Source organism: Crocuta crocuta, unplaced genomic scaffold, assembly GCF_008692635.1.
Source record: "Crocuta crocuta isolate KB4526 unplaced genomic scaffold, BGI_CrCroc_1.0 scaffold102, whole genome shotgun sequence".
Classification (NCBI taxonomy): Eukaryota; Metazoa; Chordata; class Mammalia; order Carnivora; family Hyaenidae; genus Crocuta; species Crocuta crocuta.
This window is the reverse complement of record NW_027530019.1, coordinates 6922728-6994816: the sequence shown is the minus strand read 5'-3', so window position 1 is coordinate 6994816 and position 72089 is coordinate 6922728.

Sequence of the window (72089 nt, the reverse complement as noted above, 5' to 3'; positions counted from 1 at the left end):
GACCCTGACTGATTGGTAGCCACCCTTAGGCTGGGGCCACTGGCAATGGGCCAGGCCCTGTCTCAGTACCTACCCACAAGTTGCCTGATGAACCAGTTGAAAACTAATGAAAGCTTTCATTCCAAGCAGCAGGGAAGGTGCTCACCAACTCTTTTTTCCTTACTTAGGAAAGGGTAGGCAACTCAGCTGAAAGCTCCCTTCAGTTTGCATGCATGATAAATTGATCATATCCCTTCAGTAGACATCCTGCTCCCTTCCCCCTCCCCCCTGAAATTCTGCCCATTTTATTTTAATGAGCAGCCAGGATTGAGAAATACGAAGATGCAGAAAAAATACTGGCTTTGGAGTTTAGGTCCAAAATTCAAATCCTCCTACGGCCACTTACTGTCTGTATGATGTTTAATATGGAGCAGCAGTTAAAAGCCTGGCTGTTGGAGCCAGACTGCCTGGGTTTGGAGAAGTTACTTAGCCTCTCTGTATAATAGATTCCCATATTGCAGATAGGTATGATACTAGTGTTTACCTCATAGACTTATGAAGATAAGGTGTTATGTGTGTAAGATATCAAAGTATGTAAGAGAGAACTTAATGCCTGGCCCATTGTATATTCTATACAAATATTTTCCGCTATTATTATTGTTGTTATCCACCTAAGCTTCAGTTACTTCCTCTGTAAAATGAGTTTGTAATATTTACCTTTGAAGGTCACATGAGGCTTTGAGATAACACTTTTGAAATCCTTTACATGCCATAGGAGTTCAATAAATTGAAACTGTTATTTTTATTATAAGATTATTTTAAGTTCTGATCTCATTTATATGATATGTAGGTGGAGTAAGTCTGATGTTCTCCGACATACAGAGTGATGTGTCATTCCCAAAGAGGCCCACACAGGTAGTCTTACCATTTCCCCATTGTCTCTGTACAGGCTTGCAATCATGATCTCCCAGAGGGAAAGCTTGTTGGTCAGCTTGTGGGTATTTTGCTCCTGAAGTAGACTTACAGGTTTTTGGGGTTTGGTCTGAGGTTTGATAATAGCCACACCCCCTGAATTTGGGTAAGTTATTTCACCTTGCTGGCATTCACCTTATTCTTAGGTAAAATGGGGGCTGCTTAGGTAAGATGGAGCAGAGGAGGACTGAATACATGGTACAATAAAGCACTTTAGCTAATACATTTGGCTGCTCAGAATTTTTTGCTTCTCTTTTTTCTTCATCTATAAAGTCAAGGCTTCGAGCTAGTTTTTTGTTTTGTTTTGTTTTGTTTCTTTTTAGATCATGTCCAACTTCAGCATTCAGCCTCAGTAAGATATAATAGATTTGGTACATTATATGCTCTGGCATCAAATGGAACTTTTGCATATTGATTTCTCATGTCATCAGGGGAATTTTAGTCCAATAAAATAGTATTTTAATGGTGTTGAATATTAACACTTATGTTCTAACAGTTGAAACAGATTTCCCTGACTATGGAGAAAAGTGCAGATATTTGAAACATGTACATATTAGTTTCTATTTGCCAAAAATTCAAATTCATTGATTAGTCACAGCCAAACATTTTAGGATCATCCAAGGATTTAGGGAAATTAATCCAATTATATGGATATATTTCCTTTGTGAATCCTATTGATGACTATTTGGGGAAAATAGAATATGAAAACATAAATATGGTTCAGAGAGAAATCTTTTTAGCCAAAACATTATGAAGGGTTTTGCTCTAAGCCATTCAGAAATTCTAAAAGGTAGATTGGATATATCGTCCTTGCTTAGCCACTGAGGAAATTAAAACATCAAAAGAATGAGAGATTCATCTGTCTCCTAACAGGTGGGGACAGAGCCAGGATTGGAATGCAAATGGCACTGTTATCCAGACTTATATTAAACAATGTGCAGGGGTGCCTGTGTGGGTCAGTTTGTTGAGAGTCTGACTCTTGATTTCAGCTCAGGTCATTATTCCAGGGTCATTGGATCAAGTCCCACATCCGTGCTAAGCATGGAGTCTTCTTAAGATTCTGTCTCTCTCTCCCTCCAGCCCTCTCCCCTGCTTGTGCTCTCTCTAAAAATAAATAAATAAATAAATAAAATATAAAAATTAAAAATTAAAAAAATAAAACAATATGCAGCCCAAAAAGTATATTTAAAAGACATTCCTTGTGTTAAATGAATCTGTTGGAGTGTATTTTTCCTCTTGCTATTCAGGAATCCATTCCTATTTACTTCTTGTAGGCACTATAAGCCCCACAGAATGTTGAACATGCAGAGAGCCTTGTAAGTCAGTGTCTGTCTCCAGGATTTCACAAAGGAAATGATTGAAAGCAAGAGAAGGAGAGAGACAGCTGCCCACATGGCAGAGCTAGACTATGTGTTAAGTGGGCACTGGCTACAGAGTAAAAAATGTCTCTATATGTTTTTTTTTTCAACCTTGAAAGCGTTGTTTTGTTTGCTCAGAACTGCAATAGGATTCTTGTGCCCTATCTCTCTCCTTGCTGTTTTCAGTTCCAAATATATTCTACGGCCAAGAGCACTGAGAGGAACTACTGCAGACATGACCCNGTGGGGGATGGGGGTGGGAAGGGAGGGAGGAGAGAAGAAAATGCTGAAAATGCCGAAAAAAGAACTCTCTGAAATCAACCAGTGACCCAGCGTGCTGCTTACCAAATGTGTGGCTGGCTCATGGGGACCTTCCAGTTCTGCTTGAATCTACTTGGGTGGACAAAGAGGCTAATTGGTGTAGGGGAGGAAAAGTTTTCCTTGACCTTCTCAGCGGTCCTGGCTATGTCTGAAAATTAAACCGACAGACTAACAGAAGGAAAGCATATGAATTTTACTGAAGTTTTACATTGACATGGGAGCTTTCACAAGACAGTGAAGACCTGAAGAAGTGACCAGAGCATGAAGATTTTATTTTATTTTATTTTTAATGTTTTATTTACTTCTAGGAGAGAGAGAGAGAGAGAGAGAGAGAGACAGCGTGAGCACGGGAGGGGCAGAGAGAGAGGGAGTCACACACTGAAACAGGCTCCAGGCTCTAAGCTGTCAGCACAGAGCCCGACGCGGGGCTCGAACCCACGAACCGCGAGATCATGACCTAAGCGAAAGTCGGACGCTTAACCGACTAAGCCACCCAGGCGCCCCCAGAGCATGAAGATTTTATACCTTTCAGACCACAAAAGAATCGAATTGACAATATAAAGGGATTTGGGCTAGGAGTAGTAAGTGGGGAAGAAGTAACTTGGAGGGTAAGGGTTAGTTTAATAAGGTTGGTTTGTGCAGATTTCTCAGCGCCCATTCCCTCTCTCTAGTGATCAGGATGTCTCCTTTCCTCCTGGTATAGAGAGTTACCTTTCACAGGGGAGATTTATCTCCAGCCTTCCGGGAAGAAGGGCAAGGTGGGGAGGTCAGAGTGACCTTCCTGTGTCTCCCATTTTCTCAAACTCTTTCAGCTTAAGATATTTAGCATGCCAGTGTACAATCGTGGGGCATGTCTTGAACTTCATCACTGGATAGACAATTCTGAAACACATTAGCTTCTTTCCTTGCATTCCTGACGCTGGTTGCTCTGCGTTTCCTGGCAGGGCAAGATCCCCCAGGGAGAGCTGGGTGTAAAGAAAAGAACTGGAGTCAGGAGTCAGGGAGAGGGGTTTGTGAATTCCACTGTTGCTGTTTACTACCTGTGTGACTTTAGGCAAGTCACTTAATCACTCTGGAATTTAAACCTGCCTTAAAATTGGCATAACAATAGTACCTACTTCCCAGTGTTGCCACTATATTGTTGTGACACCACCCTGACTGGGCTAGCACTGACTGAGTACTTAACGTAATAATTATTTTAGACAACATGGACTTAGGTCTGTTGAGTTGTCAACCTATTCTTGCCTGATTTTCTGGCTTTGCTTTCTCTAGTGGCTTTATGAAGTTTTTAAGGTTCTCAAAGCTGAGCTGCTTAATCAGAATTTTTCTCCCATTTGTTCCTTCATGTTCTGCATAATGCTTTATAGACTTTGGTCAAGCTTAATCAAGTAAGGTTTCATGCTAATGACTTTGGTTGGTATGTGAAGAAGGAGCCACAGGGCATATGCATATATATGCAAACTTGGGGGTCAGGATTGAAGTTTTGTTAAATCTGCAAAAAACAGATATTGACTTAAATTACATACTAATGGTAATTTGCTCAGGGGCCTGAAGGAGAAAAAAACATTCAGAGAAAAAGTTGCTGGTATCATTATGGCCAACTATGTGCTGGATTAGAAATAAATTTTTTAAAAATAATATTGTTTCTGATTACGAAAGCAATCCCTGATCATTTTGGAAAATTTGGAAAATTTAGGCAAGTAGAAGTAACCATTGTTAATGTTATTTTAGTGCATTATCTCAGCAAACATTTTATGCATAGTGTATGGTTATATCTACCATATAAACTTTTTTTTAGAAGACTGAAGTTAAACTATTATTTACAGCTGTGCTTTATGAACCTTTTGAGCATAGCTAAAACAGAAATGGGGATCTCCAAGCTTGAGTGGACTTTGGGTTTTAGGAAGCCATCTAGGAAGAAATGTTATTTTATTTATTTTATTATTTTATTTTATTTTTTTATTTATTTTATTTTATTATTTTTATTATTTTTATTGAGTTTTAGTTGACTCACAATGTGAAACTCACATTAGTTTCAGGTGTACAACATAGTAAATTGACAAGTTGGTACATTTTGTTGTGCTCACCACAAGTGTAGCTGCCATCTGTCACCATACAATATTATGACAATACCACTGACTGTATTCCCTATGCTGTATATTGTATCCTCATGACCTACTCATTCTATAACTGGAAGCCTGTAGTTTCCACTCCCCTTAAGCCATTTCCTCCATCCCTCTTCCCTCCTTCCTCTGGTATCAATTCATCCTCTGTATTTATGTGCCTGCTTCTATTTTTTGTTATTTGTTTACTGGGTTTCTTTTTTCTTCTTCCAGATTTCATATACAAGTGAAATCATATGGTGTTTGTCTTTCTCTGTCTTATTTCATTTAGCATAATACCATCTAGGTCTATCCAGGTGTATATCTGTGTATACACAGACACAGACACACACTGGAATATTATTCAGCCACAAGAAAGAAAAGAAATCTTGCTATTTGCAACAACATGGATAGATCTAGAGTGTATAATGCTAAGTGAAATAAGTCAGTCAGAGAATGACGGATACCGTACGATTTCACTCATACATGGAATTTAAGAAACAAAACAATCAAGCAAAGGGAAAAAAAGATAAACCAAAAGACAGGCTCTGAACTATGGAGAATAAACTGATGGTTACCAGAAGAGAGGCAGGTGGGGGGATGGGTGAAATAGGAAAAGGGGATTAAGAGTACACTTATCTTGATGAACACTGAATACAATATAGTGTGGATCACTGTATTGTACACCTGAAACTAATATAATACTGTATGTTAACTATACTTGAATAAAAGTTTTAGAAAAGATCCCCTTACTTCTCATAGCCTCCACTCATGAACTGGTTACTTGTGTTTGTTTTGTGTCCTAACTTCTTACACCAGCACTATTTGTGTTAAAATTTTAAGAACTTGGAAGGCAGAACAGGGACAATTTAATTTTCTTTTTTATAGTATCATGCAGAAATAAAAAACAAATGGTTTGTAATGATCTTATGGAGACCCAGCTCTTCAGAAAGAATTGATATGAACTTGAATAGCTATGTGATAGGAAGAAATGGAAATTTTCATTAGGCAAATTCAAATCAGTATAGTTATGTTCAAAATAAAACAGATGATAATAATTAGAATTTGAAACATACCAGGAAATGAAATGAGTTAGTTTTAAAACAAAATGGGAAAGCTAGTAAAGAACCAGAAGTGCCATGGTTAGTGGGTTAGAGTTGAGACATCCTAGCAAATGTCAAACACAGCAAGGTTTTAGGTAGTAATGGCAGAAAGTGTGGGGCACCCGGGTGGCTCACTCTTTGCGTCTGACTTCGGCTCAGGTCAAGATCTCAGGGTTCTGGGTTCAAGCCCCGCATCGGGCTCTGTGCTGACAGCTCAGAGCCTGGAGCTTGCTTCAGATTCTGTGCCTTCTTCTTCTCTCTTTCTGCCTCTCCCCTGCTTGTGCTCTCTCTCTCTCTCAAAAATAAATAAGTAAATATTGAAAATATAAAATGGCAGAAAGTGTTTTCATTGTTCTATGTACAATGACTTGATATGGGAAATGACGTTAAATGGCAGAGACCAGCCAAGGGGGAATCTCTGATATGTGGGTATTATGCCCTGGTAAGTGATTGTGACTATGAGTCTAGAAAGGATAACTGTGTGGAGTGTTCTTCATATATAGTATTTGTTGAGAGACAGAATTTCATTCATCCATTCACTCACTCATATGCCATCAAAAATATTTTTGAATGCCAGTCATGTTCTAGAATACATTTTACATGCTATGTATACATGGATAAACAATAGACAAACCTAATCAAAGTCCTTCCTTGTATGACGTGTACAATCTCAATGAGGAAGATGGAAAATAAGCAAATAAATATATAACATAATGTCAGGTATTGATAAGTGATGTGAAGAAAAATAAGGGAAAAGAAGGACTAAGGAGTGTGTGGCTGTGCTAGTTTAAATAGGATGTTTGAAGTAGAGGGGAGAGAAAATCCAACAGTAACCTTAGGAAAATGAACCTCAGGCTATTGACAGAACTTTGGGATGGGCTATGGGAGAAGATGACAAACTCACTGTTGAGAATAAAGAGGTCACAGCCTGGGAGAGTGTGAGTGAGAAGAAGGGGTTTTAGGCTCAGGGAGATCTGGTTTTGAATCTTTTTCTACTGACAGGAACTTTGTGACTTTAGTCAACTTACTTAAACTCTGTGAGCCTCAATTTTATCATCTATAAAGAAAATATCTTTTCTGCAGTGTTTTAAAAGAACACTTATGCATGAAAATACATGACTTAATTTCCGTTTAATATCCGTTACCCATTTACTGATTATAAGCATGGTAAAGCCCTTTCTAGATATGTCTCATTTAATCCTCATGACAACCCTGTGGTGAATACTACTATTACCCTCATCATACAGATGTGAAAACTTAGTTACAGACAAGTTAAGTAACTTGTCCCAAGTTTGCACAGTTATGTGATGGAGTCATGTGTCAAATCCTAGGAAGCCTGACTCCATGATCCAAACCCTTTCAGGGCTTTCCTTGCCTTTTTTATGGAATAAAGGTGCTAGAGTAGATATTCCCTCAGTACCACCCATTCTTGTGTTTAATGGTATATGAACACAGAGAAGTAAATCTTACCTGAGTACTAAGGCCCGGATAGCTGGGCAGGGCCAGAATGTGGTTGTTTGGGAATGTCAGCGTCTGGCCACTGCTCAGAATGATCTAGAACGCCTGGATATCTGAACTGAAAAGGGAGATGCTGTGCTGTTATTGTCCTATCTTATTACTCACAGTCTTTCTTTCATGAATGTGCCAATTTTGCACATGCTAAATATGGAATGTAGTTGGGCATAGACAAATTGGTGATCTTTGTGATTCTTATTCCGAGAATTTGATCTTCTTGGTTTCAGAGATGTTTGTGTTCTGAACATTAAATACCAAAAGGTGAAAGAGGATTTTAAGCACAAGAAATTGCAAACACAGAAAGTAAATACCCACCAAGAAAAAATATTTGTGTAAATAAGGCTATAGTAGAGGGGTAAGAGTTGGGGTTGTGAGGATATGGGGACATTACAAAGTAAGGCAGAAAATCAAGGACATGCCTCGTGGGAATGGAAAAGTCAAGAAATTCAAGTTTCTTTCAGGGGTCAGATGGTTTCTCATGACCCTTACCCTTTTCTTTCTACTACGTGTTCCTCTCTCAAGTACACATGACCTTTTAACAACCTTTCATAATACTTTAAGGAAACAAGGCTGCCCCCAGCAGGGAACAGATTCACTCTGGATTGTTCAAATAAAAATAGTGTAATGGGGAACCATTAACAGAGGTGTGGGCAGAGTTAAGTGAACAAACATGCAGTAGAGACACCTCTAGAAACTAGCAAACAGTGGGAAACCATTACTGTCTCTAAAGGTGAAGTGATGAAGCAAGAAAATAGTAGTGCCAGAGCCCAGTGGGAGCTGGATGCATTGAAGAAGACTAAGCCATTGGCACTGAGAGTCAGGAAGGACATAGGTACAGGTGAAAGTACAGGGCTGAAGTAGGCAGGGAGCAGGGAAGTAATCCACTCACGGCTCTTTCCTCTTTGTAGCCATACAAAGTCCTACCAGTGCCTCTCACTGACTGAATCCAACAGAGATTCAGCTAGAAGTAGAAATGTAGTTACATTTCTTTCTTATTACTGCTGCTGTAACAACTTACCACAAATTTGCTGGCTTAACCTTTCAAGTTTAGTATCTTACAGTTTTGTAGGTCACAAATTCAACATGGCTCTCACTGGGCTAAAATCAAGATGTCCCCAGACTGAGTTCCTTTCTTTCTTTTTTAAAAAAAAAATTTTTTTAACATTTATTTATTTTTGAGAGACAGAGTGTGAACAGGGGAGGTGCAGAGAGAGAGGAAGACAGAATCTGAAGCGGGCTCCAGGCTCTGAGCTGTCAGCACAGAGCCTGATGCAGGGCTCGAACTCATGAACTGCGAGATCATGACCTGAGCTGAAGTCGGATGCCTAACCGACTGAGCCACCCAGGTGCCCCCGGAGTCCCTTTTGACGACTCCAGAGAAGAATCAGTTTCCTTATCTTTTCTGTCTTCTAGATGCCATCTGCATTCCTTGGTGCATGGCACTTCCTCTATCCTCAAAACTAGTTATTCAACAGGGTTGTGTCCTCATGTCACATTTCTCTTCCTCTGCGTCTGTTAACACATTTCTTTTTCTGACCAAAGCTGGGAGAGGCTCTCTGCTTTAAAGATTGTGTGTGATTACATTAAGCCCACCAGAATAATATCCTCATCTCAGGATATTTACCCTTAATCACATCTGCAAAATCCCTCTTGCCATAAAGTAATGTAGTCACAGGTTCTGAGGATTAGGTTATGGACATCTTGCTGTGGGGAAGTGGTGGGCATTGTTTTGCCTACCACAGCAATGCACAGGGTTCTTCCTCACAAGGCACATAGCAGAGAGGTGGAAAATAGATCTGGGTGTGTGGAGAGGGATAAATGAAGAATAGCCAGCACAAAGGCAATTTGACATCTATTTCTCATCTATAAAGTATACAAATATACCTAATGTGGCTAATTTCAATGTTACCAGTTTATTGACTTATATTTATTCATTTGTGACTTGATCACCTATTATGTAACTAGACCTTTGCTGACGGTGCTAACTTCAAACAGAAACACTATACGAGGAATATAAGATACAGACTTTGATCTGAAAACTTTACCATCTAACTGGGTCAAGAAATGTATAGACCTGAAACTGTTAATGAGAGATCAAGGCAGGAAGTATTGGAGTAATGAAGTCAAAAGTGAGAAAGGAGAGTTTTGTGAAAATAATGGAAATTGTTTTATGAAGGTTTTAATTTCAGCTAAACCCTGAAGGCTGATTAAGGTTTTTAAAAGGGAGAAAGCATTCCAAGAATGTAGAAAAGGAAAGAAACAAATGCTGGAATATGTCATTTTGCATATGTTGTTCCTCCTGGGAAGCAAGAATAAAAGTAAAAATAAAAAAATAAAAATGCCATCCATTGAAAGTCAACCATGCCATAAAAATGTGTAATGTCCTATCCAAAATATAGTGAGATTTCTTATTTCACACGGGTTACTTAGGAGTTTTCTTTAGTACATAGTTTGACTGATGAAGGAAAGGTAGTAATCCTTACAAACATACTTCCATTTTTCTTTATGTGTCTATCTACCTATTTAACTATCTGATATTTACTCACTTCTTGGTCATATTTGACATTGCTTAATTTATTCTAGTTCCCAAACTTCTATGTGTACCACATGTAGCCAGATTAATAGTTGAGATTTGATTTTAAAATATGAGAAGAAATAGTCTGAATCTAAATATTCCATCCCCATTTCATCATTCGTGAGATTATCAGACCCTGTGGGGCCAATTCATTTTTAATAGACCAGAACATTTGCAGAGTGTAGCATGCTGGGAACTGTGTCAGGTTTTTGGGGTCAAGAGTAAAGGGATGAAGTTTTAATTCCCTATATTGACTGTGGGCATATAAACCTTTTAAACCTCAAAGTTTTCATCTGTAAAATACATGAAATGATATTCACAGAACTGGTATGAGAAATAGAGGAGTCAAAGCTATGACATTGTTCTACAAAATACAAATACAGATTCGAGTAAATACTTGTAAGTCAGCTATCTGCAACCTCATGGCTCAACATAGTCATGATCCCGAAGGACCCCAGACTGAACATCTATTTTAGCAAAAATAGGTGACAAAATATAAACCAGTGAAAATCAGAGACTGTTTGTTCTTATTTATTCCTAAATTAAAAAAGGATTTTGGCTTCCCATATTCTAAGTTTCAGCAACTTATAACCAAAAACAAAATTAAAAATTATAAAGAAGACAACAGCTATCATGCAACAAAGCATCACATCCTATCATCAAGCAAGGAGTGAGGAAAACGTTTAGCAAAAACAAACTCAAAAGTAATGAAAGACAGATTTTGTGGGTTTGGGAAAATCCAGCAGTCAGGGTCATTTCCTGCCATGCAAAGAACACGATTTACTCCAAAGTGCCAGAAGGCACCACTGTTTATATGGTTTGGCATAATGAATGTTTGCAATGATTACATTAAATTATCAAGGAAAGGTTAAATTATGTTTGCTATGATTTGCTCAAGACAGCAGGGATATACATAATGTATTCTAGAAAGATACTCATTCAAAATGGTTAAAATTTTAATGATATTGGGAGACTTAAAGAGTGATTTGGAAAACAGCTCTCAGTAGCTGAAGTTTTATTACACTATTCTACTGATTTGCAATATAGAGTGTCAGACATGACAGTCAGCATCTGTGTAGTTCCCTAAGATGTGTATATTTACAGGGTCGATTATGAAGTAATAGAAGTCTCTGTATTCCAGGTGTCCTGTCACCTTGCTTGAAGAAGTTTGGTTAGCCTTGTCTGTAAGACTTTGGATTCTGTGGCATAGCCAATGGACTGAGTTGGTTGGTGATGTGTGCTTAGTAACAATAACCAAATTCTGCAACTTCGGTAAACAGTGGGGTAGCTGTGTTCTAGGGTCTTATAGCTGATGTGCGTAGTAAAGAGAGTTCACCTGTGTTGTCTGCAGTTCAGTTGTATACTTACTAAATATTCATGAATGCCTGCAGTATGTGAGGCCTGTCGTTAGCACTGTGTTGGGCACTGGGGATGCAAAAGTGGATGAGGGGAGGGGCACCCGGGTGGCTTAGTAGATTGAGTGTCCGACTTTGGCTCAGGTTCTGATCTCCCGGTTCATGGGTTCAAGTCCCGTGTCAGCTTTGTGCGGACAGCTCAGAGCCTGGAGCCTGTCTTCGGATTCCATGTCTCCCTCTTTCTCTGACCCTCCTCTGCTCACACTTTCTATCTCTCTCAAAAATAAGTAAAACATTAAAAAATGAATAAAAATGTGGATGAGAGGATAACCTGAAAAAAAACAACTGGTTTTATTTTTCTCTGAGTTCATTATAAACTTCCTACCCTCACACACACACACACACACACACACACACACGCACACACTTCAAGAAGTGAGAAGGTGTCGTCCTGGGTTCTAGGCCATCTGTGTTTTAGGAAAGAGCCCAAAATCTTATAATCCAGGGCGCTAAAGATCTAGGCTCTGGCCCAGGAGTCAAGAGGTGGCTGAGTCTATGTCTCTAGAAGCAGAAGGGTCAGAGAAGGGGCGCAGGAAGAAATGGCATAGAAAAGCTGGTAATCTTGAGAAACCTGTTAAAGGCCATTGGCCACATGAGGTGCAAGGAATGTGTTGCTGTGAGAAAAGAAGCTCCTATCTTTAATAGGATCACTTGACTTTGGCTAATAAGCTTCTCAACAACTAGCTCCAAGAACTGAAAACAGAGACCGTGCCCCCTATATATGCCTGTACAGTCTGAATATCCATGTCAAACAGTTCTGGGCAGCCACGAGCAGGGCAGATGCCTAGTTAGGATGTGGAATAATATTTAATTTGAATTTTAAACATAAAATAAGGTCATATACATGCACCAAGGAGCTGTGAAGCAAATTGATATCCATTAGAAATGATAGGTCATAGAGGAGCTTGTAGTCCAGAAGGATAATTCCTAGAAAATAAAACTAATCACTCTGTCAGACTTTTTACTGTTAGGTTTCTAATGTTCACAGTAAACCTGCAAGGTGGGAATTGTCTGCTTTTGTAACTAAAGGAACATACAGGCTGATTTATATATTAATGAAAGTGTATCTAAGTCATGACACACAGTGGATGACCATGGAATGCCTAACTTCCTGCGATGTTGTCTATAAATAGAATTAAAAAAAAAAAACCACACACAAATGCTGAAAGAAAACACTTTTACATGCTGCTGTGGAGGAATGGTTCCATTCTGTTTATTTGTTTAAAAACTTTCTTCACATAATTTTTCAAATACTTTGGAATTTGTATAAAATGAGTGCAGTGACAGGCCCTTTAAATAGCAATCACTGTCACTAGCCTTCAGTTTGACTGAATGTTGTCTTTAAAGAATAAAAGGAGTAAACAGTTTCCAGTGTACTGGAAAGGTCTGCCATAGAAAGTGAGAGGCACTGCCCCAGAGTGAGATCTGAAGACCAGAAGGAATGAAGGTCACTGAGTGTGCTCTCTTCTGTCACATGCCAAGTGCTATTTGACATAGTTGTGGGAACTCTAGCGTGAACAGATGCATGTTTTTGCCTTAGAAATTTTCCAGGTACATTTTCAAAAAAATGGAGGGATGACTTGGAGAGAATCATTTCTCTGGTTTATAACATGGAAATGTGAAATAATTAATGCATTGAAAGGTTTGGGCACCTTGACTCACATTTACATGCAGTAGTCCCTTGAGCACAGGGTGTATGTTTCAGGGCCCTGAATGGATGCCTAAAACCATGATAGTACCAAGCCCTATGTATATTATGTTTTTTTATCCCTCTACATGCATACCTATGGTAAAGTTTACTTTATTAATTAGGCACAGTGTAAGAGATTAACAACAACAATATAAAAAATGGAACAATTGTAACAGTATACTACAGTAAAAAAGCATAAAAAAGGACTCTCTCTCTCTCTAAATATCTTAATGTATTCACCTTTTTGTGATGATGTGAGATGATAAAATGCCTATGTGATGAGATGAAGTGAGGTTAAAGACATGGGCATTAGGATGTAGCTCTCGAGGCTACAGTTTTTTTAATCCTCTGATGGTATGTCTCAAGGAGGATCATCTGCTTTTGGACCACTAACAAACCATGAATAGCAAAACCATGGATAAGGCGGGACTGTTGTATCGATTTACATCTTGAAACATCAAAGCAAAGCTACCTGAGACCTGTCTCCCAGAGACCACCTATGAGAGAGAGAAAGTACAAGGGGATAGATCAGAAAGTGCCAGATACTCCATATCCAAGATTAATGGCAATTAAAAATAGCCAGACACCTTTCTTTCTTTTTTCTTTTTTTAAAGATTTTATTTATTTTTTTAATGTTTATTTTTGAGAGAGACAGAGTGCAAGCCAGGGAGGGACAGAGAGAGAGAGGGAGACAGAATCTGAAGCAGGCTCCAGGCTCTGAGCTGTCAGCACAGAGCCCGACGCGGGGATCGAACCCACAAGCCGTGAGATCATGACCTGAGCCGAAGAAGGACACTTAACCGACTGAGCCACCCAGGCTCCCCAACACCTTTCTGTTTTTAAAGGTAGAATTCTTGTTAAATACATCTTAGCAGTCCACAATTCTAGTCTCCCTCTAAACTACAGGCATCCTTTCTACGTTTCTGACATTAAGTTCATCCTGCTTCTACCTGAAGTCATTCTGTACCTTGTGAGGCAGACTGATTATCAGGAAACCTGTTTTCATGGGTGTTCTACTCATAGCTCTTATTTCTAGAACATAATACATAATATCCACTTTCCCTTCTACATGACAGCCTTCAATAGTCCTCTTTGGTCTTTCCCCTCAAATTATTTTAGTTCAGATTTCTTCACACGTGTCATCCTGCTTGTTCTTTTCTGGATGTGCAGTCATTTCCAGTTTCCTTTCTAGATTGTGTATAAGAGACTAAAATATAATCTATGTTAGTAGAGTAGACTTATTGCTTATTTTGCACTTTATTTTTATTTCAAAATTAATGACTTTACGATATTTTAAACAATACATTATAAAAGCTTGAGCAATGCAAATAAATACAAAGAAAAAAGCCATAATTTGACCAAATTTCTTCTACGCAGAAATAGCTAGTTTTTACCTTTGGTGATCTCTCTCCATGCATATATATACTTGATTTTACTTATAAATTATATATTAAATATTTCTACTTCTTTTTCCTCTATTTGTTTTTATTCTAACCACTTTGAAAAGCATGTAGTTATACCTCACTTGGTTTAATCTTGCATTTTCTGGATGGCTGAGAATAATGAACCTTTTTTCATGTGTTTGTTTCCCATTTGTACATCTCCTTCAATGTATATCCCCCTTTAGAAATATCTGTTAATATACTTTATCCATGTAGGCCTTGAACACACGGACTGTGAGATCATGACTTGAGCTGAAATCAAGAATTAGATACTTAACTGACTGAGCCACCCAGGAACTCCTTTCCTATGGTTATTTCTAAAAGTTTTATCATTTTGCGTTATACATGTAAGTGTGATCCATTTTGAGTTAATTTTTCTATAAAGTATGAGATTTAGATTAGTTCATTTTTATTGCCTCTGGGTATCTACTTGCTTCACCAACCATTTGTTGGTATGGAATTGCTCCACAGAATTGTTTTATCACATTTTCCAAAAATCAATAAAGCATTTTTGTGTAGTCTATTTCTGAGTTTTATATGCTGTTCCATTGATCTATGTCTCTGTTCCTCAACTAATTCCACATAGCCTGATTAATGTTGCTCTATAATAAGCCTTAATATCAGGTAGAATACTTCTCTCAATTTATTTTTCTTTATTAAGATTGTTTTAGCTATTTTAGGTATATGTCTTACCACACAAATTTTAAAATAACTGTCGCTTTAAAAAAAATCTTGCTCAGTTTTTGATAGGAATTGCATTAAATCTGTAGATCAATTTGGGGAGAATGGATATCCTTGGTATGCTGTGTCTTCTATTTCATGAATATAGTATGTCTTTCCGTTTATTTAGGCTACCTTTGATTTCTTTCATCACCATTTTACAATTTTCACTATGCAGATCCTGTAACAGTTTTGTTAATTCTATAGTTAAGTATCACGTTTTTTGGAGATACTGTAATTTTTAAAATTCTGTTCCTGCATGGACAGTGTTAGTATAAAGAGATGTAATTGATAATTGTGTATTGAATTTGTATCTTGTGACATTGCTGGAAGTATGTCATAAATCCTGATTGTTTTATAGAGTCATTTATGTTTTCTTTGTATACAGTCAGATCATCTGCAAATCAGCACAGCTTTATTTGTTTCCAGTCTTTATGGGTTTTGTTGATTGATTCATTCATTGATTGATTTTGCCTTCTTATGCTGGTTAGGACTTCTAGTGTATGTTGAATAGTAATGGCAAGAACAGAAATTCTTGCTTTGTTTCTAATTTTAGGGGAAGTATTTTGTTTTTCCTCATTAAGTATGTTAGCTATAGGGTTTTTTTAGATACTTTTTTTTTTATCAAGTAAAGGTAATTACCTCTATTGCCAAATTTTATCACAAATGGTTGTTACATTTTTATAATTGTTCTTTTCACTGTTAATTGATGTGATTATTTGATTTTTGTTCCTTAGCCTATTGATAGAGTGGATTATAATAATAGATTTTCTATGAACTAGTCTTGCATATCTGGAATAAATTCCACTTGATAATGGCATAGGATTCTTTCTAAACATTATTGGATTTGTTTTGCCTTATATTGTTGAGGATTTTGTGTCTAGGTTCTTGAGAGATATCGGACTGTAGTTTTCTTCCTGTGTACTGTCTTTGTTTAGTTTTAACATCAGGGTAATATTAGCCTCATAAAATGAGTTGGAAAGTATTTCCTCTTCTATTTTATCAGAGAGATTGTGTAGAATTAGATTTAATTGTCCATTAAATTTTTTCTAAAAGTGTTCGTTGAAACTATGTGAGTATGGAGATTTCTTTTTCTGGAAATTTTAATTATGAGTTCTAATTTTTAATTTTTTAAAAAAAAATAATGTTTATTTTTGAGAGAAACAGACTGCAAGCAGAGGAAGGGCAGAGAGAGAAGGAGACACAGAATCCTAATCAGGCTCCTGGCTCTGAGCTGTGGGCACAGAGCCCAACATGGGGCTTGAACTCACAAACAGCGAGATCATGACCTGAGTTGAAGTTGGAAGTTTAACTGACTGAGCCACCCAGGCACCCCTCATTGAGTTCTAATTTTTAAATGGTTATAGTAGTTTTTGGATTATATGTTTCATATTTGTTGAGTTTTGGTAGCTTATGATTTTTGAGAAAATTGTCCATTTCCTCTAAGTTGTCTAATTGGGTGGCCTAAAACAATAGAAATTCATTCTCTCACAGTTGTGGTAGCCAGAAGTCTGAAATCAAGTTGTTGATAGTGCCATGCTCCCTCTAGAGTCTCTAGGGAAGAGTCCCTTCCATGCCTCTTTCTTAGATTCTGGTGGCTATAGAAATCCTGGCATTCCTTGTTGCCCCCACAGTCACATTGCCTTCTCCTCTCTGCTCTCCTCTGTTTGTGTCTGTGCCAAGTCTCTATCTGCCTCTTCTAAGGGCATCATGTAATGGCTACCTTGGATAATGCAGCATAAGCTCCTCTCTAGATCCTTAGTGTAACCACAACTTTTACCATGTAAATTATATCATTCACAAGTTTTAGAGATTGACATGGATATCAATTGTAATGGTGGGGGAGTGATTTTTTTGACCTACCACAACAGTTTTCAATTTTGTTGATGTTTCAGAGAATCAGCTTTTGGTTTCATTGATTTTCTGTATTGATTTTCTAATGTCTACTTGATTAATTTCTGGTCAAATCTTTTTCCTTTTTTATGTTTGCATTAGATTCAGTTTTCTGTTTCCCCCCCAATTTCTGGAAGTGGAAGGTTATGTTATTAATTTGAGATATTTCTTCTTTTTTAATGTATGCATTTTCAGATATAAATTTCTCTATAAGCCCTGCTTTGGCTGCATCCCATAAGTTTCGATATGTTATGTCTTTGTATTCATTTATCACAAAGGTACGTCTATCCTTTTAAAAGTATTGAGGTTTGTTTTTTGGGCTAGCATATGATCTATCCTGGAAAAAGTTTCATACACATTTGAGAAAGATATTCTGCTGTTCTTGAGTGGAGCATTCTATCGATGTCTGCTAGGTCTAATTGGTTTACTTTGTTTTCAAGTCTTCTATTTATTTATTGATGTTTTGCCTAATTGTTATTGAGTAGATATTGAGTCTTCAATTATTATACTGAATTGTCTATTTCTTCTTTCATTTCTGTCAGTTTTGCTTCATATAGTTTGGTGTTTGCTGTTAGATGCATAAATATTTATAATTGTTATACCTTTCTGATTTATTGAGCTTTTATTATTATAAAATGTCCTTCTTTATTAACTTATCATTTTTTGTTTTAAACAGTGCTCTTTATAATATAGCCATTCGCTCTTTCTTGTGGTTGCTGTTTGCATTATTTAATATCTTTTTCTATCCTTCTATTTTTAATCTGTAATTTTGAATCTAATGTGCCTCTTCTGTAGACAGCATGTAATTGGATCTTCTTTTTCATTTTTTGCTTTTTAAAATCCTATCTGTCAGTCTCTGCCTTTTGATCAGATTATTTAATCCATATACATTTAATGTTATTATTGATCTAGTTGAGTTTATATCTGCCAGTTTTCTTTTGTGTTCTATGTATTTGTGCTTCTATTCCTCCTTTATTGCTTTCCTTTGCATTAGGTAAATATTATCTGTTTTTAAGTTTATTTATTTATTTTGAGACAGAGAGAGAGAGACAGAGAGAGAGGGAGAGGGAGAGAGAGTGCAAGAGAGGGAGGGGCAGAGAGAGAGGGAGAGAGAATCACAAGCAGCCTTCCCTGACAGCATGGACCCTGATGCAGGGCTTAGATCTCATGGACCGTGAGATCATGACCTAAGCAGAAATCAAGATTTGGATGCTTAACCGACTGAGCCACCTAGATGACTCTCGGTGAATATTTTCTAATGAAGCATTTTTATTTCGATAATGATTTTTTCCGGTATATTTTTTGAGCTATTTTCATAGTGATTGTTTTAGTGCTTACTATATACATCTTAGCTTTTCAGAACCAGATTTAGATTTACATTCACTTAATTCCAGTGAGTCATATAAATGTTGCTTCTGTATAGATCAGTTCCTTTTACCACCTTTTGTGACATTAATTGTTTACATACTATATGTCTAATTGTTACAAACCCAAGACGTCATTGCTGTAATTATTTTTATATATTGTTTAATGTCTATTAAAGAAGCTGAAAGAAGAATAGAGAACAAGTATGTATTTATAGCTTTTGTTATATTAAGCTTTTTATTTAGCATTTCTGGTTCTACTTATTTATTCCTGTGGAATTAAGTTACTATCTGGAGTTATTTTTCTAGCCCACTACAGTTTTGTTCCCATATTTTTTTTCACTTTCACAAATGTTTTATAATGCCAACAAAAACACAGTAGGTAGCGCGTTCTGCTTTAAGCAAACCCAATATACGAGTGGACTTAACAAATAAACTAGGGATGGATTATTGGCAAGGTGTTTCAGTGAAATTCTTTAAGTAGCGAGATTTTCTGGTGCATCTTTTAAAACAATATGGCCAGGTTTTTCGGAACATATCAGTCACATTACTTAAGTCATACTGGCCTCACTGTCAAGTACATATGAACTTGCCTCTAAGTGTAAGGCTACCTCCTGGAGGGACCTTCTGGTCACGTGTGTTACGGGCAACGGCAACAAGAACAAAGTAAATGGTCCAATAGCTTTCCTTTCTACTCAGCTTCCAAAAAATGACACCTCTTTGGATAGTTTGTTCCCATATTTTTGTGCTATTATTGGCTAATATATTTGTATATATCTTGGGCCCAAAAATACATTATATCCCTATTTTATATAAATGCTTTCTAAATCAATTAAGAAAGAATGAGAAAAATATGCATTTATACTATCTTCAGTATTTATGTAATCATTCTTACGAATCTTTTTGCTTTTTCACTTGGATTCACAGTAATGTTGGGGAGCACTTGCTTTCAGTCTAAAGAACTTTTTTTTCCAAGATACAAGAATAAGTATATATTGTATGTTGTTGGCTAACAACAAATTTTTTCAGTTTTTTTCTTGTAGTCTGAGAATGTGATTATTTCACTTTTCCTTTTTCAAGGTAACTTTTTTTTTTCCATATAAGATTTTGAGCTGACAGTGTTTTCTTTGAGAATTTAGAATATGTTATGCCACTGCCTTCTGGACTCCATTGCTCTGATGAAAAGTTAGCTGTTAATATTTTAGAGTTTTTATGCAATTTTGAGTCATTTTTCTCTTGCTGTTTTCAAGATTCTCCCACCCCCTTGTTTTGTATTTCATCATATTTATTATATGGGTCTATTTGTGGATATCTTTGTATTTATCCTACTTGGAATTCATTGAACTTCCTGGTTGTGTAGATTAATGGTTTTCAACAAATTTGGGGAAATTTCAGCCATTAATTCTTTGAATGTTTTGTCTTTTTTTTTTCTTTCTCCTCTCCTGTTATTTCTGTTACATGTATATTTATGTTCTTAATCCCACATTTCTCAGAGGCTCTGTTCATTTTTCTTAAGTTTTTCTTTTCTCTTCTTTGAATTACAAAATCTTTATTGACCTATCTTCAAGTTTACTAATTCTTTCTTCTGCCATTTCCAAATCACTGTGAAACTGCTCTAGTAAAACTTTCATTTCAGTTACTATGTTCTCTGGTTCTTTAAAAGAACTTCTCTTAATTGATATTCTCCACTTGGTGTGAACGTGTCTTTATACCTTTCTTTACTTTAATCATAGTTTCTTTTAGTTCTTTGAACATATTTATTATGGGTACTTTTAAATCTTATATGTTAACTCTGACAACTGGCTACTCTTACAGGTAGTTTCTAGTGTTGGCTTTTTCTTTTTTTGATCATCATACTTTCTTATTTCTTTGTAGGCCCTCTGATTTTTTGTTGGAGGCTGAACATTTTAGATAATATATTGTAGCCAGTCCGGGTACTGGTCTCCCATTATGGGGGAACTATTAACTAATTAACAATTATTAAATTTAGGAAGTTTTCAACCATTATTTCTTTGGATATTTTCGCCTGCTCTTTTCTCTCTCCTCCTTCTGACATTCCTGTTACATGCATTTAATGTTTTTAATTCAGTCCCATATCTCTCTGACACTTTGTTCATTTTTCTTAGTTATTTTTAAAAAATTAATTAATTAACAGTAACTACTGCAATTGTTACTTGACTCTTTATTCATTTAGCGACTGGCTGGATTATTTTCATGGAAACTATATCCCTTACAGTATTAAGCCTCTGATACTACCTTTTGGGGGACGCAGCCATGGGTATGACCATAGTCATTCTGAGATAACGGTAGTTTTGGCAGTACTTCTCATCACTGTTCTAATCCCTGAATATTTCTAGTTGTAAAGCTTCACCAATTGCTGGATGTTTTTTTTTCTAATGTTTTCATTAATGCCATATGGAATACATTACTCTACAAATGGATCCAATCAAATTTCCACTCATTTGAGGGGTTGATTTCTGGGGTTAGTGTATGAGATTTGTTCTGATCCCTGGAGGACTTCCTCTCAGCTGTCTCTTTTCTTCATTATCTCTGGCAAACCATCCAGCCTGTTTAGCTTATATCTCCAATGAATCTGATTTCCTGCCAATTACCTTTCACCATAACATTATTATTTTTTTTCAGAGTCCCTAGACTTAAACTTCTTTATGCTCTGTTGGAGATGAAGTAAGGTTTTTTGTTCGTTTGTTTTGTTTTCTGTTTTTTGTTTGTTTTTTTATTTATTTATTTTTTTAAGGATGAGATTAGGATCTATCTGTTTAGGGCTGTTTCTCTCCTGGGCAAAATCCCTAAGCCACAGATCTGGTGCTGTGGGTGGGGGGAACAATGGTGTGCTTCTTTCTATGTAACAACCTGTTTTTGATGCTGAGTGCTTGGTGTGGTGGGGTGGGCAGTAGCCTTAAGTCTTTTTAGCCTGGCTTTCCAGCATGAAAGCTGCTTTACAAGTTGGATGGGGACAGTTGGGGCCTCAACATTCTGAGCAGCCCAGTGTTTAAGACAGACACTGTCCCATGAGTTAAGGCTAGATAGAAGAAGGAAGCCCTTGATTCTCATCTGCATTCACCCAGAACTTACCCTTAGCAACAGAGAGCTGGTTCAGAGTGAGAAATTCTGGTGATGTACCCAACTCTCACAAAGATAACGCTATAGCTGGGAGTTCATGTTCTTGGCTATACCAAGTCTTGTTACATTGGAAGGGGAAAGAAAGAGAACAGGTCATTTAAATATTACAGACTTGCTGCCCTTATCAGGTTTTAGTAGATTTTCTTGAAAACATTTTCCCTCACTTTTAAAATGCACTTAAGACCATTTCCAGAGAAGGGGCACCTGGGTGGCTCAGTTGGTTAAGTGTCTGACCTCGGCTCAGGCCACGATCTCATGGTTTGCGGGTTTGAGCCTGTGTTGGGCTCTGTGCTGACAGCTCAGAGCCTGGAGCCTGCTTTGGATTCTGTGTCTCCCTCCCTCTCTGCTCCTCCTTGGCTCCTGCTCAGTCTATCTCTTAAAAAATAGATCAGCATTAAAAATATGTTGAAGACCATTTCCAGAGACTTTAGATACTGTTTTAAGGTAATTTTCACCAGTTTCACTGGGAAACAGGTCTACAAGGCTCTTCTCTGTGTCATGTCAGAAACAGAACCAGCTCTAGTAATTTTCATATGGCTTTGTCCATTTCTGACTTCCTCAGTTTACTTTATACCTTGCTTGGCTGCATGTCATCACAAAATCATTTGCTTTTTTTAAAAAAGAGTTCATGCATATTCTTTGAGTTTTTCCATGATCAAGAATGTCTACCTCTTGAATTTGTACTTGAGTAAGTTTAGCTACTTTAAATACTCATGGTATGCCCTTTTGTTTTCCTTAAAACTTTGTAGACCTTCTTCCATTGTTTTTTTGACATTGAAGGATGTTATGGAATAGTCCTGGCTCTGTTATTTTCTTTTAGTACTTTGAAGTAACTTCATTTTTCTCCTGTAAACTTTTTTTTCTTTATTCCTAAAATTAAGAAACTTATTGAGGTTGAATTTTAACTTTGACTATATTATATACAGATGTATATTGTATCCTTTCAAGTTACAGATTCGTTTTTTCTTCTCAGTTAAGAGAATATTTCCTATATTTCTCTGAATATTTTTGATCCAGTTATTAGATTTTTAAATTAGGAAATATCAATTATCTTTATTCAGTTATCTATATTCTATCTATCTATCGTTTTCTCAATATTTGTCTTAATCTTTGACTTTTTTTTTGTAGTTCACTCTGGTTATTTCACAACCCTAATTTATTTCTTATATTTTTCTAAGTTTTTCAGTAACCGGATACCAATTTGGTTCTCCATCTTTTCTACATAGCTTAGCATTCTCCATTTCTTTCTTTCTTTTTTTTTTTTTTAAATCTTTTGTCCACTCATCTGAGTTTTGAGCTGATATTTGACTCCTTTCAAATTCTTACTAAGTTCTGGAGCATATATCAACTTTCTAGATTTTGCTACTTTTTCTTCAATTATATATTTTTTTCCAACTGGATTTTTAACTGCCTTTGATTTTATGTTCCTCTTCTTCCTATGCTGGTCTCTCTTTTTCTTTAAAAAAAATATATATGTGCGTAATTTCCATGCTTTTCTCATTTATTTTTCTTAACTTTACATCATCATGTCTATTTAGATTCTTGCTACCCACAATGTGGTCTTCACACCAGAGACATTCGTATCATCTAGAGGCTTATTAGAAATGCAGAATCAAAAGACCCCACCCAGGATCTCCTGAAACAGAAACTGCATTTTAACAAGATCCCCTGGTAATCATTATGCACATTAATGTTTGAGAGGCACCGCCCAAACTTCACTGCACACTGAAGTAAACTAGGGAGCTTTGAAGAATACTAATGCTTGAGGTTCTGATTTAATCAGTATGGGATGGTATGGCCTAGGTATGAGAATTATTCTAAAGTCAGCAAAGTATAATAGTCACTGACCTAAACCTTCCATTTATTTCTGATATTGTGTGGGTCACTTTTTTGGGTCATTTTTCTCAATTTATTTAGTTTGTCACTTATTCTTTCCATTCTACCCTCCTCTGTACCTATCCAACAAGCTAAGCATTGCCCTTTATTTATTCTGTGATCTGAGGGAGTAGTAAGAGGATAGAGGTGGAAGAGGAGGAGAGGTAGTTCAGTTATGTATGGTGGAACTGGATTCAACTCCTTCTTTTGATAGCCCATTAAATGTCTAACTTCACTAGCCAGGTATGCATCCCAGTTCTTGTGGATGTCATCTTTGGAATGGCAAGAACTTAGCTCCATTCAGTTAGAAAGCTGGGAGCTTTCACTTTTAAGGGTCATTCCTTCACACATCTCAGAACCACCTATGTACCTTCTAGACAAACTTGCTTCTTCCTATGTTGCAGGAAATTAGTGAACAATTCTTAGGTTTTGTTTGTTTATTTTCTTGTCTTGGTACTATTGTGGGTTTACGGTCAGGTTAGGGGTTCTGTTAAACCATTTCATGACAAAATTTTCAGTTTCACTTAAAATATTTATAACTCAAGTTTGTCTACCGCTCTGTCTTTTTACTGGTGTTGAATGTTTACTCATTTTCCCCTTCATTTAATTAGATAATTATTTAGACAGCCACCGCTTACTTTTGCCATTAATCTAGATGCTATATGGCTATTCATATAAACCAAGTTTATGTTTATATTTTAAGCAAAAATATTGGGCATTTTTAGCATACATTAGGCTCTAAACTGTAGAATCCAGTGAGAATTTCTTTAAATATCAGCCATTTCATATTTGATTTTAAAAGTTTCCTATATTACACTCTTATTATTATGCTGTAGTTAAAAATCATTCTTAGTTTATTCAAGCAACATAGGCCTATTTCTCAGTCTTATAATTATAAATATTATGTGTTTGTGTATATGCACTATAGCACATATATAAAAATAATTTGTCTTTCAAATATGCAGGAGTACCTGCATATTCAGGAATGTTCATATTAATACTATTGTCACTGCACCAGATGAGATCTATCCGAGTGTAAATAAATTTGATGTACAACTCAAATAACAATGTGGCTTATTATTGAAAAAAATTAACAGTTAAAAATAGAGCTCAACTTAAGGTAAAAGAGCTAAAACACCCTTACTGATTCCTAAAAACAAAATGGGTCTTATTACAGACTAAATTCCTTTATTGATATATAATAAGTTATTTAAAATTACTATACATTAATGAAGATTTTTTTACTTTAGTTTTGATCCCACTTCCTCTATTTTTTAATTATATAAATGTCTTTTAGTTGAATTGTTTTCAGCTTTTAGTAAGATTTTTCTGGGGTTAACAAAGGTCTACCAGCTGAATATCTAATAAGTAAAGGTTCAGTAATATGTCTAAGGTCAGTAACTAGATATTTGAACACAGAAGACAATAAATATGAGTTACTTCACTAATTTAATGCTCCTTTGAATAAAACACCTTGTTTTAGTGATACTTTGCAGAATCAGCAAATTTAATATTCTTTTAAAATAAAAATTAGCTCTATTATCTTTAAAAGTCTCTAAAGATTTTCATAATTTGAATAGTTGACATATATTTTAGTTTGTTTATTATTTTACTTTTACTATCATAAGCCTGAGGTTTCTGGAAATTTAGTTGAATATATGAATCATTTTGAGGAGAAGTGACGTCATAAAAAATTGAGTCTTCTAATTCAAAAACATGGTATAGATTCATTTATTTAGATATTTATTATTAGTAATATTTCATAGTTTCCTAGGTAGAGACCTTGAATATCTTTCATTATATTTAATTCCTAGGTATTTTATGTCGTTGTTATTGTATTTGTTATTGTACTTTTACTGTATTTGCTTAATCACAAACTATTTAGCAGTCTACCAATGGATCAATCCATTTCCTTTCTTTAATATATAATCCAAAGTAAGTTTCAGATGTCCATTTGCTTCACCCTAAACAACTAAGTTCACATAGCATTAACTATCCTTAATTGCTTATTTTATATTCCTCCTTTTATCCCTTGAGGTAAAATTTATATTTAATGAACTGTACAAACCTGAATTGTGTCATTTCATGATTTGTTTTGACAAATGCATGCCTGCACCTGTGTAACCTAGTCCCTATTTTGGAAGACAAAATGCACTGGACAATTAAGGAGATGATTTTATTCAGACTATTGCAATAGGGGAAATATTCATGAATGAGGAATATCTCAATGAAAAGGATGTGAGCCTAGCATTTTACAGAGGTGAGTAAACAAGGGAATCAACCAGAAGTCATATGGGGAGTCATGAGGAAGGATAGTCTACATGGGAATATGAAAGGTCTTGGTGGTAGTTGGTAGTTAGCTGTTTTCAGGTAAACAAAAGGTGATGGAATTTAATTGTCTTTGATTGTGGGGATCACAGGGCTCAGGGAAAATTCAACATTGTCAGTTTCCACTTTTAAGAAGTGTTTAAGAAGAATGGTTCTTTGTTTGTTTGTTTGTTTTATGGCTATACTACATAGTAAGCATCCTGAATGGAGCGAAGAAGGGTTTAAGGGTTTAAGGAATAGCTTCTTAAGGACACTTGTTGATAAATCATTTCTGTATAATCAGCTAGACTTATCTTTTGAGAGTTGGTGGCAAAAGTCAGTTGTTTTAGAGTCCTAGAGATCAGGTATTTTAAAAGAGGGATGCCTGGGGGCACCTGGGTGGCTCAGTAGGTAAAGCATCTGACTTTGGCTTAGGTCATGATCTCGTGGTTTGTGGGTTCAAGCCCTGTGTCAGGCTCTGTGCTAACAGCTCAGAGCCGGGAGCCTGCTTTGGATTCTGTGTCTTCTCTCTCTCTGCCCCTCCCCTGTTTGCACTCTGTCTCTCTAAAAAAAAATTAAGAAGAAGAAGAAGAAGAAACATTAAAAAAAGAGGGATGCCTGAAATGGAAAGGAGAACATATTTATATAAAAAGTTGTACTAAGAAGCAGAAGTGGATCCTTGAGGGTAAGATGTGAGTAGAGGAAAATGTTTTGGTTATGCAGTACCATTCATTGAGTTTCTTGAAGCTGTCAAGTTGTGATATTAATGGTCTTGGTGATGTTAGCTACATTGTTATATGGGGGCAGGTATGATCCAAGTATTTTGCTAGACTTCCTTTTCAAGGAGAATTTTGGCTCATGCATGATCTTCTGTGGTCTTGAGTTTTTTAGGCCTTATGCCAAATAGCCTGGCTTCTGTTTGCAGGACTTCTTTAGATCTTGAGTAACAGGGCCAACTGCAAGGCAGCCAAAGGATATGAGCAGTTAGAATTTAGGTCTTGGTGATGCCAAGTTAGGAAGGAGGGAGGAAAACTAAAGTTTGTTTGGAGGATTATAGCCAGGTATTGAAGAAAACTGAAAGAATTGAAAAATTGGTACTGATTGTTAATTTGTACAAGGAACAAATCCCAGTCCAGTTTACACCTAAGTAAATTGGAGTAATATTTTTCTGTCATTGGAGAAGTCAATTACATCTCTACCAGACAAGAAGAATTTGCACATCTATCAGTTACCTAGAACTTAGAGTTGCAAAATAGCTCAAAGGTATTAAACAGAGCAACATAGCTCAAAGGTATTGAACAAGGTATTGAACAGGGCTAGCTTAAAGGTATTGAATAAAGATATTAAACAGGTATGAATAAAGATATTAAACAGGTATTAAAGACTCTGATAACCCAGAAAAGTTTGCTAGAGATGATGAATAGTTTTCCATTGAGCACAACAATTCTATTAGTCACCCTTCTTTTGAACAAAAATAATTTTTTCCTTGAGATAAATTAATTGTAAAGAAAAATTATTTTTGATCACATTAGATTAGATTTTTCCTTGAGATTAATTTATCTCAAGGAAAAAATATCTGGGAAAAAATATCTGTGATGACATTAGATTTGGCCTGATTATTTACATTGGTGCAGCAAAGATGGTAATTTACTATAGAGACCTTAAATTTGCTTGCAGGAAATTCTCATAAGGAATCTCAGATCGGATTCTTTTAAAATTTTATTTTGATTCCAGTATAGTTAACAGTGTTACATTTGTTTCAGGTGTACAATATAGTGATTAAATAATTCTATATATCACCAATGCCTGTTATAACAAGAATGCTCCTTAATCCCCATTACCTGTTTCACCCATCCCCCAATCCCCCATCTCCCCTCTAGTAATATCAGTTCTCAATAGTTAAGATTCTTAGCTTGTGTCTCTCTCTTTTTTCCTTTCCTTGTTTGTTTTATTTCTTAAATTTCACATATAAGTGAAATCATATGATATTTGTCTTTCTCTGAGTGACTTATTTCACTTAGTTTTGTACTCTCTAGATCCATCCATGTTGCAAATGGCACGATCGCATTCTTTTTAATGGCTGAATAATATTTCATTGTGTGATGTATGTGTGTGTGTGTGTGTGTGTGTTTGTGTGTGTGTGTCACATCTTCTTTATCCATTCACCTATCAATGGGCACTTGGGCTGCTTTTGTAATTTGGCTATTGTGAGTAATAGTCCTATAAAGCAGTATGGTACTGGCACAAAAATAAATACATACATCAATGGAACAGACTAGAAAACCCAGATGTAAACCCAAACCCACAATTATATGGTCAATTAATCTTTGACAAAGCAGGAAAGAATATCCAATGGGAAAAAGACAGTCTTTTCAACACATGGTTTTGGGAAAATTGGACAGGCATGCAAAAGAATGAAACTGGACCACTTTCTTACATCATACACAAAAATTAATTCAAAATTGATTAAAGACCTGAATGTCAGATTGGACTTTTAAAAGCCTCCTAAAAGTAACATCCAAGCCACTTAACTTCACCTATCATACTATAAATTTGAGTGATTTCCTCTTTTCTCAAGGTCCTCCCAATATCAAGCCTGCCAGAACACAACCTTCCTTATTTTCCCTGTGAAGTTGAGGAGCTTTTAAGTTTATTCTTATTTATATCATTGTTTATTCACTAGTTTGTGGAAGCACCATTGCTATGAGTCTTCTATCCCTAGAAGGGAAAATGTGCCCTCAGTTTCACCCTTCATTTCCAATTTTAATTCCTCAAGAGTGAGCTAACCCTTCTGAAGGGGGACCCTCTTTTGTCCTGCCTTAAGAAAATAGGCCCACAGAAATCTCTAGTACTTACAGTGCCTAAGTCTGTTACCCAGACAACATCTGCACTCTTCCCCTATCACATTAATTTTAATAGAGATTTCCTGGGTTTGAATACTTATAATTTATGTGAAGAGGACCTGAGAAAGGATGGATATCAACAGTCTGTGCTGCCTATGTTGAATGAAAGCTGTAGAAAGTACTAATCATTATATAGAGAGCAAAAATCCTTACTGTTATGAATAGTTGGCCTGTAGAATAACACTAAATCAAGATTGGTAATTTCTGTTTGTTCAGCCTCTGTAGACATTAGCCAGAATTCTGTCCTTAGACGGAAAATATATTACTCCCCACATCAAAAATAATCCTGTTATACTTCCAAAGCACTTAGCAACCTTTTATATGCCATTCAGGTGTAAATTAGTGAATGTTATTTTTTTTTCTAATCACAGTAGCTATCATGCTGTATTAACAGGAAAAGCTAATTGAATAGCAAAAAATCTTTGCATGAAATAGCTCTATCAGTCAGCTCTGGTTTACCATATCATGAGAGCATTGCATTAAGTCCTCATAAAGTACAACTGATTATTTAAAATGTAATAATTGAGTGTCCTTGGGAAAGAAATGATATGCATAGTTGTGGGGAGGGGTACCTCTGTTAAAGGCTATTCTACCTGCTGTTTTTCTCACAGTCAGAGCATCTCTTTGGTATGGGAGGGAGGGAAGCTGAAATGTACTGACCCCTTTGTAGAGCTGGGGATAAGGACCTAAGGCTTCAGAGAAACATAGCACACGCTGAGCAGCCCACAAAGCCCCTATTATTACTGTGTGGGCAACTCCGTTTGCATCTCATTGAAAATGTTGTCTTGCACATCAACATAAGCAATTAAAAAATAAAAGAGGAAAAACATCCGCCTGCTTGTTTAAGATGCTCAGCAAAAGAAGGGAAGCTTGAGATTTGAGAGAAAAGGGAAGGTTTGTAGTATCAAAATTCCATGCTCACCCCCCTACTGAAACCCACCCATAAAGCTACTTTTTGAAAAGCCTCTAAAGAAGGAGGGGGAAATACTGAAAGCAGCTTTCATGTCTGCCAAAATGTAGGTTCATTAACCAGTATATAAAGAAATGAAATTTGGGTTCACTTGCTGTCATATTAATTTCAAAATAAATTGAACACAGTGTATTTAATTTTTCAGGATGTTCCTCTGGGGCATGTTCACTGTTTATGGGCTCAGTAAATATATAATACCAAATCTGGATTGATAGAGAAATAGAAACATAAGGTTAGGACAAATTGAAAAGGAATTCGAGAATCAGGGGGAGAGAGTAGGATATGTGAAGAGACGAGATGAGAAGTTAGCTCATGGGACTAAGAAGATACAGGAGTTGTAGATAATGCACGGGGAGGAAAGGAAAGTAGAGAAGTGACCTTCATATACTGTCTCATCTCTTCATCTCTGCCTCCCCAGCTCTGCATAGCTGAGTTCCATAATGTTCCATCACCTCATGCTGGATCATCCATGTCAGTCAGGAAGTTTGAAGATGTTCCCGTCTCCCCCCAGGTGGATTTGTCTATGAAGAGGGGAATCATTCATTAGCTGACTGTACCTAATTTCTAAGAGAAGGGCAGGCTCTCCAAACTGACCTATGGATGCACTTTATCCACCAGCACTGAAGTTGCAGTTTAGCTCTACGGTGGAGGGCAGTGAGATTTGCAGACCCGAATGAGACAGGCTACATATGCTAAATACAACTGGCAAACTGTAAGCAAAATAGGCAAAGGAAACATTAATAGAATCTGTCCACATCGAACCTCAAAAACCATGGTAGTGGTTGTCCAATGAGAAACAATGCTAGCAACTTGTGTGTTAGAGATAGGGTTTGGTTTAAAGGCTGCGTGCCATGCCATTTTCTGTGAAGAAGAGATGTAATGGCCTTGAAAAATGCACTTATAATATGTCATAAAATAGAAGATACACACACACACACACGCAGAGAAAGTGAGAAGAATGAAATTACTGTTTTTATTAACAGTCACTGTTAGTGCATACGAATTCTTTAAATTTTCACAACACTGTGATGAAGGTATTTTTATCCACACTTTACAAACAAGGGAATTTAAGCACACAGGTTTACACCATTACCGGACAAGTGGGCAGCTGATTCATGGTTTAATTCGGCCCTAACACTAGACCCTATCTTTTCTCCATTATAATACCATATTGCCTGCCAGGGAAGAGTTACATCTATCCTTGTTACTACAGATTGCATGATAATTGCTTGGTGCCCTGCTTTTTAAACAGGAAGAATGCATGCATGCATATGCATGCCTATATTCTCCCTACAAGCAGGGCATAGGCTAATTTTATAATAACTATCACTGTTAGGAACATTGTCAAGTCTCCAGAAACCTCCTCGACACTACCCACCCTATCACCAAGAATACTCAAGGAAATTTTATGGAAAGGAAAGGTGCTAACATGTTTTGAGAATCTATTATGTGGCACTTTGCCAGTTGCTTTCTTGGCAACGTTCACGGTGGGTGAGGTATGGATTTTTGTCTGTATCATTCCTATCCCAGTTTTCCTCAAATCAGCTCTAAGATTACAACCATGTCTTTTTGATTTTGGGTGGACTATATCTGTCCTGTTAGGCAGCAAGTTACACTTTTATGTGATCTCTCTCCTAAGTCCTCTCTTTAAGCCATTTCTCTGGTCACTCTGCCCCCTCTTCCTTGTTTTCCTCAGCCCTTTTCAAATCCTTACCGTCCTACCTATCTGTTTATTCACCATGATTCCCTGATGTTGAGCATAACAGGATCTGAACTTTCTAGTCTTCAGAGTGACTTTTAGTCCTGGTCTCTCAGATGCAAAACTGCTGGAAAATCTTCCATAATGGTTTCCTTTCTCTCATTTGAGGAACAGCAGTGTCCATATTCTACCCTATCCCTATCTTTTCTTGTCCTATAGCCCTGAGCCCTCTGAACCCCAATGTGGCAGGCACTTGAGGGTTGTTGTCTGGCAGACACACTGAGAAAAATTGATGAGAGGAAAAGTGTGTGTGTGTGTGTGTGTGTGTGTGTGTGTGTTTACTCAAACACATGCCCCATCCTCAGTCACTAAACTTAAATACCCATGGGGGTGGTGGCATCACACAGGTCGACTTTAGGACATTGTGGACTATAGGCAAAGACTGGTTAATTCGTTGAATTGTTCTTTGACTTTCATTTGGAGACTTTGGTGTTCACATGGAGCTAACATCTATCTTCTCTCACTCAGTCTCTGCTACTTTTCTTCCCGTACTCTTATTTTCTTTGTCTACAAATCCCTTACTTCAATGACTTTCACATTCTATTGGAAGTGGTCAGAGGTGCTCTTGGGGTCTAGCTGACCTTAAGAAGAAAGCCAAGCCTCATTAGGAGTGGGTGGGCTGAGGTTCTAGTTGTCGCTTATGCTTTTCCACTACGTTAGACATGTCCAGCTGGAGAAAATTTGGGGCTAGACCAGAAACCCAGCAAGCACACCAACTTAACACTTCCCATATGTGTGAGCCTGTCTCAATCCTGTACTTAATCATAACCAGCCCACCCACTCACCCTGCTACAGCTGGTACATACAGACAATTCATAGACAGCATCTGCTCCAGGCTGTTGCCCCAGACAGGATCCTGAATACATCTGCTGCTACTCTTGCACTTGTCTCCCTAAGACAGGAAGTCCTGAGTCCATGGCCCTGATTTCTGTTTGACCTCCTATTTTTAACTCATTTTCTTGGCTGAGTGGGCCTTGGCTTCCTTTTCTATCATCATCTCTGCCTATTGCTCTAATTTTGGCTCTCCTGTAGAGCCTTGACCCTAAGAACCACACAAACCTATCTACTGTCCTCCAGACCATCACAGCACATTCAAATTTAGGGCTGCTGGACAGTAATTCTCCTTCTTTAATGCAAAAACAAGAAGCGTCCATGAAGCAGGCCGTTTGGTAGTTTAGATGTAAAGGGGTTTGAGAATGTTTATGAAGTAGAAATTTAAACATTCACTATTAACATCATATTATCTTTAAGATAATTTTAAAAAGTTATGGAGTATATGGCAGAATGAATATTGGGTAGTGTTGAGTCTAGAGTTCTGGTCTTATGTCTGCCACTGAGTCTCAGTTTCTTAACAACTTGTGAAAGTTTCTTATAGCGGGTGATTCCTTTGGTTCTTTCTAGGTGTACGAGTCAGCAGTGCTGTTAGTCTATCAGCAGACAAAAATGATAACGCTTCGTGATCTAGGTTCTTCTGTAACTTTTGGATTCTCCTATAAATCTTATGACTTCTTTTTTCAGTCACCTTACAATTAGAGAAAAATAATTCCAAGGTAATTACAAGGACTATATCCTAGTGAGTATGTTCCAGAGTTAAGAGAATTTCTTACTCTGAATCACTGGCTGTCATGGTATTCCATTGTTGGTTTTTGCATTATTTTTCATATCTTCATTTTAACCCAATTTCTTGTATTTCCTAGCAGACATAGGACATGGTTTCTTAAAGTATAACAACAATGATTTCCTTTATCATTCTGTGCTTTAGAACTTTGCTTCAGGTACTTTTAAATGAGCAGTCTCGAAATCTTGGAATTAAACTGCCAGTTATTAGAGATGATATTTCATGCCTCACATGGGGCGCACCTCCTTTTCATATTGCATTTGTGATAGACAGTTCTTTGCATGAATAATAGAATGGCCCTGAATGAATTCACGTCAGCTCTGCCTCAGGGAGAAATGCAAGGTGAGCTCGATGACTCCTAGTGTGATCCTTTGCCTGTTGACATTACTTTTAAACTTTTCTTCGTTAGGCTGCAGCCATGTGTATTAAATAAATGATAAACACCGTTTCTCTCACAAGGCCGCCTCACCATCTGAGTTACAAAGAATGCTTTGCAGGTAGTTGAGAGGTTAATATCACTGAATTATTTATTTATTCTGTATAGTTTAAACATCCCTATTTTCTGCCTCCGTTTCTTTTCTTTTCTTTCTTTTTTTTTTTCTTTTTCACTCTTCAGGTGACTGATTCAGAGTGGAAAAAATACATAACCTCCAGCAGGGACAGATTACAAAGATGGCCTCTGTCTTGGGTGGAAGAAAAAGAACACAGGTAACAAATCTTGCTTCCTCCTGTATTGGAGAGGAGTTCACATTTTTAAAAATTTACACCAGAAACGTTTGGGAAGATATAGATGTTCCAAAAAGAAAATAGGGAAGGAGAAGGTAACAGGACATCCTACTGCAAGGGCAGACCCCAAAACTATACAGACCTCTTTAAATCTGTGTCGTGTGCTATCTCCATCCCCTCCTTCGTAGAACTTTTTACATCATCATTATTCCGATGAAAAGTGGATAGACTTAACAAGGGCATTCTTGAAGGGTAAATAAGAGAAGAAGAATTGCAAAAAGCATCACTCATCCTGAGGAATGAAATTGCCAGGCAGCCACTCCTGCACACCTTATCGCTCTTGCAGAAGTCCTTCAAGCATCTCCAAATTTGCAAATGGGAAAATCGTTGCACAGGCTTCTGCCTTTCTTTCCCATCTCATTTCTATCCTATCTTTACACTTCAAGTTATCCTTTTCCTGTTAGTTATCTCTTTAAGTTTTTACTAACACTTTTAGCACATTGGATGACCATTTTCACAAAGAAGCACAGTTTTGGTGATCATTTTTATGAGTGATTATAAACAAAGAGCAACCATGCGGGGCTTATTCATAAGCACATCACCCCCACACATCAGCTGTGTGCCTCACTAAGAACACATGTCCCCGAAAGGACTTGTGCGAACTTTAAAACTCTAAGTTGGACTAGTCTAGCCTTCATGGTTCCTAATCTCCTCAGTCCCTGTATCCACCTGCCTGACCAGCAGAGAATATAAGAAAGGTTCTGAGTGGGCACTTCCAGTTCACAGACATTTTGGAGTCCTATCCCCTGAGGGAAATTTCCCAGTGCACAGAGGTTCTAAGGGCTGTGTAAGACCAACATGAATTCATCTGAAAAGCAGTTGTCAATTTTTTTTGCTCTGAGAAGAAATCTTGAAAATGGTTTAAAAGACTGATGCTAAATCTTTGGATGTCAGAGTTCTAGCTCATGTAAGCAGCTAGGTCTTTTAACTCCAGCCGAGTATACCTGTTTCTTCACCTGCCCCTTCTGCCTCCATTGTTCAGGCTAGCTGGGTCTGAGAGCAGAGTGGAAACATGGCAAATAGAAGCCAAGGTGATGCCCTTCATTGTTCTATCCTAGGGCCAGTACCTCCAGTACTTAAACCTAAATAGCTTGACAAACTAATTTTTCTTTCTTGGTTGCTAGCTCCTCAATGGCACTGCCATTCTCTGAGATTATCCAGTCTCAAAACATTGGAGGTTTCCTTGACAGTTTCTCCTGATTTCTCATTGACTCTATTCTACTAATTAAGAATAAGTCTCAGGGTGCCTGGGTGGCTCAGTTGGTTAAGCATTCGATTCCAGCTCAAGTCATGACCTCACTGCTTGTGAGTTCAAGCCCCGCATCAGGCTCTGTGCTGACAGCTCAGAGCCGGGATCCTGCTTCAGATTCTGTGTCTCCTCCTCTCTCTGCCTCTCCCCTGCTCATGCTCTGCTCTGTCTCCTTCAAAAATAAATAAACATTAAAAAAAAGTTTCATATCTATCCAGTCCTCTTAATTACTACTGCTAAAGTTCCATTCTTGTCTTGGCTGTATGCTTGAAATACAACCACACACTAGCCAACAGACCTCTGGTTTTTTTTCCACATTTTAGTGGTAGAAGGGAAAGTGAATGGATGGAAGATCTAACCTGGCCAAATCCACGTAGTAGTCATTTTGAATGTTCTATCTTAATCCTCACAATATCTCTTTGAGGTAGGTTTTGATAACTTGATTTTACCAATGTTGAAATGAAGACCTAAAAAATGGAAGAAAATTAGTTCAGTGTCAGGTGGAAAGTGGTTCTAACTCTACCTATGTCAGGTTCACTCCAGAGTCCCTAGAATTTCTGTAATAGCCTGCTGTCTCTCAATAAATACTTAACTGAATGGATAAGGAGTGAGTGGATGAATGTATGAATTCATGCGTGAATACGGGAATAAGAGGAATAGTGGGCAAAAGACTTGTAATATAATTTTACGCCTTTTTGCAAGTGGAGGACTATGCCCTGTTAAGTGCTATTATATCATAAGTAGCTGCTGTCACCACCACTGTGTGTCTTCAAGCCTGTGACAGTTCTTCTACCTGTACACTCCATAGTCCACATTCTTACTTAGGATAGCAAAGTGCAACTTAATCAGCTAGTATTGAAAGAATTCTGATTGGGAGCATACTAATGCTTCCTTCAATTAGTTTCCTCCAGAGTTAATCCCATTTACTTTTCCTGTTTGGGCAACCAGCTGTTTGAGGTTGCTGGGCAACCAAGAGTTGAAGGGAGGGAGATTGGAGAGAGATGAAGACCCAGAAGCTTCAACCAAGGTGAATATTAAATGAGAATCAAATGTCAAAGAGGATTTATTTTAGGGCACAAACAGATCATTCCAAAGTGAACATTAAAAAAAGTAAGGGAAATTCAGTTTAGAACATTTGTTTTTCATTATTTACATTCATAGCATAATCTGATTTTTCTTCTGAAACAGAGTGGCAACAAAGAGCCAAGGGGATTAAATGAGTGAAAGGAAAAAAGCGTGGCTTCAGGGAAAGCAGGAGCAGTAATGAAATGGCAGCTGTCCTTTGGGATGGCTGTGTTGTTTCTACAGAAGTAGATGAAACACCTGGGTGTGTTCACCCCTGCAGAAACTTCAGAAGCACAAAGCAGGGGGCTGGATCTTACAGGAGATACTAGTAGTAGAGAGATGCAAGTCACTAAATAAATGGATAAATAAATAAGCAAACACATACATACATACATACATACATACATACATACATACATACATACAACCTTTGGGGAGAGGTAATCAGAGCATTCTATACAAGGACCAAAGATAAGAGAAAAAATGGAACGAGGGCATTCGTGCCCCAGCCCCATAGTCTAGATACCCATCCCTCTCCATAGTCAGTCCCAGGAGTATTGATGGTGGCAGGCTGATCCTTAGAAGGTGGGCCTCTATAGCTTCCTCCTGGGAGGAATGAAATAATTGCTTGGAAAAGACGGACTTTTCTCAAATGCATTAGCTGAGTGTAAAAGGGAAGGACAATACAGTAACCCAAAAGTAAAGAAAAATCTCCCTGTGATCTTGGGTTAAGAAATGTCTTTCTCTTTAGAGCCTCTGCATTATGTCTGTGACATGCTACCTATTTAACAGGGGTATTTTTCATCTAAGAAGTAGAAGGGTACATTCACATCTCAGGATATGGCCTTTACATAACAGAAACTGCAGGAAAGTTTGCAAAAATCTCAACTAAAGCTAAAATTTCAAAGCTCACTGGGGGTCATTAGTCACGTTTAGCATGTCAAGCACTAATCCAGATTTGAAAACAATGTAATATTCTTTTTCCTGTAAATAAAATGGAACATTTCACTTAACTTCCAGTTCATGGTAATTTAACTGAAATTAAAGAGAGATAGAGAGACCAGGAGATTGGAGAATAGTCCTATTCTATGTAAATGGAAGAACAACATGCTTTAAATGTAAACAATTATTTTTTAAGTTCACTTATTTGGGGGGAGGGAAGGGAGGGAGTATGAGTGGGCGAGGGACACAGAGAGAGGGAGAGAGAATCCTAAGCAGGCTGTGCACTCTTAGGCTGTGCACAGACCTGATGTGGGGCTCAAACTCACAAGCCAACCATGAGATCCTGACCTGAGCCAAAATCAAGAGTCAGATGCTGAGCCACCCAGGCACCCCAACTCTAAATCTTTTCATTAATAAGAATAAAAACATTTTGAAACCTAAAATTAAATTATATATGTACAAATTACTTATATATGTGTATGTCACTGGAAGTGATTTATATTTAGTAAATATAAGTATATTGTAGAGCATCATATCTATTTAAATATGTATTTATATGCTTATATTTACATATACATATTTATATATTTATATATTATATATTCAGATTTAAATCAAATACTCTTTCTACCATGCTAGCGTCAATTAACCTGTTTGAATAAGTGACTGAGACATTAATATAAGGCAATAAAAATGACCACAGCTTCGTCAATTAACAGTTTCCGTTAGTCTTCTTTTTTCCAGTATATGCAGCCAATATGTCGGGGCAGTAAAACAGAAACATACGCACTCACACATGTACACAGAGTAAGTAAAACATTTGTTCTGTTTGCTTCACATTTTTACTCAGGACCTTGGGAGGAAGGGCCACAGAATAATATGTTCTGTTTTAAAAACTAGGTCTAACCATCCAATCATTCAGCATAAAAACATTTCTTTGATGCCACATTAAAGGGGTGGGTGCTTCCTAAAACTTTAGATCAAAACATTTCACAAGTCATTGAATCATTTAGTGCTGGAGCATTGATTCATTATCTCCATATGTCTCTGTAAACATGCAATGCTTAGATGTCGTGATATTTTGAGCAATTTTTAATATATGGTTTAGGACTTCCAAGCACATAATTGGCCAGTTGCCTTTGGTTACTTACAAGTTTCAGCAGTTGTCCCATGTAGGTAGTATTTACACTAAGGTTGGAGGAACTTTTTTTAAGGAAATGACCCCTAGAACTGAGACACCTACTATGGCCAATGCTTGTTCCATTTTCACAATACAGACTAAAACCACCAGACGAATTGATCATAGAGAAGAGTTTGCACTCTGAGTGGTGATCTGCAGCATTTTTCTGAAGCCAGAGATCCTTGAATTTACTTAAGGATGATCTTGTCTTGACTCAAAAGAAAAAGAAGGGCAGTGTCGTTCCCCATGACTAGGATTGGTCCTCCATGGGTCTTTTTGGTACTCAGATACAAACGTTGTGGCCTGGGATAGCTATAAAAGTAAAATACACCGTTCTTTGGCCATGGTCCCATTTGGGACCCAGGAGGCCAGAGGAGCTTCACAGTCTTTTTTATATATCTTACTGAAGTATCTTATAGTAGATATATTACTGTTTGCAACTATTTACTCTCCAGTTTCCTGTATGAGGGTTATACGTTCCTACCTTTATTGACTTTTAGGTTTGAAAAATTATTTGCTTTAGCCAATGGAATGTGAGTGGTTGTGATTCACACCACTTCTATGTAGAAGCTTTTAGAGGCATCATTTCTGCCACCACATTTGCTCTCTTTTCCCTCTGCCTGTTTCCAATTTGGGCTGCTTATTCAGTTCTGAAATGAGAAGGCAAGTAGAGCTATAGCCAAACTATGTCCAACTGTAGCACGAATGAGCAATAAGTATGTATTTTGTATGGGGATTGTTTGTTAGCAAGGCAAATATGACTAATACAGTTGCCTACCTTAGAATACTCTCCCTGTAATTATTTCCTAAAATAGCTAGAAAGCACATAGACCTCTGACATTATCCATATTAAGGTGTTTTTTGCTTATCACCTTCATCCACAAACTTGTGTCAGCTACTCTCACATGTTTCTGGTGATCCCAGAGCCTTCTGGTCACAGTAATGTAAATAAATTAGTGAACTGAAATAAATGCTTTAACTGATTAAATGTTTTATTTAAGTCAAGCTCTATAGATATGAAACAGACAAAATAAGTTGTCCATCCTCATGGAGAGGAGGGCCGGTGAAAATACTAAGGCAGTGTGATCATTCTTAAGGTAGAGACACATCCAGGATATTGTGACAGTCCATCCATCCATTCACTCAGCAATGTGCTCCTATACATTAGTAGTCCTTCCTTATTTTCTTTCTACAGTTTTAAGCACCATAAATAAAAATACAGAATTATGCCAAAGGTGACCTTGTTACTGCTCCAGCTTTTGACTACCCTCTTGTTCAACCCTTTTCTCTCACATACCACATCATGTACTGCAGCCAGAAAAGAAGGCTGGGCTGAGGCCCAAGGTCTTATGTTTGTTATTTGAAGCCTCATTATCTTCTCCTGCCTCCTCACTCACGTGATTCCAAAACCCATTTCTGAGGATAGAGGCTAAGAACTCTAGCACAGGACTCTCACTCACAGATGGCATTTAAGATATGATAGAATACGTGATTGGAGATGTTATTAAGCCCATATTGTTGTTTACCTTTCCCTCTTATCTCCTAACCAACCGCCTTTATTTGAAGCATTTGTCCTGGTTTTCTTCTGATGTGAGTTTTAGGGAATAGGGATCACTCTTTTTAAACTGACATCACCTTTACTTTTAAAGACTTAACTCTGCCTTTTGGCTTCAGTTGTCCCACCAATATCTATAGGTTTTTTTAAATAGTTTTCTTTCTATACCTTCCACCACTCACACATTTGACGTTATTTTAGAAAGTTATTTTTACCATTAACATTTACTAACATCTTAACATTGTAATAGGTTTCTTGTTGTATTTGATTATGTCTATGGAAGCTAGATCTGTCTTTAGCTATACTCTCTCTGCCTCTTTGTAACCCAAGTCAAAACAAAGTATGCAATACTAAGCAAAATTTTGGCCTCTGTTCTCTTGCGAAATCAAGTTATTATGCTCCACCTGTTGATACCTTTGTAAAAGAAATCTTGTACATATGCCGTACATTATACAGAATTTCTACTCTGTTTCTAAAGAAATCTCTTCTATAGTGTAGGAAGAACACATTCAAATGGATAAATAAGTCATGTTGATTTTAGTAAAATAAATGAGTGTATGATTTGAGGATGCAGTGTTTCACTCCTGGAAACATTGATTGAACTTTGAACATTGAAAGGCCACTATGTTCAGGGAACTGTGACAGAAAATAAAGGAGTGTATAAAAGACGCCGTACCTTCCTTTTGAAAGGTTTACAGTGGGATGTAGGGAAAAAAAAAAAACACCTGTAAAAGTGAATAGCAGTGCATTTGGTTGATACCTACTGGCTATATAAAATTGCTTTTGGACATGTTTCATGATTCCTCATAAAGCAAAGGCTTAATAAGTTTACTTGGCAGCTGATGGGCAAAGTTAAAAAAAAAATCAAATGAGCTTTTTGTTTTCCTTTAAGCAGTTCCTGGCAGTGTTTTCTTTTTTTTATTTTAAGCAGATGAGTTTTTAAAACAATGATTGCATTTAGGACCTTTATGAAAGCTTGTAAAGCATGGATTTGATGAGCTGGGCCCTGAGATCTGAACTGGGAGCTAGTTTGCTGCACACATTGCAGGGCCTAGAAGGTCTGATATTTCAATGCACACAGACAAACAAACATGATGAGGACAGACATCAGCCTCATGCTATTTGAGTAGGAACCGAGGCATATATTTTGTAGCTCCATGAAGACTGGCAGCTTAAGCCAGGGTCTGGGGCCGGTCTACAGGGTGAGCAATGAAGGGTGACTGGACTTAGATGGAGAAAATATTTATCATTAGTTTTGATAGCTTTTTCATTAAAACCCCATTTCCTGAGTGGATGGATGTACCAATTTAAATATTTGCTATTCATTTCATGTTGCTCAGCAGTCTTTGTTTCCTTTGTACTGGGACCCATTCGTTTGGCCATGCAGTCTGTCTCCCAAGAGTGCTCTTGATGAGATATTTTTTCTTTATCAGGAAATTGATTTTCTTGCATCTCTTTCTGAGATTACTGAATCCAATCTTGGAGTAGAATAACTCAGTTCTTGGAAAAAATGTCTAATTTGGGAGCTTGGTGGTTGATTTTTTCCCCCCTGGTTACAGCATCAAGGCTGCCAATAATAGAGGCAGAGTAGATGCTCCTTGCCTGCCCAGTCCTTCCCCTTCATGACCTCACCAGCTTCCTCTAGCAGGTGCTCTTCCTCACGCTGGGCTCTGAGCACCCTCTGCCTGCCTTTGGAAGCACCCTGCTCTGATGTAGATTTTCACTCTCTTTCTTGTTCTAAATTTTAACTACGCTTTCTGGGTCTTACACTGGGCTCTCTGCCCTTACAACTGTGTGTTTTTGCCTTTTGATTAGCAATGGCCTAAACTCACCTCTTTTCCTTGGTGATGAGAGTTGGATTAGTGGTCCAAGTTTTGGATGAATAAAAGCTGGACTCATAGGTCCAAGACCGGCACAGTGGTTGCACTCTGTGTCTTTCCAGAAGAGATGCACATCATTTCATTATGTGTGAGGGCCTTTGCCATGATACCTTTGAGAGGGGGGATATGTGTATTTATATCTCATCTTGATGTTTTATTAATGACCAATAGTTGTTTAGTCTACAGTGGCAATAGGGAGTTGGAAATCAGTCTGTGTGGCTGGGTCTAGTTTACTCAAGTCCTAAAATCAGAACTGGTTTAATGCGGCACAATGGGTATGGTTATTATAAACAATTATGGTAAGAATGCCCAGTTTTCTGTAATTAAAATGTCCAATGTATTCAACTCATTGGATTTTGTCCTGTGACCATTGTGCTGTTTCTCTCTCTGTGTGCATAAAGAAGTGTATGCAATTAAGGCTTGCATAACATGCACTTTGTCAGTCCAAAAAAATATTTTTTTTTTCCAAATCGCTCGTGGTGTCGCTGGTATTTATTCTGCGGTATCAGCAGTGCTTGAGGGCCAAATGCAGAGTGAAGACTGCAGTTGAAGCAACATTTTTGTTGTTGTTCACATTCCAACATTCTTCAGAACTGCCTGAAAAGAAACGTTGGAACTGTGTTCTGAAAGTACTATTGAGAGCCCTGTACTATGGAGAAGTTAAGAACCTTGTGGTTCTGAGGGGGGAAAAGACTATAAGAATCTCTCTCCCTCCCCCTGCTTTGTGACAATGCTAGTTGTTTTAAATCTCTATCTCAGAAGTAAAAAGTAAAATTAAAAATGTGGCAGAATGAGTTTCTGTGTGGTTTCTCATTTTCTGGCTGCTTCTTGCGGTAGGAAGAAGACATCTTTTGTTGTAAATAATGAGATGATTCTGCCTTGCACACACACAAAGAAAAACAAAAACAAAAACAAAACAAAATGAAATTCAATGTACTCTGTTGGCAAAATGCCTCTGGGTCTCTCCTGTAGGGCTTTGCCTCTGTACTTAACCAGAGACCTACATTTCCTTCCTGTTTCTAGCCGAAAGGCCAGGGATAAGGTGGAATGAGATATATTGCTTAAATTTTTGTTCTTCTCATCTTAGCTATCGCCAACAATCGACAAAGACAGAGGTGGGAAGCAGCCATCTCAATATTTGAGAATGCTCAGGTCTCTTATCCTCTGCCCAGAGTGGAACAAAATTTGAAACACTTAATTCTCTTGTGCAATATTTCCTTTGTCTTTGCTGCCTCCAGTTTGAAAGGAATCATTAAGACACCTGTCAGCCTTCGCCTGGCCCCAGGCTGTTAATAGAGGAGCAGGAGCCAAGAGTAGCAGAAAGACAACAGGGCGGGGCAGAGGAGTCCCAAGGCTTGGAGTCACAGTCACTCAGGCACTGGTTGGAAAGGCCTGTATTCGCTGGAGCAGTTTTGCCAACTTTACATAAATGTAATTATATGTCTTTTATGGAGGTTTTTAAAAAAATGCTTTGTTACATGTTTATATGTGCATGGGTATCGAGTGAGATTATGAATGAGAGAGTAGTTTTGAAAATTATAGATTAGATCAATGTAAATTATTGACCTTCTTTTCCCGTCTTCAGTGGGAGCCAGCATCCCACAGTTTGAAGAATGAAGATATTCTCCTTCTCCCACTCTGCTTTCCCCCCTCCGTAAATAGGCACATGGCTTGGCATAGTTTGGTCCTTTTCAAAGCCTGATATCACTGTTAATTTATAGACCTAAACTCTTGGAAAACTTATTGGTAGATCATTGGGAGAGTAAGGGATAAACACTGTTGGAAGAATGAGGAGAGCCCGTATGGCAGAGAGATGGAGATCTTTAAACAGTGATTTAGGAATTGTATTCAAAAACAGGTATGGGATGCTGATAATGGGCCTTACAATTAGCATGTGAAAACCAAAATGTTAGAATTCAGCACAGGGTTAAAAAGGGGGCACAAGTCTAATCACAGTTACATTGAAAATCTGGTTTGGTATCTACTTGGTTCCACAGTGACAAGTCATCTAATGGGGGGCCGTGCCAATTTGCAGAAGGTACTGTTTCTCCTGAGCTTGGCTAAGGGGTTTTTCCTCAGCCTTTCAGATACCCATCACAAATCTGTTCTGTTTCTAGCTCCACCCCCGGAAGATTCTCCCATTATATATATAGGGGCCCAATGTTGCCTCCTTGCCCTTCTGCTGGTCCTCAGAGTTGGGATTTGGTTGTGTTTTCTCTCAGGCAGGTGCACACAACTACTCTTGACCCCACAGGCTGCGGGTGTCAGTTTCCCGATTCAATTATATATTTATGCTAACATTAGGGGTAGAAGTCCATGAATTAAGTTTCTAGTTTCATTAAGGACTTGCATCTCAAATCCAACCCCCTTTCTATAGCTCACCGGCTCACCTTGATTTTTTTTTTCCTGGCTGTTTTTGTGTAGGAAGACTTGCCGTCTAGTGTAGAAGGTCACGTAACTACAGACCTGAACAATATATTGATGTTTTTTGAAGAGATAGATGGATAAGTGTATATGTATATGTGTATGTATAACAGGCTGAATCCACCAAGAAATGGCTGCCTTTAGAAATAGCAGTTGCTACCATATCACTTCCTTTTCAATAGATATTTGCTTTATATCATGAGGAAAATCAGATACAACTTTAGCATGCTTAAAATTAATCACTTAAAAAAACCCTAGCTGTGTATGCAGCTGAGCCTGAACAGATAATCAGCTCACATTTATACATTCATAGAAGTTTGTGTAGGTGAAACAGAAAATAAAGCAAGAGGGAATGTTAACTAAAAGACAGTTTAGGTGCCTGAGCATATTTTATAACAATATAAAAGTAAAGATATATACTAGATATAGAGTCCAACAGAGGATTCCTTTAGAAAGGCAAAATATAATATGGTGAGTGTTTCATCAAGATATGAGACTTGTAATGGAAAAATCCTCTTTCCTTTAATGGATGAGCAAACTCTGCCATAAATATTCACACAATTGGTCACCAAGTATAATTTAGGACCATGTTTAAGGAACATTTTCCATATGAATGTGCTTTAACACCTGCATCCCTTTAAAGCTCAATGTTGCAGTGAGGGGAACTGGTAGGCACGTGGCTGGGCGGAAAGGGAGAGAAGCAAATGGAGTTCTGAAAATCAACTTTACATTTTTGTCTGTAAAAAGGAAATTTAATGACTGCAATTATAGCACAGTCCTCTCTTCCCCCAAAACAGTTCTAAGCCCATTTTGAGAATTTCCTCCCACTTTTCAAAATCAATCATCAGAAAGGAGGTATTTTCCCTTGTTCAAGGGCACCCAAACCGCAGCCAGAATCCCCCTCAGAAGCCAGTTATCATTTGTGATACACAGTGGAATGCAGAAATCAGGTTCTTTTAAAAGGAATAAATAACATTTAAAAATATGTGTTTGTCTTGGAAATATTTAGGCCCTAAAGGTACAAGACATTTTTATGATATCTCAATTGCTTTGTAAAGCTGACATTTTGCCTACATATATTTATTAGTTTTCAGTTCTGTTTCTTGTACAAGGTTCCAGAAACTCTTTTTTAAAACAACTGTTGCCAGGTGATGTAGCTCTAATCAATGATTCTATGGTCTTTTTATAGAACCCATTATTTTCTCTCTTCTCTTCTATTCTGTGTGATCTTATAGCTATCCCCCCAAAATGTTTATCAAGAGATTGTGAACATAATTAATCATCCTTTTGTTTTGTATAAAGTGGGAAAGTCTTAATGGAAGCATTCATTTATTCATTTATTAAATGCTTAATCTATATATACTCTGTTGCAGGCATTGGCCTGGGTGCTGTGGATATAGCAGTGGTTTGGATGTTCCTCCTCACAAAGAACCACTGTTATTACTGAGCAAGTAAACAAATACACAAAATGAGTACCCACTGTAATAAAAACGGTAAAGGCAGTAAAAACACAAATGATTTGGAGAGTTACCAGTGGAATTAGCTAAGGGTTCCTTTATATTGGATGATCAGGGAAGCCCATCTGAGAAGGTGGCATTTGAGATAAGTACAACAAGCCAGGATGGGGCAATGGAGAAAATATTCACACAAGGAGAGAGAAAGGCATACAAATGAGGTTGGAAAGAGATTGGTGTGTTGGAAGGACAGAAGGTAAACCAGTGGAGGCATTGGCATGAAGGCTTGAGGAGTCCTAGATGAGTCTGGAGTGGTAAAGAAGGGCCAGAGCATGCTGGTCCCTTACAGCCTGTAGGTTGTAACTTTGGATTTTATTCTGAAGTGTAATGGCTTCATGTAAGTGAAGCAACACAATCTGATTTATGCTCTAATAGGGTCACTTTCAAAGGGGACAGTTAAAAAGTAAGGCAGTATCAGTAAGCAACGGTAATAGGTGATAAGAGCTCATAGGAGACTAGTTCAGGACCCACAGGGGTGAGGAGCAAAACTAGCACTGGAAGAAGACTACGCACTGGCTACCTTCATATGGCTTCATGGGGCACTTTGGTGAGGGTGTTGGTGATCAACTTGGACATTTCAGAGCTCAGTCTAATAAAGACAAAAATGTTTCTTTTACTCACTGGGTACGCAAAGCTATATTTTAAACATTAATAAAGACGAAGTAAAAAAATAGCAAAGGCATTGAAGACAGCTTACAGCATGAGCTACCTACAGGAAACAACTATCTGAAATGGAATGCAATATAGAATTCCAGGCAGTGTGACTTAATGACTTGATTATATCCACTGGATAGAACATTCACCTCAAGCCTTTCATAGACATCATTCTGTTCTTATTTGCCCAGTGGTGAAATGACTCATTACGTTAGAGTGATATTCTGTCAACTCTCTTTTTACATCTGTCCTCCAGCAGGCTGAAGGGCTGGTGGGAGTTTGGATTATGGTCATGTTTCAGGCCTCAGTCTTATATCCATTTTCCCTCTGCCAGGATTCCATTATCTTCTCTCTCGATAACAAAACCTAGCTCTGTGCCCCGCTTTTCCATTACCTTGATACTACCCTGCCGGTGAGGAGGATAACGGTGATGATGATGATGATGATGATGATGATGATGATATCAACTTACACTAATAGAGTACTGTTATGTCTGTGTTTCAGACATTGTGCTGCTTTACCTGTCTTATTTCATTCATTCCTTAGGGCATCCCTGAAGGAGTCCTTGCATTTATAACTTTTAATCTTAGTATCAGAGGGAATGTGACTTGCCCATGGCCATGGGGGAATAGTTGAGGAAGAAAAAAGTTCAGACAGGAGAAGGGGTGTTCATGAAAGGTGCAGAGGAAAGGTTGGGGTGGGAGATGTTGAGGTGACTGCTTGGTGTGTGGGTACCAGGTGGACATGTGGGTTGACCTAGCCACAGTGACACAGCACATAAATGAATCGTGTTCTTAGAGATTCCTAGGTTCTTAGAGATTAAACCAACCAGACACACCGTTGCTTTCAAGATAATCATATTATTTCGTGGTCTGTGTCCACACAAAATAACCAGTTTGGGATAAAATCCAGTCTGCTTGGAATAACTTCAATTATTTAGGAACCTCAGACCTACTTAATAAGCCAAGTCGCCTTCACAGGACATAACCTTCAAAGACTGTTTTTTACCCAAATTAAAGCACAAATGGTGCCCATCCAAATTTTCATTCACTGTAAATTTGGATTCCTTTGGGGTATTTACCTTTGGCAAGAAAACTAAAGCTGATCTGCCTGGCCAGTAAATAACAGTTGTTTCAGTAGGAACTACAGGAAGGCTTTTAGTTAAATGAAGATGAAAATAAGTAAAATTTGCTTAGATGGACATACTCCAAAATATGGACTGGTAAGGAAATAATTAGTGAGTTCTAGAGAAATCAAAATATTTATATTGTTATTCTTAATGACAACCTACCCTCCTTGGAATCTATTAAATATGCTTGAGTAACTTACATCATTTAAAAGAGCTGTTTCTCCATTAAAAGCCATTGTCTATCAGAAGCCATCTTGTAAAATAATAAGATTCTGTAGATACTTGATGAAAAATTGCAAGCACGTATGTGCGAGCACTAAAAACAATAAAGAGTTAATGCGGAGAATTATTAAAGACATTTCCATTAGTTCTCTATTTGAGAAACCCTTAGCAATTGTATAGAGGAGCCAATATCCTCAGCTAATGACTATGGGGTGTACACATTAACAGATTAGCATAAATTTATCCTTTATGTAGCTATTAGCTGGGTGTTAGGGAGCCTCAGAAGATTTGGAGATTCTGATTAATCTTAGCAAACATAGAGAATAATGGCATCATTGAATCTCTGGGATTGGATGTGTTCTGCCTGATCTGTGCCCTCTGTGGCTTGGTTGCAGGGCTTGCCTGTCCCTCATGCTGAGGCCTTTCTCCAGCAAGTGTTTTTAATGTCTGCTTTTCTGGTCTTCAGGGCATCTCATTCTTGGCTGATTGCTCTTGGATTGTCTGTAGTGCCAAGTGAAACTGGGCCACTTGAAAAATCAAGAGAAAGAGAAATTGAGAGTTTTGCCTATTTTAGGCAAGTATAAAAGAATGCTGTCAAGTTAAAAACATTTACTGAGTGCCTGTTATGTGTACTGAACAGTGTTGAGTCTTGGGAGTATTTGCAGAGACCTGGTGATGAACAGAAGGAAGAGAAAAAAGGCTGACTCAAACATTGTCCCTGCCATTGGATCACAAGCTTGCTTATATCTCAGAACTCTTTCTTTTTCTACTTACGTGGTTGGGTGTTATTTTAATAGAACAGTCAGAGTTGATGTTTGAGTTGATTTTGTGAGGCTCTCATTCTGATACCTGTAGATTTAACCTTATTAATCGGTGGTAGGGAATGTTTGGAACATGAATCTGTTTTTCAGAGAGGGTTGAGGAACATGTTTGTTTACTTACCTTCCCTCTGATCACTCATCGACTTTTCCTTCTGCCACCTATCTGCCTTCTGTGCAGTTCCCAAAGGCTAGTTAGGCCAACATAGCTTTTGTGTGTAATGTACCACTAAGCCCATCCCATGGCCTGCATCTTCAATGAAGTACTATTCCTGATGATCCTTACCATCGCTCTAAGCCACCAGCAGAGAGCTACTATGTTTTATTTCCTCCAGTATTTTTATCTGCATGAAAAGAATGTTTAATAGTAAATTCTGAAAATAACATAGTTAATCGCCTGCTCTTTCCATGAAGTGAATTTATCTTAAGATACAGAGGACAAGCAGCATAGACTCAAAGTATGAGTGAGGGAGGTGTCAGAGAAAAAGAAGTGAATTGGGTGGTAGGTCAGCCGGATTCTAAGCTTTGTCTTTGGGCCAACCACTCTCCTTTCCTAGGCCTCCATTTCTGTATCCTTGGATCCAGTGATCTCTAAGGAACAGATTGAGCATTCAGTGGTTCTATGATTCATGTCAGCAAAGGTGAGAGAGAGAAACCAGTGTAAACAGTGACAGCTAGACCACTATCAAACCCGGTGCTAACATGAATCTAGACATGGGTCTGTGCCAGTGGGTGTACAGGCTTCAGGGTCCATGCCATCCAAACTGTGTAATATGTCAGACACTAGCCATACTAGATATCTGGTGTTGAGGCATATGGAGCTAAACGCCAACATAAGAGATGAACTTGACACTCATGAGAAATAGAGCAGAAGAGACAACAGGTAACTGCTCTTCTGTCTACCGAGGCTTTTTCTGAAGAGGCAGGTGGCCCTGAAGGTCACCACGCAGGTGTCCAGCTGCCCTAGGGGAAGTCTAATCTTGAATGTTTTGCTCACCTGATCTGAGCTGACTGGCTGCCTTCACCAGGAGGCGGGAGCGTGGCTTCTGGGCTGTGCCTTTCTCTGTACAGACAGCTGCTGCCACTCTCTGCCAGGTGACTGTTCCTCTCAGAAGCAGCTGTGAGAGGGAAGAAAAGAGAAGGGGCAGTGACCGCAGGGCAGTTCCCTTAAAAATAGCTTCAGGTTTCATGCCATAGCATACTGATTTGGTGTTTGGGTGGATTTAATTTGCATAGTGAGTTCAGGAGTCCCCCACACTCTAAAGGAGATAAAAGCAGAAGTATTTATTTAGGTCACATGCAATATCTAGGACTGGTTTACATTGAGAACAGTTGAAAACCTAGGTTTTTATTCAAAGACTAGATTAGAGGAACTAGGAAGCAAGTGAAAGGAAAAAAATGCTGTTGATGATGATAAGGACAAAAGCAGTAACAGCAAAATAAGTGGCCAGTGTGGGCCATTGCCACATCAGTCCACATGGCATACAGGTGGTCCTCTCCTTCGCATACCAGCCTAACAGGATGCTTTAAGGAAACTGAGCTGCATTAGTAGTCAATTCAGGTGCTGGAGTTTATACATTATTAGAATATCCAAAGAGGCAATGGTTGCCTTAATTCCTTTATTCTTTCTTTTTCTTTTAAGATCCTACAGTCATATGCAGCCCTTCTAGGAAATATCATCCCAAAAAATTGTTTCTGCTCATATGTAAGAGGCCTTTTGGTCTCTTTCCAGTTTTTCAGTGACTGATGCAAACTTCTCTTATAAAAATTTGATCAGATCCTGAAGAGTGTGAAAAAAAGAAACAACAAAAAGGATTAAAACGAAAAAAGAAGAAAGTGTTCTATGGTAGGCAGAATAATGGGCCCCTGATTATGACAACATCATAATCCTCAGAGCCTATAAATATGTTCTTACATGGCAAAAGAAACTTTACAGATGTGATTAAGTTAGGACTTGGAGGATGTCCAGGATTACTGGATGGCTTCAGTGTCATCACAAGGATCCTTAAAAGTGGAAGAGGGAGACGGATGTCCCAGAGTCTGAGAAGGAGTAAGGTGAATGATGGGCTATGAGGATTCAGAGCTGGCTATGAGGAGGAAGGAAGAGAAAGAACCAAGGAACTTGGGCAGCCTCTAGAATAGGGAAAAACCATGCGAATGTGTCCTCCCCAGAGTCTATAGAAAGTAATACAGCCCTGCCAACACCTTTATTTTTACCTGGAGAGTCCCATGTCAGCCTTGTGACCTAGAGAACTGTAAGATAAAATTTATTGTTTTAAGCCACCGAGTATGTGGTAATTTGTTATAGCAGCTTCAGAAAATGAGTTCACTGTAAAAAATAGGGTGAATTTACCAGAAGTATCCATGGCAAGGACTCATGACTCACACCATGAGATTATTATACTGGTTGTATTGGGGTGGATTAAAAATTCTGATTTAAACCATCTTGCTTCTCCAGATTCATTTGAGAACTTGTCTTTTCTTGGAGGAAAAGGAAAGATAAGATTAAATATAATCCTGGCAAGATTCCCAAAGATATACATACACCAAACTTCACCACAGCCTTGTTCTCTAGAAGTCTAAGCACTTACAGAGCTGTGGAATTACTGAATGTACACTTCTCAACAATATGATCTGATATTACACATTGATTTGAACTTCCGCGGTATGTATTGATGCCTGTGTTGTGAAGCCACACCACAGATTTAGATGCTGACATTTTTAGGATCTCTTATGATCTCATGTCCCTTTGCACTTGCTGTTCCAGTTTCATGGAACGCTCTACCTGATGACTTCTACATGGCTTACTTCCTCACCTCTTCAAGTCTTTGCTTAATTGTCACTTTCTTAGACTCTCCCAAACCAATCTATTAAAAATATGCTCCCACCCCTCTATCTTTGGACTCCCCACCCCTTTCTTTTTCTGTCTTTCTCCATGATCCTCATCACCATTGTATGCACCATATATCTGACATTTATTTTTGTGACTTTTTCTCTCCTCTCATAAATTATATGCTTCTTAAGAGCAGGATTTGTGTCTTTTTGTTTACTCATACATTCTCAACATTGTCTAGCACTTGGTAGATACTCATTCAATATTTATTGAGTGAATAAGGAATTGTTAGACTTGGAAGGAGTGTTGGTGAAGCATAAGCCTTCCCCTGTGAATTATGTCATTCATTATGCAAGTTCAAGTCCACTGTTGGTAATGAACTTATTTTCTCCATTCAGAAAAGACCAGTCAATGATGGGACCCTGAACTACTTACACCTGAGAGCTCAGGCTAGTTTTTGCCACCTCTATTGATGTCAAAATAACTTTCCCACCTACCCCTATATCTACTTTACTCATGTATCACTCTCTGACTGGTCAAATCGCACACATGGAAAACTATATAGGATGTGAGGTTGAGTGAGTGTGCAGGATATTATATTTAAATACACTGCCTGAGAGATTCAGACTAGTAGTGGTGTTTTAGCACAGGTTTTCCATCATTATGTGTAAATCACATTCTTTCTGAAGAAAAAGGTTGTCGTGTTATCTTAGTCATGTTATAAGTAGCACCTTTGGGAATTCTGTGTACAAAAGCTTCTGTTAGAGTCTATAGGGTGGTCTAGTATTTATTCTCACCTTGATTTGAACCAAGCATGCCATATCCAGACTTTTCTGCTCAATGTAGAGGCACATATTCTTATAAGGAAAGGGGCCGAGAAATCAGAAATAAACCAACAAAAACACTGTCAACAATACATTGATTTTGACAGGACTACTACTTGTATATATTAGGTATTTTGTTCAAACAAGTCCAGAATGCTCCCAATTTTATCTTAAGCTTCTGCTACACAGCTTAATATTTTTTAAATTTTCTCATTATTTATAAATCTCAAATTACAGACATTCTCTTATTCTTATTATGGATGCATATTCTTGTTTCCTCAGTTGCATTTGAGTTGAAAGTGCAAATCAGATTCTTAACTATCCCCTCACACCTCATCGCCCTCAAGTAAATGTATTTTACTGTGGTGCTGATGACTAAGGCTGTTCTGCTGTTGTGAAATACAGGAGGAAATTTGCCTACAAGACCTGCCAAGTTTGCAATCACTCAAATATATTCCACAACAATATTCAGTTCTGCTGAATTATTAATGAAGCAAAGCTGAAAGACTCACCCTGACCATCTCTATTCATACTTAGATGAGAATTTATGAGGCAAACAAGAATATATACTGAGTGTTGTTATAGTAGCACCTGTTTTTCATTTATATCTATCATAAAGGCTAGAAAGAATCGTCTGGGTTGCTTATTAAAAAATGTAAATTCACCGGGCTCTCCACAGACCAACTGAATCGAATTCTCTGTGAATAGGGCTTAGAGAATCTACATTTTAAGTAACTTTATAGGTGATTATTCTGTGTCTTAAAGTTTGGTCTGCTGGGTTAGAAAACAGTGCAGTCCTTCACCTGTAATCACTCTCATTGCCTTAGTGACTTAGCGAGTAGGTGATTTGGTGTAGCACTGCCATGTGGCTTGCCATGGGTGTGGGCCATAGGATGACTTAATGATAGCAAATCCAGGAGAATATCTGTAGGGAAACATGGCACTGATTGCTTAGCTACACTTGCTTGGGCCATACCAAAGCTACATGTGAAAGAAGCCAAGCCACTCCATTGGTCATTATCCCAGAAGTCACATCATCTGATAGAAGAGAAATAAGAGGACGACCCCCCCCCCACCGCACTTTCATTGGTTACCAGATTATGTTAACTAATAATAAAATCATTTTGTATTGTAGAATACCATAATTCAGCTCTGGTTGTTGGTTCCATTTGCATTTTAGCAATTTTTATACTATAGTGAATTAAGTAGAATTAGTTTATGGCAGTATGTTTTTTTCTTATGGAAAACATTTTATTGAAGGTTCCTCACTTGGCAGTTTTGTTGTCATCATCATAACAATCCTGCTTTGATGAAGCATTGCATGCTCTGAGCTTATCTGACCACCCGGACATTCTGGGGCAAGCTACCTCTTTGAGATTGAGTTGCCACCAAGGCTGCCATGATGAGTTGCTAGCCCAAAAGGGGTCTTTACTGTCTGTTCCTGTCTGAGCCATCACACATTTTTCTGTGTCCTTGATACTAGCACTTAGCACTTGGCTTTCCTCTCTTCTCTGTTCCAGTGTCCTAATGGATAATAAATTGAACTGACAATTCTGATGGGTAATGCTTTGATAGCATTTGTATGCTTTCTGTAGATTCTAAAGTGTTATACAAAAGAAAGGGCTTTATTGAAAATAGGTAGTTGGGGCTTCCAATGGGAAGAGAGTCAAGTAGTGGTAACATCTTCTGGCTGGCTGGCTGGTATTAGAGGGTTCTCCTAGAAATTCTGTTTTTTACTTCCCCCTGCTCACTGTTTTAGTTATGCAAGCAGTGTATATTCATTGTAAAAGGAAATAAAGACTACCATTAAAAAATAAATAAGCAAGTATGTACAAATAAAAATAGAGATCAATCATAATCCCACCAAATAGGGACAATCGCTAACATTTTACTTCCTAACAACTTTTATACATATCCTTCTATAATATCATTTGTAGAATATATGTGACTTTTCAAATCAATATAGATAGAAATATTTGCAATTTCAAAAACAGGTGGGCATTCTTTGAAAAGACAACTTATTTATGAACGTATTCCATTTTGCTAGTAGAAGTATATTGTGGTATTTAAGAAAACAAGTACTTGAGCCAGACTTCTTACAGTTGAATCCTGGTTCCATCTCTAAACAGAGGTGTGATCCAAATAATAACTGAATATCCGTGTGCTTTCATTTCCTCAACTGTATGATGGGGATGATAATAATAATAGCATTTCTCTCATTGGGCTGTTGTGAGGATTCATGATATAATTAATTATATGTTAAGCACTTAAAAAGTGCCCTGCAAATAGGGAATAGTCAATAGATGTTAGCTTTTATTATTAATTAATTCTCTGTTACTACACATTTAGGCTAAAGGAGTTTGTTAACTGCAAATGTATGGTATCATTTGGGCAAATGAAACCTGTTAGAATTAGTATCTTATCTTGTCATTTTGGTTGCTGTTGTTGTTGTTAGGAACTAGACCATCCTAACCTAGGTTAAGAGATCTAGGAAGGAAAGAAAGAAAAAAGATTGGATACACATTTGAGAGATGAGTGGTGATGAGATTGTAGGAGTCCCCAGAAATTTTCTTTACAGTTTTCCCTGCCAACCCCCGCTTAATCCTAGGCCTAGGGAAAAGTACTATGAATTTTCTCAGCTCAATTATGAAAAGATTTTCCCCTGAGTTTTCCAGGAAATTCACAAATGCACAAAACTGAGAAAGATAAGTGGCCAAACTTCAGAATGTAAAGCACGAAAGACAGTGACTGTCAATATGAACAGAATGTTCATTCAAGCTAGCTGCTTGATATAAGCTGAACAGTTAGGCAAAGGGGGTACAGGAAGGAAAAGAAAGAAGTTCTAGTGGCTTTTGTTAATATCTCCTCTTCTTATCCAAAATATCTTTCATTTCCTTCAAAGTAAAAGAAAATGACTATTACTTGCAAAATGACAATTATCCTAATTAGGATTCATTATTTGAAACCATCTCCTCAAAGATGATTTACAGGAATCACATAAAAGGGATCTATAGGTAGTGACAAACTGGTTTGATCGAAGAGTACTTTTTGTAGCAATTTAATCAGGATTCTTATGATGAGAGGTCCTGATGAGTTTTTGCCTGTTTGTTGCCTGCAAAAATATGTCAGAGTTTCACCTGTCTTTTTTTTTCAAAATGGTTGTGAGGTAGCAACTTGACATTAAGCTTATACACATCAGAGCATATTTTCTAAAAAAAGTTAAGAAAACAGAGAATAATCTTCTAGTATTTAGGTACTGGCCAACTAGCCATTTCTCCCTAGTGTATGTTTTCTACATAGCTGCAAAGACCCTTTGTTCAAATCCCAACTCTGCCACAGAGTTGTTATAAGCTGGTTGGATAAATTACCATTTCTTCCCAGACCTCAGTTTCCTGTTGTACTAATGAGAATGTACCCTCTTAGGGTTAAATGAGAGTAATATTAACTGCATTATTTCTGGCATGTTGTAGACATTGAATAAATATTAAGGCTTTACCCTTCCTTATCTGTTGAGTCTTAAAACGTTGTCTTCTACCTATCATGTCCAAAATAAATGAAGATTTGAGTAGGTCTGTCTGCTTAATTAAGCAAGCCAAGAAAATTCCCTTGAAATCTTTAGAACCAGCCTCCCAAGACACAATGACTCACTGGCAGAACAGTTCCATAATCAGAATAATCTTTGGACAAATGACTCAGGTGCTTTTACCTAACAGGGTTGGCGATGGCATCAGGGTATTGCGTTGGGCTCTTCAGGCACTCAGGTCTGTGAGCAGACCATAATAATCATTGACAGAAAATTGAGTCAAATTTTTACCTTTTTTGTTCCTATAATTATAGAAAGGGAGTTAATGGGGGGAAATGAATAAAAGGGTAACTCTTCTCCATTAGATTGGCACTGTTTTGGACAGGAACTAAAATAAAAAAGCTAAGTTGGTATCAACTCTAGTCATTTAAAAATCTTATAACTAGCCCATTTAAAAATTTTTATTTTCTATTTTGTCATTTATTGGTTTGGCATCATATAGATATAGCCAAAGTTAAAACACACATCTGCCAAATCTCCTAACATCTTTCAAGCACAACCCCTCCAGCATTACTGCAGGATTGACATTTACTTTCAGAGACGCATTTTTAAAATTATAAAGTATATCATCCCTTAGGGTAATACAGGATCATGCTTTGCAGAAGGATCCCTGTATACAAAAAGAAGACCTGGTTCATCCTTAATCTCATTTTCAGTCTCCTCACTTAAAAAATTCTACATTTCTGGTATGTGTATGGTACAAAGGATATTCTTGTGAACACATCCTTTCAGATCTGTGGCAAGTGGAAGGCTAGATGAAGTGTGCCTTTTTCATGTGACAGGCTGTTTTCTGGATCCTGACAAAACCACGTACCTAACCCTGACTCAGAGTTGGAAGGGCTGCAAACTCAGCTTTTAGAAACCATGCACCTTATCCTAACTGTGACCTGGAAGAGGAGATAAAAGTTGCAGAGGCTGATGAAGAGAAGGATGTTAGATTTCTGGTCCAGGTTGCGTTTCAGCCAGTGTCTATATTTGGTGGAGTAGGCATATCTCTATTTTAAAATATGGTATGTTACTTATTTGGAATGAGCCAATTGCTCTTTTCACATTTGTTACCGTGGTTTACCCGACTTGTAGACTGCTTTGAAGGAGTTTGTAAAATCCTGAAGGAATTGCCTGGGGCAAAAATATTACTTTCTAAATGCATACAAATATATAGTTCATGATGTTCTTTAACCAAATCTTGTATACTCTTTGAATAGTAATAGTTGTTATTATTGTTATAATGAATCTCCTATATACTGGACACTTTTATCTCCTTTACTCTTCACACCAGTCCTGTAACGGGAGATGGTACTTTATATATTTATATATTTTATATATTATCTATCAGAAACTGAGACCTTCGATCACACAGATTCTTTCCAAATGTTCCATTGCATCACAGTGTATGAGAGACTGAGGTAGCATCAGAAGGAAAGAAATATATGAGCATGATTTGTAGAAGATGAAGACAGACATATAAATTCTAGTTCCTCCATTGTTCCTTTCCTTTAAAAATCATGGAACTATCCTTACCTTGGATTTATGGCCATAGTTGAGTACAGATCTTCTTGCTCGACTAGGATTTATTATGTCACCAACTGCCTATTTCCTTGGTCGAAGCTCTGAATTTTGCCTCCCGAGTATGCATCATATTTTTATAATACATACTTGAGAGGCAAAATTCCAAACAAAGTGGGATAGCACTTTGATTTGGAATTGCAACCAAGGACCATTCATTAAAGATCTCATTGTCCTGTTGCTGCCTGTCTAAGATTTCCTATCAGCACAACATGAAAAGAATTGACCCAAAGAATTTGATTGTTGTTGTATCATCTATACATTTTTCCCTTTATGCAGTGACTTGATTAGTTGGTTTAGGTAGCAGGAGGCATGCATGAATGTGTTATCTTCTATTCAAAGAGTTTACATAGGTAAAGTAGGATCCAGTTGTCCATGCACTCAATTTGACACCATTTTGAGAAGTTATTAATGTAATTGCTATCTCAGAGACACAGCATTCATTTTAATACCCTTATTCATCAAGTGTTTTCTCCTCTTGATTCTTGAATATAATCTGCTTTGGAGCCAACAGGGGATCATGGGAGGACATTGAATGCTATGCCTGCAGGAGGAATTGTGGATTTTTTTAGCATATATTTTGATGTATTCAGTTCCAGAATCAGGTCATTTTGCAGATCAGCTCAGTGATATTTACCCTGAAGTAAAAGATGTATTTCCATTTCTTTTACAAATTAAAATTTATCTTTTGGATTTGAAAATTTGAATCATTTGACTTAAACTTTGGGTCTCATTAAAATTACAGAAACAGGAATGAGAGAAAAAAATCCATATATAGCTTTTTCCCCCCACACAGCAGTCAACAAAAAAAGTCAAGAAGTACCCTAGGCTGTTCACATTTCTTCCTTGCCTATGGGAAATCTCTTTTGGTGGGTTTTATCCTGTGTCTGCATGAGGCAAACCAAATGTCTGTAGCAGCTAGAAGCCGCGGGAGACAGTCCTGGCAATGGATGTTAATTAGGGAGCTGTCGTCAACGACTTTGCCATTTCCTGAAGCTCTTGTGAGAAGACTTTGCAGCTTGCCATGTTCAGCAGTTTTGATCCAATAAAGCACCTCATAGGTGTGTGCTAGGGCAGGAGAAATGGTGTGGCCTGATGCCTCTGATGTCTCAGCTCTGAGTGTGATGTCCTGACCACTCCAAACGATGGGCTCAGGTTTAGATTGCAACTTGAGTTGATGGCATTCATTCTTGCCTAGAGCACTTTTTTTTCCCCCTTGTCCTCTTCCCACTGCCTTCCCCTCATCTTAAAATACATCATTTTACTACTAGACAACAACCATGGCTCCCTCTGCCTTCTTGTCTTTAGTTTCTCTCTCTCTCTCTCTCTCTCTCTCTCTCTCTCCCCCCATTTCATCATTTTTACCAATGACTTACTGTTCTTTCTAAAACTCTGTTCTCATCCTGATAGCCCCCTTGCCAGCTGCTCTGTGTTTTACGCTTGCAGACATGCCATATCCATTCATTATTCTCCATAATCGAATTCCGTTCTTTTTTTGTGTCCATCTTTATACATATCTATTCTATCCAGGCTGTTTTCCTCATCATGACCTGTCAAAATGATCATTGATCATGTCTTTAGTACTTCTGACTTTTCTGTTTCTTTTCCCAGTCTCCGAACAGCTTCTACCTTCAAACATGTGCCCAGACAAGCCCTGTTTCCTTCATAACATCCTTAAACCCTAACACAATATTAAGGCTCAGTGCTGTCTGAGAGAAATATAATGCAAGAAATATAATGCTACATATGTAACCACATATGTAATTTTAGCTTCCTAATAGCTGTGTTTAAAAACATAATATGAAAGTGAAAATAATTTTAATAATATTTTATTTAATCCAGTATTTCAAAATATTACTGGCTCAACATATAATTAATATACAAGTTATTAATGAGATATTTTACTTTTTTTTTTAATGAAATCACTGGAGTCGGGTGTGTTTCTACCCTTACAGCACATCTTGTTCAGACTAGCTGCATTTCAGGGGCTCAGTTGCCACATGGGATTAGTGGTTTCGGTATAGGGCAGCACAGCTTTAGACCATTTTAGGCTGTGTTTTGGGTTTATTTGTTGGTTTTGTTTGTTTGTTTGTTGTTTTTCTTTTCTTCATTTCTCTGACTACTCGCTGGGTAAATCTGCAGGGATCTTCTCAAGATTCTTATATCCACGGAGACTTCATGAGCTCCCTCTTTGCTTTCTTATCCCTTCACCATCCACTTGGCAGCCTGGCCAGAAACCTTCTAGTCATTGTTGAAATCCTCTTTCTTTACCCTAAGGGGTCTGCTGTTAATAATACACAGCAGTGTTCTGACTTGTCTTCTTTTCTCTGTTGTCCTGTTCCATATTTTATCTTTGCAGCAGCCAAAAATTATATCCCTCAATTTCACTTAATATGCAGTGATTTTTCATTATCTATCTCATAAAGCCTTAGCTCCACAGTGTGTCATAAAGGTCCTACTTGCTCTGGCCCTGCTCTGCTTTTCTAGCTGTAACTTTTACCCCTTTCTCCTCTATACTGTAGGCTGCAGGTACCCACAAATTTTATGACTCTTTACACTTTACCTCTTTTCATGCTTTCCTGACTTAATACCTGCTGTTCTTTATGCTTAGAATGCCCTTTCTCCCAACCTGTGTTCTTTCTTTAAAAATTCCCTTTTATCCATTAAGTCTTAGTTCAAACATCACCTCTTCTCCAAAGTCTTCCTTCTTCCATCCAGGAAGAGTTTAAGTGCCTTCTCTTTTTGTATTGCTTTTTTTTTTTTTTTTTTTAATTTCCTAATGTTTCCCTTAGGCTTATGAATTCCTTGACAGTAGAGAAAGTATGTGTTTGTCTTCATTTCCCTAATACCATTCATGGCTTGTTACATAGAAAGCAGTGATTCAGTATATGGATATTTGCTGTAATGCTGAATGGCATTACATATGCATACATACACATGGCATACCACTACATGGCTTGATACTTATATATTTTATGATTAATTTAAAATATTAATTTTGTTCTCTATGCTGTATTATAAACTATTTGATAACAAAGTTCTTTTTCTTATTACTCACACAGTATTAGCCAGTAAATTTTAATTTAAAATATGATTTATATATTAATATACTATTATATATTAATATCTACCTATCTAACTGTATCCCAAGTTTCATTAACTTAGTCCAATAAGGGGAAGTCCTTCTGGTAAGGAGCATCTGGTACAGTCTTAGGAATTCACTCCCAACTTTATGGTCTCTGTCTCTTTCTAGGCCAAATAAGACATAACTGAGTATCATCTAAATTGCAGACCTTGGAGCTGTCCTAGAAGAGGGGGATGCAAAGAATAATGGCCATAGGGTTTTGCCTAGATACTTTAGGGCACGGATGATGGAATACATTTATTTCACCAGCCATCATGCAACAGCATTTATTGAGTGAAGAAATGTGGTCATTAACCACAATCTCAAAGTCAAAAATAAGAGGTCTATACCTGTTTCATTTTTTCCCTTTACAAAGAATCTATTATAATAAATTATGTGTTACTATCTTCATTCTTATTAGAAAACTACAGAAAAATATTCTCTAATTTCTCATCAGAAATGACCACTAGTATAATGGGAGTAAATTTGAAGAAGTGTTAGTTCATTATGTGAAAAACAACTTTTACCTTTGCAGTATGAGATGAAGCACATGGTTGTTTTATATTCCTTATTCACCAGTCAACACAAATTTATGTGACTAGCACTTATTTAGGTACTGGCCATTTACATTGTGATTGTTACAGAAGATGACTAGATAAACCCTCTCTATCCTATTAGATGGGTTATTTTTAAAATGCTTAATAAAGCAATATCCCTTCCCCTTTAATGCTCTGCAGAGAGCAAGAAAGCCCTGTCCTGATTAGAAGGCACCATTAAAACAGTGGCAGACACCATCATATCAATTTAACACTATGGATTTTAAAAAGCCTCTTTTAGCTGTATTGTTAAGACTCAGGCAAGGTATATCTATGTATATATAAAATAGAAAACTATGTGAAGACTCGAAAGTTTCTTTGACATCGATGGAACAAGAATCAAAATCAGAAGCAAGACATGGCAATTTCCCCCTGTTTAAAAATCTTTTCATTTCCAAATAATTTATTACTTAACTAAAAAGTTCCAAAAATAGTACACAGAGTTCAGTAATTATACTCTTAACCCAGCTTCCCCTAAAACTGGGAAATTAACATTGGTTAAAATACTATTATTCGTACTTCATATCTTATTAGAATTCACCAGCCTTTTAAAAATTATCATTAATGTTATTTTTCTTGTCTAGGATCTAATCCAGAATCTCACATTGCATTTCGTTGTTGCATCTCCTTAATTTATTCTAATACATGACAGTTTCTTACTCTTTTCTTGTCTTTCATGACCTTGACACTTTTAATGAGGTCTGACCAGTTTATTTTGTACAGTGTCTCTCATCTTAGATTATCAGATGTTTCTTCATGAATCAATTGAGCTTATGCACTTTTGAGAAGAATACTACAGACATAATGTCGCACCCTTTTTAGTGCATTACACCATGAGTACATTACGTCTGTATGTGTTCTTACTGGTGATTTTAACTCTTATCATTTGGTTAAGATAATATCTGCTAGATTTTTCCACTGTAGAGTGACTAATTTTCTCTTTCTGTTGATACATATCTTGGAGGAGATACTTTGAATTAATGCTAAAATCCTATTTCTGCATAATCATCTGTACATTGATTTTAGCTTCCATTTAGTGGATGTTGCCTACAACTGTGGAAGTTGCCTAGTAGTGATTCTGTATGTCCTTCAAACGACAATTATTTTTCTATCTTTCCCTGTGAGAGCATATTAACTACATTTACCTAGACTCCAGTGGGTACCATTGGGAGCTAAGAAGAACTCCTTTAATGTTCCTGGCATTTTGCTTGGGTTATCCTGATTTTGTTAAAGTACTAGACTAGAAGACCAGAGGGAACAAATTTAAACACCAAAGTTAACCAAAGGCAGTCAAAATATAATATATAATACAAGTTCACACAAATTTTCACAATCCAGAGATAACTATATTAACATTTTTTTGTACCTAGATACCCAAATATTTTTCTTTCATAAATGTGAACTTATAAATGTATAAAAATAAATTTTAGTTTGGTGTCATCTTTTGATGCTTTACAAACACAGCAAATGACTTGACCTGTGTTTACTGAATTTAGAGATATATATATGGTGGAAGAAGCTATGGTGGAAAAGCATATTGATTTCTAATATAAAAAACAGAAAAGAAAATTTAGATATTCAAAACTGTAGACTTCAAAAATTCATAATTTCTGTCCATATGGAAAATATTAATGACAGGTCTAAGATGGGTAATAGCAGGGATTTATGTATTTATTTAACAATACAGGGAAGCCAAATAGTATATGATGTATGCATATACATGTAGGTATAAATTATAGTGTATGATGTATAAATGCATGCTATTTATGTTATATAGTATCTAAATATATATGCTTTCTATATATTTGCATAAGTATGTATATATAGAGCAAGTGTAGTATATACGTGTGTGTGTGCCTGGATATAGTAAGTATAGGATATACTGTATTATAATCTGCTGTTTTCACTTAGAAATACATGCTGACAATTATTGTTTGATGGGCATTGAGGAGGGTACTTGTTGGAATGAGCACTGGGTATTGTATGTAAGTGATAGATCATGGGAATCTACTCCCAAAGCCAAGAGCACATTGTATACACTGTATGTTAACTAACTTGACAATAAATTATATATGAAAAAAAGGAAGGAAGGAAAATATGTGTGTACTTTAAGTACTGTAATTAATAGAAAAAAAAAAAAAGAAATGCATTGTGAGGTTCCTTCCATGCCAGTGAATATAGTTCAACACAATTTTTGAGGACTGTTATTATTCCATTGTAATGTGGTTCTTTAATTTATTTGAAACCCTCTATTCAATGGCATTTGATTTTTGGCTCTAGTGTTTGCTATCACAGACACTCTTTAGCTGGACACATCTTTGTGGGGCTATGGAGTCAAAGAGGAAGTCTATTTTTATCTGAATTTCTGAAATCACGCTCTAGAAAGGTGGTGCTAATTTACTCTCCTGCCAGTAGCACATGCGTGTGCCAGATGTGCCACACTTTCTCCGAATACTGGTATCATTGTTCTTTTTAATCTTTTTGTTAGGAAGAAAATAGTACATTATTCTTTTATTTTCTCTGCTTTCCAGACAGTTTGAATATTTTTCTTTGTGCTTCTTGGCCATTTTTTTGTATAGTTCTCTGAATTGCTTTGCTCAACGTAATTCTGCAGAAATAAAATATTCTCTGATCTCTGTCATAATCCCCATCACTCTTAGCAGAAACTTAAAACTCAACCCTGTAGCATTTCTCCAGTTTGCTCAATTCATTGTTTTTTATCTAGAATAGGCAACTCTCAGTTGTTCATCATCCTTAACACTTACGTGATCTTTGGATAGAAGAGCAACAGGGTAGAGGTTTTCAGATCCAAGATCTGTGTGTATTATTTCCTTTCACATATCCTAATGAACTGTGACAGAATGCCTTCCCTTTAAAATGCATTACTTACCAAGGCTTCTTCTTCAAAAATGAAAACAACCTTAAACCCTTTTGGCTGTTTTAATAGGACTTCTCAGAACATGCTGGTTCCTTGGCCACACCTTCATTCTGTGGTTGGATCTAAACATTTGGTTTTGTCATTCCCCGTGCTGCTTTCCTCCTGCTCTTCCTCTGTGCCTGAAATTGCCAAATTCTTAATGAAAGACTGATTTACATGCTGGTGTTTGATTTGCAATTGTTGTTTTATCTTTAGAGCTTCTTCTATAATCAAAAAATAAAGTCTAAAAATTGCTTATAAGAGACATGAATTGCTGCCTGAAACAGTTTCCCAGGTAGCAGAAAACAAAAACAGCAACAATAACATAAAGAAAAACCTCCTGTAACTAGTTATTAGAACGTGTACAGGGAATTGGATTTGGGTTTGTAGGAAATCAGAGCATTTTCTAGAAAAGTGGCTGCTATTAAATTACTTTGAACATTAAGGGTCCCAACCAAAGCTGCCATCCACTCTTCCTTGTGAAAACCTCCCTAAGCTATATCACCTTGGAGAGGACCCATATGAGAAACCATTATGGAAACAGATTCCCTAATGCAATTTTCATTAATTTCTTTACTGCTGGGCATGAAAATAATGAACTAAATTCTCTCACAATTACGCTTAAAATTTCAAATCAGAGCAATTGTAAGAGTTGCAGAAATATTGTAATAAACGTTTCATTTTACTTATGACAGTAATGACTCAACTATTAGCCACGTAGCAGTCACAGTACTACTCTCAATCAGAAAGAAAAAGAGATCATTTCATCCCATCCCAAAAAGTGTTTGCTACTCACATTCTTGTTCAAAAGGTGTTGCTTTTCTAATGTATTCACATGGTGTGCAAAGATCAGAATTGCAAACAGGCCAAATGTGAAGTATTTCTTTCTCTTCTCCATTGTCAGATGTTTACTGCCTTCCATTAGGTTACAGCCTGGTTTATATTTACATTTTGTCAGTTAAGGGCTGAGTTTTTTACAAGCAGTGTTGCCACATGAACCTTGAAAATAGACAGGAAAATTTGGAAGTGCCAAGCTCAAGTTCAGAATGTTGGAATTAAGTTTGTAACATATTGGTTGTGAGGTAGTGATTATTGAAGGAAAATCAGTGACTTAGAAGTGTGTGTGTGTGTGTGTGTATGTGTGTGTATGTGTCTTGGCTATTGAGATTTGTTATCTTTTGGGGAGAAAGAAATTTTCCCCATGTCAGATTAATTCACTTTGTCCACACCATCTGCCCCACCAAAGGCATACAAGATTGGTTATTCATATGGTATAGTGGATAGGCCATGACACCGCTCTGGAAAATCCTGGGCCTGTGCTCTGGACATCTGGATGTGCCATTTCTAAGGGACAGGCTCCAACAGCCAGCCAGAGTTGTATACCAATTTATCTCATGATATAAGAGTCAGTCCAGAGTCAAGTTCTTGCTGTCCTGTGGTGAGACCATGCCCCTTGGGTGTTCAGGTGTTGGTTATATCAGTGATGTTTAAGCATTTGGGAAGCAGATACGGCAGAGATACTATATATGTGTTTTGGGTCCATCAGTCTGGGGCTAGTGCTCTGGCTCCCGGGTTCCTAGCTAGATGACCCTGGGTAAGTTATTTAGTCTCCATTTCTGAAATTTGTCACCTGTGAAATACTGATAACCCCATCTAAGTTCAAAGACGATGGTAAGAATCCAATAACATTATGATAAGAATCCAATCAGATAATTAATGAAACCACTCAGCAAAGTGCCAGGCACATGATAAGCATAATACACGTACTAGTTATACTCATGACATAATAGCTTTTCCCTCCCATTTTCTAAATCTTTTGTTAAAATCCACAAATGAGAGACCACTCTACTCCATCAACCTCACTTGTTTATGAATAGACACCTATGTGTTGAACTGAAGGTATTGTTTGTGTGTCTGTTTATTTATAAGGTTTTTTTAAAGGTACGTTTATAGAGGGGCACCTGGGTGGCTCGGTTGTTTAAGCGCCCGACTTCAGCTCAGGTCATGATCTAGTGTTTGTGCGTTTGAGCCCTGCATTGGCCTCTATGCTGACAGCTCAGAGCCTGGAGCCTGCTTCGGATTCTGTGTGTCCCTCTCTCTCTCTGCCCCTTTTCCGCTTGTGCATACACATTCTTTTTCTCTCTCAAAGTAAATAAACATTAAAAAATTAAAGGTATGTTCATAGAATGCCTATGTTTGTACTTATAAATCTATTCAGATAGCACTTTTTATCCCTTAACTTGTGACTTAGAAGTAGAAACTATGAATACAAGGTAAATATTGGATGGGATGCAAACAATAAAAAGCATTTTTTAGTTCATGGAGAAATTGTTTTCTCATTAAGGAGAAGAAAAGCGCTATATGGTGAACTGGGAAACCTTGGTGTGTAGTGTGACAGTGCTTTCTGCCTTTCAGAGAAGGGTTGCAGAATTCTTGATGTTAATATGCTCACAAGAGCCTTGCAGGCAAACCAAGACATTTTCTGAGAAACTGGAGAGGAGAGGGAAGTAATATTTATTGAACACTTACTCAATGCCAGAATCAAGGTAATTTTATCTTTTCCTCATTTAATTTTCACAGAATTATACCTATTATGTTTGCTGTTATTATCTCCATTTACAAATGTAGAAAGTGAGGCTGGCTAATTTGTTCACTCATGGATATATTGCAAGTGAAGAGCAGAACCACAATTGGAATCCAAGTATGCTAGTTTTCAAGTATACGCTCCTTTAAAGTTTTTAGGTCTTAGCTCACAAGTATGAAGAAAGCAGCAGAACAAATTGTTAAAGTCTGATAATTTGGTATACCTCGGATGGAACAAGGAAGGCAGGAAACCTGGTTTTTCTCAGAATGACTGTATAGCTAGCAAGATCATGTTAGCTCCTCTCTGATGCCAAACTGATACGAATTCTAAACTCCCAACCAAGAGAGTATATCAGAACACTTAGGAAAACTTTTCCAAAACACTAAAAACTGGGCTTTCTCCCTAAAAATTCTGCTTTTCCCACACAGCAGACATATTTATGCCGTTTGGGCAGTACACCAGAGATTCCTAAGAAATGAAACTTCTTCAATGCAGATCAAGGTCCTAATTGAATGTTGGAGGCATAAAGGGTCAATTTTAAGACAGAAACAATGAAGGATACTTGAACTGCTGTAAGTTAAAGTATTTGCTTTAGATCATCCTCAGAGAATCTCCCAGTGCTCCTAAGAAAGGTGAACAAGGCTTGGCATGTAGCTCTTCTGGTCAGGGCTCCAGCACAGGTCCTACCTGTGGAGAAATCCTCCTTGATGTGGCTGGTTGGCCTGTGTCTCTCCAACCATGAGCTCTGATGTACCCCTCGCCTCTCACTAACGTGGCACTGAGTCGGAAGGAAATACATGGCCCACCAAAGTGGTAACAGTGGATTTGCCAGAGGAAACATTACCATACCTGTTTTATCATTTCAATCTTTAGTGTTTTGTCATTTAATTATTCTCCCTTTAGTCAACTTATTTAAGTAGATTTTCAGCAATCAAGATAGAATTCATTGATTCCTTCATTAATCCAAGCTTCTTAATTCATGATTGTCTTCTTACCCAAACTATCTTCAGGGTAGATTTTAATCACTCAAGATAGCTGGTTCATGTAAAAAAAATTTTTTTCATTTTCATTTTAGAGAGAGAGAAAGGAGGAGAGTGGGGGATGGGGAGAGGGAGAGAATCTCAAGCAGACTCCACGCTCAGCATGGAGCCAGATGCAAGACTCAATCCCAAGACCTTGGGGCCATGACCTAGGCCAAAATCAAGGGTTGGACACTCAACCGACTGAGCCATCCAGGTGCCCCAAGCTTGTTCATTGTTCAGGAAAAAAATTAAGAACCTAAAATATGCCAGGTACTGTTCTTGATGCTGGCCAGAGACTGTTGAACAAGACAGATAAGAATCTGTCTTCATGGAGCTATCCAGTTGGTGATCAAGACAGAATGGAGGCAAGTAATTTCAAGTATTACAAACACTAATTAGAGAAATGACAGGGTGCTTTCATGTGATAGAATGAGCTGAGAGATCATGGAAAGATGTGTTTAAAATCAATGTAAAAAGCATCCTGTTAACTGTTTTCTTAACCTCTTCACTGATCAGCTGTGCAGCTTCATAGAATGAACCTGTAACAGAGGCATCAAGGTTCTCATGGTGGCACTGAATGTACTGACTATAAAATGTATACATGAGAAAAAAGTAGGCTTTTAAAGTTTTGGCCTCATTATCTCAAGTCAGTGAAGTAAGATTGATGTCAGAATATTTTAGCTAAAGTAGAGTAAGTCACTGTGATTTACTGTAATGATTGCGATATACCAAAGTGTGCATTGTTTGGGTTACATTAGGAAGTTTAGCTCACTGCCTCTTCTCTTCTTCTGTATTCCTTTTTATTCCCTTTATAACAGCGTTTCCTTTAAGAATGGCCCTCAGACCTACCTGAGAATACACTTGAGTGGTTGCTAAAAATGTCATTTCTTGGCCTCTACCACAGACTTACAGAATCAAAATTACTTAGGGTAGGGACTGTCTCCATTTTTAATAAGATCCCAAGATACTTCTCCTGCACACTAAAGTTTGAAAACACTGCTTTAGAGTCCTATCTTTCTGCTGTTGTCTCATTAAATTGCCATCATTGCCTCAATCAGCTGATAAAGATGCTGCTTAAGAACCAAACACTGCCTTTGTGACCTGCCTGCCGCTTCCACGTTGCCCACTTGGTAAGGTGACAGATTAAAAGAAAACAGAACTACACTGTGTATCCTATGCTGCCTTTATTTAGAATTAGCAGCTGGTGGCCCCTTTGCTGACCACACATTTAACCCCTCTCTCTCCCATCCAGGAACCCATCTCTCATACACAAAATATTCACAATTTCTTGTTATGCTTTTTTATTTTATATTCTGCTTTCCCCATTTTATTCATTGTCTTTTTCTTCCTTTTGGTCTTGCCTGGGACTGTACATGTGCATGTTTGCATGCAACTATATACATGAGTGATGTTTCTGTGTATCTGTGTGTGTCCACGTGTGTGCATATGTGTGTGTTCGTGTGTGCATAATATAGGTAACCCTTAGTCCATTGGTAATCAGGCACTCGGTAATTCCTCTGTGTAGGATAAGGCTTTCAGGGAAAGGTACTGTCTCATGGAAAGGATCATCATGTAAGTCAGAGACCTTGAAGAGTCGGGTTGCAGTGGTGATAGTGATCAGAATCATTGATGGATAGAGGAGGCTAGCATGACTGAGAAGACAGGCACTAAGATGGAAGTCTCTGCTTTCATATTCTCCATGTTCTAAAACTGGCTGAGGAGCCCATTAGGGTTCTGTAGGGGCATGTGGGTCATGGTTCATGGTATTAATATCAATCCAGATCACTACCCCTTAATTCAGCCAATGACTAAGTCCCTACTATATACCAGAATCTGTGGACCTACCAAGGTAAATAAGATATAGCCTCTGTCGTCATGGAGTACTGTTTGATGGTAGTCTGCACACACAGCCAAACAATGCTTTCTCAATATAAAATGTTATGGGATCGCAGAGGTAGCCACATGTTTTTGGAAAGAGTAGGGAAGCCTTCTCAGAGGAAATGAGGCTTCAGTGTGTGCATGGCCAAATGCAAGGTAGAGACAGGAGAGAAAAAGGGTTTATGATTAGAGGATCCGGGATGTGGACACAGGCTTGGGCAACGTGCATCGACAAAGCATACTTACTTAAGGATCTGAAAGAATTACATGCCATGCTTAGAAGTGAGGCTTCTCCTCCGTGTTGCACAGCCCTGTTTGTGGTGCCCAGTTTCAGTCCTGAGCTGTGTAAGAGCATCAGATCTGAACAGTCTAGGTCAGAAGTTTAATTACTGATCCCACCTCAAATCTCACTGGCAAATTTTACTTGCCCTTAATTTCATTATGCACTCTACCTACATTCCAGCCCATTAGTGATAAAGGGTCACCATGAGAAAATCTGCAGATCTTTGGGAATAGTCCAATTCTTGGCCACGTGGTTCTGTTTTTCTGTTTTCTTGAGCTAGCACTCTTGAGCATGGACCTTATTGATGATTATATATTTTCTGTTTTAGAAGTAGGCTATAAGGAAATAATGTCATACGTGTGCCAAGATAAATACAGAGGAATATACAATGCAGAATTGTTTGTAACAGTGAAAAATTAGAAACTAGTTAAAGTTCAAACAATTTACTTCAGCAAATATTGTGCACTCATATGTTAAAGTATGATGCAATCATTAAATCTTATTTTCATCTCAATTATTTGGAGAAACGTTCACCATATACATTGTAAAGAACAGGATACAAAACTAAATATCTGGCATTATACCTAGATTTTGGGAAAAAAATAATGCATGGATATATGTATAAATATGTGAGTATGGAGACAGGGTTATATAAGGAAAGGCAACAAAGCAAAATAACAGTATTTTTGGATGTTGTAATTATAGGTGATTTTTATTATCTTCTCTATTCTTCTACATTGTCAACATTTTCTTTACTGAAAATACTATTTAAAAATTAAAAAAAACCCTGAGGGATAAATAAGAACCTAAGTCCAACATAGATCTGTGGTGAATGTTTCTGTCCATAACCTTATAAGAAGAGACAACATAGAAAACTATACTAACAGCAGTAACCTATGTTTTCAGCCACTTAATACGTGTCTGGTTCTCATACTGCACCAGTAGCAGCCTGATGTGGTGATGACTGAGTCAGTTATAGTCTTGGAAGAAGGAGCTTGGGAAAAGTGTCCCGACATCGCCCTAAAACTGTGCACAACTTTGGCAGGAAGCTCACCTCTCTTCTATATTATCATTCTTCCAATGCGTTAGGGTTTTGAATGAGAAGTGCTCAGGCTAACATCTGTTTCTAATTAGCTCACTTATCTGAAGAATGAGTGTAAATGGCATTAATGCACCTAACAAGACACCTTTGGTGATTCTACTTTTCCTTAACTAACAGCACTACAGTGTGTGGCAGTGCCAACAAACACCGTCGCCTTGTTAACATAGTAACTGAGCTGTAATTGGTTTGTGCGTATTTATGTGACCTTGAGTGGAGATCAGAAAGTGCTCACAAAATTGCAGCAACCTGCTCAGGCTCCCACTCCGGCCTTGGAGGTTTCAGCCAGGGAAGTTCCATGGGAAAGGCAGGCTGCTCAAATGCCGAGTCTGAGCAGGGAGTCCAGCCAGGAAGGAATGGGCCCTCGCCCTGACAGCTTACTTTTAAGCTCCAAGCTTTCACCTTAATTTCTGTTGTTGACGTTGCTACTGTTAAACAACCAGAAGGAACTTGGGAATGTGCCCCTGGGTGGCACAAAATGGGCGATATGGCAGCTTTTCTTTAACTATTCAAACTGTGTTTTCCCCGCTTTGGGATGTAACTCAAGATGATTTTCTAAGCCCACTTAAGCTTTAAATCAAGAACAGAGCTCTCCCTCTGGAATCTGGCTGTGTTTGTGGGGTCATTTATTCTTAAGGAGTTAAAGACAGGCCTTTCCATAATCTTGAAAGCTTCGATCTGCCAGGTTAGGTCCTATGGTGCCCACAAGATAATCGTGCTTTTTGGATAAGGGATCCTGGCAGTAGATTAGGGCTATACATGGCATGGGTTCTAAATCACAGAACAGGTCTGCATACTTGCGCCAAAAAGTACCCTAAACATAGGTACCATTCAGCTGTACGCACGAGTAACCAGTCACTTACACACTTACCACTCCAGTGACTACTGCCCATCTAATTTATCTGTATCACTGGAAGGAGCCAGTGGAAGTCGACAAATTGAAATTCTTATTATAATCTAAGATTATTAGATAAGATAGTAGGATGAAAACATTACACATGAATGCTGTCACTTCTGTGGTTATTGTATATTATTACTTTTTGGAAGAGATCCCTAGGTGAAGCGGGAGACTGGGTTTGGCCATCTTTGATTATTCCTTATGACTTTAAAAATTCATGAGTTTAAAATATGCTCTATTCAAGTCTGCAGGGTTTACTCCAGTTTAATTAAGCTATTAATAGGGTAGTATTTAATAAGCAAATATTCATTTATAATAGTCCATAGTGTTGTGAAATGTATGTCATAATGTAAAATAGAATAATCAATCAAAAACTCAAGAAAAATTGGTGAAAAACTTTAAGAAAAAATTCATAAACCATAAATGAGAGCTGGGGCATGCT